The sequence below is a fragment of the Acinonyx jubatus genome, chromosome B1 (assembly GCF_027475565.1).
Source record: "Acinonyx jubatus isolate Ajub_Pintada_27869175 chromosome B1, VMU_Ajub_asm_v1.0, whole genome shotgun sequence".
Taxonomy (NCBI): domain Eukaryota; kingdom Metazoa; phylum Chordata; class Mammalia; order Carnivora; family Felidae; genus Acinonyx; species Acinonyx jubatus.
The window spans coordinates 115,567,805-115,639,893 of NC_069382.1; the positions used below are offsets into that span (position 1 = coordinate 115,567,805).

Below are 72,089 nucleotides of genomic sequence, written 5' to 3' on the forward strand. Positions count from 1 at the left end.
GAATAAGACACAATTCCTGATACCAAGGATCTCAAATTTGGTAAAGAAGACAGAGAAATAAAAATCCCAGGTAGCTCCAAAGAAGAGTTAAAAAAATTATTCCCTATCCATTTTATAGGTATATTCCTTCTGTGAAGGATATAGTTATTGTATTATTATTCTCAGTGTGGATTACGATGGAAAGAGGCAGTTCTCAGAGACTGTAAACACAAATTGGGAAGGTGGCTTCTACAATGTTAGGTGAGAGAGCTCTGCTCACCTTTCCTAACCTGGCTGGTGGATAGTTTTAGCAATTAATAGGGAGCACCTTACTGGTTGGAGGGTTAAATGGTACCTCTGGGTTTTGAAAACACCAGTAAGCTGCTAATGACTACAATTTATCTTTAAGTTTATTTTATGTTTGTGGTATTTCCTCCGCTTTGGTTACTTATGCTTTCTTTGTTCCTTAGTAAATTCTTGTTTGAATATTCTAACCATAGTTTGGATGTCCTACACGTATTTAAGAAACATAATTTGTTCCTGGTTGCCAAACTTTCCCCCAAAGTCATTGAGATTGCTTTTAATGGTAATCTCTCAGGGTGATAATCAGCAAAAATGCTCTTAGGGAAGGAGGAATCTTAAGGTCACTTCTGGGCTGTGTGGACTATTTAAACCCTCCAGCCGGTTATTCTCCTTTTAGTGTTACTCTGTGTGGGAAACTGCCAGCTGTCCACCAAAATTGTTTCTCTACTCCACAGTAATAGAGTTACATCTAGGAAGTGACTGTGCAGCAAACTTTGCAGCTAGTCGTGGCACGTCACAATTCTTGACAAGTAATTGCATGTGAGCTGCAGCACTGTGGATCACTTCAAGACCAAGGTCTTTAAGAAGGGATGGTGCCTTCTCCATGCCCTTCTGCTTGCTCCTTGTAGTTGGTGAGCAGTCCTTTGGGGACAGCAAAGTGCCAAGATAGAAGGAAACTGGAACCATGAATCACTCATAGAGGAGAATGGTTCTCTGATCTGAAATTCCCACCCTGGGCTGTTTCAGAAGCAAAAAATATACTCCTATGGTTTTTGTGCTGATACATTTCGGAGTCTTTTTGTTAGGACAGATATGCTACCTTTTTAGAGATTCCGGGATAATGGTGATACTGATCATGATGAAAGGCAGCAATGCTTTAATGATATTTCTTAGCACATTACAAAATGTTTTCAGAGGAGAAGATACTTTTTCAGGTGATACTCAAGTTGTAATTTTGCATTTTCCCATGAAGATATCAATGAAGCCCCTGTACTCCTGCTTCAGATCACAAAACACATAAAGCAGAGGAAAGGCCCACTTTCAGGTAATCAGAAGCTGTAGCAGGCGTTTTGCAGAGGGAACAAACCTTAGCTTTTCGTACTTGTAGAACTGTGGATTCCTAAGAAGAGTTAACAGAGGACTAAGTGTTCTCAGCAATTGTTACAAAACACTGACACATCACAACATAGGACAAGGACTGGTGTGAAACATGACAGATATGCAAGTGGCAAAACTAGTATAACAAATAATAATAATAAAGGATAAGAGGTAGACCAGAAAAGAGATATTTCTCTTTATCCCATTTGGCCAAGGATGTAATCAATTCCCTAATCGAAAGACGATGATGTAATATCAGAGCCATGAGGTATATTTTATCATTTGTTCTATATGTTCAATTAATGTCATATTAATTAGAGGCCTATGATCATAATTAAAACTAAGGTTCTAGTATGCAGAGAGGGTTTATTGATTAATTAATTCATTACTGATAGACTAGGATAAAGATTAGAAGTGTAAGGCTTTCTCCAAAGCCTTACAGGATTGGGTGCAGATTTTGCCTTGTTATACATTAAAATTTAAGACTCAATCTTGGTTATCTAATTTTTATGGGCCTCAATTTACTTATTTGTAAGAATGGAAATAATTACCTCATATGGTTAGTGCATAAATATATATTAAAATAAAGTATCTGCAAACCACTTAGCACAGATCTGATATGGATGGGTCATTAATAGCATCTCTTACCAATTAAGACTAAATGGTCTGGAGTTTTTACTTTATAAACTAGAAAATAAAATTCTTTGGAATTTGGAGCCTATTTTCTCTCATTTGTTTAGAGTTTCATTTTGGAAGTGAGCTTGGTGTATTCTGAAAATGAAAGCAAATATGGCATGAGAAAGCATAGTGTTTTGACTTTAAAAAACTGTTTATTTACGAACTTCAAAACTTTTATTATTGGACTGATATTATAAATATCTTGAAAAGATGGTTAAGAATCTATCAGCTTTGCAGTATGTTTTCATTCATTAAAAAGTGCCTACATTTTGCTGATCAATTTTCTACGATGCTAGGCTCAAAAAAGTAAAAAAAAAAAAAAAAAGAAGAAGAAAGAAAGAAAGAAAGAAAGAAAGAAAGAAAGAAAGAAAGAAAGAAAATGGCCTTCCTTGCTTTTACAAGGAATTAACAAAAGTATAAAAAATCTTATCAGTGAATTTAAGTAATTATTAACCATCCCGTTATTTTGTCTGTAAATGTCAGATAGCCAATTTGTTTAATTTTATAACCAACTTATTTTATGTTTAAAAAACACCAAAACATTCATATTAATCAATGAGTCATGAAAGAATCTTCCCCTCATTTCAGTAGTTACCCACTCTTGGGACATCAACTTCATTTATACACACCACAGTTCTTAACATCTTATCAATAATCAATCCTGTATAGTTGGCAGAATCTTGATATGGTCAAGGTCAATCTTTTGAAAATTCAAATATAAAATGGTTTAAAATATCTTTTCAGTATTTTGTTATTATAAAAGAAACAACTCATTATGCTACTTTTCTTCCTTTGCTGAAGATACACTATTGCCTTATTTCAGAATATTGTTTGAATTTTAATACAAAACTTTAGAACACCACGTTAAACAGTCTATTTTTTTTTCTTTTTTACTCTTGTAGCTTAATGTTAGCCGGTCTTAGGAAATTATTATCAAAAAAGATCCATGCTTTTATATATTATTTCATAACCATTTCCACTAGAGCATACTTCATTTCAATAGTAGGATAGCATGAATCCAGGAATATCTCATTTTGTTGAAGGCAGCAGTGAAAAAGTTAATTCATAGCTGCATTTATGAGTGAGTTTTATTTATACATGACCTGTGGTAAAAGATTTATCTGTCCATTATTAAGCTCTTTCTCTGAGTGTCAAGAAGTCATAGTAGTATAAAATCAATTAATGCAGATATAAAAGTAGTTTTGTTTGAGTAAAGTTTGAAATTAAAAATAGGGCAGTAAGTTAAAAATCTGAGTTAATACTTGGAACCACCAGATGGAACAGAAAAGAAGGGGATTGGAGGAGAGAGGGAGAGTGAGAGGAGGAAAGGGGAGAGGAGAGGCGAGGAGGGGAGGGGAGAAAGAAGAGAGGGAGAGAAGGACTGAGATTGATTTGGAGATCGGTCAAGCGTCACATCACCAATTTTTTACATTCTGGTATACAAATATTTAAAAGATGTGGACAACAAGAAACCTGATCCGTTTTCCCTTACTTTAAAGCCCCAAGTGATAAGATCTTTGAAAAAGTCTTTCTAGGTACAGCAGGAGAATTATTTAAAAGCCATGCGGCAGGGTGCGAACTAAGAGCATTCTTTAAACAAACGCGACCTTTTCTGTTTCGTGTACTCCTCTCCTCAACCCATCCAGAAAACCCAGACAAGTTTATTTACACACACACACCCGCACACGCTCCCCCCACCCCCCCCCCACACACACGCACACACACACACATGCACACGCCGAGAGAGAGCGGCGGAAACGCCCTCTTTCCATCCCTTCCAAGCAATTATCTCCGAGAGCAAAAGAAAATAATCAACGGCCCTCGGTGCTGGGCGTCTGAGCCGGAGAGCCGGGCGCCGGGAGGGAGGGCGAACGGCAGGCGAGCAGGGAAACGTGGCTCCTCCGCCGAGGAGAGGATTTGTGAAGGGGAGCGCCGGCCCGCGTGCGCCTCTTGTTCCCCGTGTAATTTGCAGCCAATCATCAGTAGGTGTCCACGTCCCTGCGTCCTCCTCACCTCGGCGCCAATCACCCCCCCGCCCCCGCCCCCGCCCCCAGCCTCCACACCTCCTCCCTCGCCTTTCTCTCGCGCTCCCCTCCCCCAGCAACCACACACACGCACACACACAAACAGAGAGGGAAGGGGGGAGGGTGAGAGAGAGGGAGAGAGAGAGAGAGGGGAGAGAGAGAGGCTCCCCGGCTCCCTCCCTCCCTCGCACACAGCGACTGGAGACGGACGGAGAGCAACGCGCTGGGAGAGGAGAGACCACCGAGAACAGCCCCGCGCTCTCACACATACACTCACACTCGGCTCTTTCCTCTCCCCCCACCTCCTCCTCCTTCCACCCCCACCACTAACACCATCTCCTCCTCCTTCTCTCTGCAACAAGAAAAAAAAAAGCCATTTACAGGTATTTTTTTTTTGATCCGCATATTTATTTATCCCCCCCCCCAACAGTTTGTTTACAAGTATTAAAGTTGTAATTGGGAGCTGCCAAGACACATCTGGATTTGTGTTTCTTTGTGTTAGGGGGTGATGTGCAACTAATTAAAGGCAGACTAGCAGCGTCTGCAAATTCTAAGGCTCCCCAAATAAAAAGAGACTGGTAAGTGATTGTTCTTTCTCTTTCTCTGGCTTTTTTTCTCTTAAATGTTTGCTGTCCGTTGGGATTGTAAAAGTAGATTATTAATGCTGGAGTCCAGCAATAAAAGGCGTCGCTGTATTAATTTATTAATTAATCTGCACCCGCCCCTCCTCCTGAATGTTAAATATGACCTTTGATCTCTATGTCTCTGGTAGACCAGACATACAATATTAGGCATGGACAGTCACATTGTTTAAAGGCAAAACAGGATCATGAAGTACGGTTGTCTAATTTAGCTTTGGAATAGGACTATAGTTATTTGTGTGTGTTTTATTTTGTTTTTTAAAGAAAATCCAAACAATAGCTGTGGCTTAGGTACCTTTTTCATGCTCCAGAGATGCATTGATTAAACAATAATGACCTGGATACTGGGCACAATCATTTTCTACAGTTTCTGGTGGCATTAAACCTTGAGGGAGGGAGGGGGAGGTGATGGCAATAGGACAAGCAAGGAAAGCTTGTGTTTGGAAACAGCCCTCTAATACTCTGGAAAAGGGACATTAAATTATTTCTTTATTTGGAACAAGGTCAAAAGACTAAAATGCTGAATTTTTTCCCTCCACTCAATGTGATAGCTAATGCATGGTTGGCATAACTAGTTTTTACTGAGTAGCAGTTATTATGGTCTTGCAGTTACAATGGGATTCACAGAAACTGAAGCTATATGCATCATCTTGCTGTGTCTTCCCCTACCCCCTTCCAAGCATCAAGAATATTTAGCCAGGAGCATTTGGGGGGCACCCTTTGTATTGCCATCAGACCTCTGAAGGGAGCAGTTTTCCCTAATGCGAAACCACAGAGGTGGTTCCTGAGTGATTAGGGGCTTTTGCTGTGATTGAAAGATGCCTACTAGCTTCTAATCCAGCCTGGGGTGAGGTTCCTTATCTTGATTTACTTTGCCTAATAGGGATTTGTTTACGTAAACCCCTCTTTTTAGGGCACCTCATCAGCAGGTCTTGAAGTTTTTGCACTTGGAGTTTGGGCATAAATGGTTCATTAATCTAATTATAACCATAATTACTATAATTGATATCCATTTTGAACTGAATATTTGAGACTACTGGGCCCCCATTTAGAATTCCCTGAACTCCACATTCCAGGCCAATATGTGGGCTTCAGAAGATGTCACCAAAAGATATTCTGCTCCCCCCCCCAAAATCTGGAAACAAAGAAACTGGGTTTTTTAGGTTAATATACACTTTATGTCTTTGCATTACTTCTTCAAGGGCTGAGATGTACCTCTTCCTCTGTGATAAACAACTAAAATATCTCTTCCTAAAGCATACTAATGGCCTATAAGCAAAGAGATGAATGCAAATACCCAGTTAACATTAAACTTTCCTTTTAAAAAGAGCAAAAGAAAAAAAATCTTTTTAAAGGTTATTTCTTCAGGTAAACACCACCTTAAGAGATCTCCCTTCCTCCCCCCCCCCATCTTTTACTCAATGTAAAAAGCAGTGAGTATGAGAGATTCTTAAAAAAAAAAAAAAGTCCCATGCTTTCCTCTTGTCTTGGGAAGAGACAGGAGTCTCCATTTGGAATTATTGGGAATATTCTTACAGAGGCTGCAGGCAGTTGGTTTAAAACCTGTGACATTGTTTGTATTATTTTTAAAAATTTGTATCTAGTCCATCTTTCTTTTCTTTCTTTCGTTCTTTCTTTCTTTTAAACAAGTAGAACACCACCCTCTTACCCCCACCAAGCCCCACCACCAAATGGCTTGTACAATTGAGACCTGTCCTTGGTCCATTGAATTAAGACCCTAACAGAGCCAGCTGTGCTGGGATTCAAACTAATGACCGCAGACACAGAAGGACACTGTGGCAGCTGGTAGTTCTTTTTTCCCTGCCTCTTTAGTTCGGATTGTATGTGGGCAGTCTCTCAGCTCTCAGTTGTATTGTGTTTGCTTACAGTTTATACTCGGATGTATTGTAGACTTTCTCAGTACTTCATTTGCTAATTTCCTGTTCATTTTCCTCATAGGGCCATTGCTGTTTTCTACTTTACAGCATTTGCATGCCCAGGCAGCACTTGTTCACACATTTCATAATGTTTAAATGCCCTCTGCTTAGAGGTAGTATCGCCCTCCCACCCCTGATTTGCATGTCTTTAGCACTCCAATTGCCCCTTTCCCTCGGCATTTGTCACCCCCGTCTTTCCTCTTTCCCTGGGTATCCTGGCTATTAATACATTTTCTCTGGAGGGTTATGAGAATAGGGGGGAGGAGCTGCGGTGTGCTGTGGGGTGGGAGGGAGTGGGTTGGGAGCGTGTGGGGGGGGTGGGCGGGAATCGGGGGGTCACGTCTTGATGATTGTCATGCAAACGACCTGACGAAGAATGCGGGAGCTCTCAGTGTCTGCGGTGGGGTGGGGAGGGAGGCTGTTTATTTATTTTTAATCTTTTTCCTCGTGCAGCTCGTTGGAATGACTTTCTTTATTTTAGTTGTAACAGTTGGAGGATAATGCTAAGGAAGACGCTGCCTGGGAATTCACCGTCTGTGGAAATGCGCCCCAGAGAGGAATAAAGCAGTCCTCACCTTGCTCTCCCCATCCGGACCCACTTTCCCTTCCCGCCTCGGCCCCCACCCCGACACCACCATCACCCCCTTCCCTCCCCCCCACCTCCCCCCCTTTCCCACCCAGGTGTCGGACCAGGCGGTCCCCACTTCCACCCTGCACCCCTTCTTCCCCCCCTGCACCATGAACACCAATGTCTGCGTGGAGCCCGGGCCGAGCCCGGAGGCCCCGGGCTTGCCCAAGGAAAGCCACCTGCCCGAGGGGGCCCTGAACAGCCTTGTGGATTACAACTCGGAGATGGAGCGCTACCGCTCCTTTGCCACCTCCTTCTACAAGACCAACGGGGGCGCCTTCCCGCAGGCGGCCAAGATCGCGCGCATCACCACCCCCATCTTCCCCAGCAGCGCCGCCGCCGCCGCGGCCGCCGCGCGCATCGGCATGTCCCCCTGGAACTGCGACAACGCGGCCACCGCCGCCGCCGCCACCGCCATGCTCTGGGGCAGCGGCGGGGGCGGGGGCGGCGGCGGGGGCGGCGGCGGCGGCGGGGGCGGCGGGGGCGGTGGCGGGGGCGGCGGGGGCGGCAGGAAATCCTCCTCCGCCGCCGCCTCCTCCTCCGCCTCCTCCTCGGCAATCCTCCCCGCCGGCGGCGGTGGCGGCGGCGGCGGCGGCGGCGGCGGTGGCGGCGGCGGCGGCGGCAGCAGGACCAGCATGCACCACCGAAACGACTCCCAGAGGCTGGGGAAAGCTGGCTGCCCGCCAGAGCCGTCGTTGCAAATGGCAAATACTAATTTCCTCTCCACCTTATCCCCTGAACACTGCAGACCTTTGGCGGGGGAATGCATGAACAAGCTCAAATGCGGCGCTGCTGAAGCAGAGATAATGAATCTCCCCGAGCGCGTGGGGACTTTTTCCGCTATCCCGGCTTTAGGGGGCATCTCATTACCTCCAGGGGTCATCGTCATGACAGCCCTTCACTCCCCCGCAGCAGCCTCAGCAGCCGTCACAGACAGTGCGTTTCAAATTGCCAATCTGGCAGACTGCCCGCAGAATCATTCCTCCTCCTCCTCGTCCTCCTCAGGGGGAGCTAGCGGAGCCAACCCGGCCAAGAAGAAGAGGAAAAGGTGTGGGGTCTGCGTGCCCTGCAAGAGGCTCATCAACTGTGGCGTCTGCAGCAGTTGCAGGAACCGCAAAACGGGACACCAGATCTGCAAATTTAGAAAATGTGAAGAGCTAAAGAAAAAACCTGGCACTTCACTAGAGGTCAGAGGAGATGATTTCTTGTTTCCCAGTCTCCCCCCTTCCCTCCTCACTCCCCTCTCTTCTCCCCTTCAGGGCTTCTTGTCTGGCTTGAAGATGCAGTACCCCTTTCCTGAAGCTTCCTTCAGGTTGTAAGATACAGTCGCAGGTGGTTGCGAGGGCACGGCCTCTCCACCACCCTCCCCAGCTGCACTTCGCGTGGAACTGGCCTCCAGATGGGGGGGGGGGGTGCGCCCCTCCTTTTTATCTGTGGTGGTAAACTAATGTAATTGGTTTAAAAAAATCAGAAGTTTCACATTCAGTATGGTCAAAAATGCCCCCCTCCCTCTTAGTATTAGTTTTAAAAGCATCTCTGCCCAAAGGATTGGACACTTCGCGTTTTATATACTTTTATAGGCTAAGGGAGACTTCTTAGTGGCCCAGTTATAACAGTGAGGGCACACTTTGTGGCACAAAAGCCTATAGTTCCATTAAAACACAATCGGAGTGATCATTGAAGCTGAAATACATGCTTCCAAAAGGATGTTCTACCCCCTTCTAGAATAGTTTTTTTTTTTCTCTCCACCGTGATAAAAAACGTTTCTATTTTCCATTTTCTGCATATCTGGTGGTTTTTTTGAGAAAGCAGAAATAATATGGAAAGCTGAACACCACCTGCAATTTTTAAGAAGGATGTGTCTAAGAATAAAGGGACGAAATTAGTTCAGTTCGGGCAGGTGATGGTAATTCTATTTAAGAATTGTTTCATGTAGTTTCAGAAACAAATGATTCCAAAAAAATTTGGTTACCAAAGTATATTTACTCTGGGCTCTGCATCTGACAAAGTAACCATTTTTGTGGTCACAAAATTGTTCTATACACCAAGCACAGTTTCGATTGATACCCTAGATGGTCAATAATAATTTCTTTTTCCTATATGACCTTACAACAGGCATGTACTGATTACCACTAAAGTAATTGTTAAATTAGGCTTTTAATTATGTTAAATACAAGGAGTGATGTGTCTGGTGGAAATTTCATATGGTAACTTGATCAAAAAGGGAAAAAAGGTACAATCATAGGTAAATGGTTTTAGTGGAATGTTTAACAAAGAAATATGGAAAAGTAATCGTATTTAGTCCCTTGATAAAATTTGCAGAGTAGATGGCAGGATGTTCATATATACTTGAGAATGTAGATAGTGGATTTAGCATTTGGGAATGTTCTATGGGTCAGATTATAGAGTGAGACTGGCTCTCACAAGTTATTATCAGAGGGCACTTGCACATTCTTTTTAAAAATTGCGAGCACTGCTTCAAGGAGTTTTCTCCATGAAGGAGAACCTCTTTAAAAGGTTAAAAGAGGAAAGTTAAAGAATTCTGTTGCAGGTTTGAACACAAATAAGATACAGATTTTTTTTTTAAGTTTTATTAATATACCAAGCAAATGGCACTTTGGGATTCCAAAAAAAACCCACAGTGTTGTATTGCTATCATTATTGATTGTGATCAGGTCCATCAAAACATTGCACTTATCCCTCCTTATAAGAGAATTCATCTCTTTGTCAAGAGTTTGACTTTACTTCAGAGTGGTTTACTACCTTTCCTTTGGCAATGCTGCTTAAACAAAGATAATAGCAATTATAAAAATGCAGGTCTATCTATTTTCTTAGGTGGCAAAAACTAGTTTTTAGTTTTTGAATTGTGTTTTTCTGGATTAATTTATTGCAACTTACCTCTAGTCTCTAAGGCCTATGGGAATTAAAATTCAGTTCATGATAAAAATTTCCTGTCAATGCCCAGTTGATAAGGACTAGATGGCTTTATTTTTCCTCTTTAACTATATAGTATGTAGCATAATAGATTTCATGTTGCAAGTAGGCTACACCTTCAGCTAGACCCATGGCCCAGACTGCATCCCAATTTAGAGTATGCAGTGGGTAGGGCCACTGAATAATTCTGATTTACTTAGTAAATAACCGCTCTGAAGGAGCTTAATGTGGCTATCAATAGGTTTTCTGCACAAGTTTCTATGCTGATTTATCAGTCTAGACAAATTTCATAAATTTTTTTTCCATTTTTTTCTCATTTGGGTAGTTTTCCCACAGACTTGTTGTGATGTTTAAATTCCTTAGACATTTTGATCACAGATGATCCCATAGTACTACCTTTTCTTTTAAATCCACGTGCACAAAAGTTCTGTTGATCTTCAGAAAATGGGGTGTGGGTGAGAAGGGAAACAAATTTCAGTCTTCATAGAGCTCTCTGAAGATGTTTTCCTAACTACATACTCCTTCCTACAAGAAGGTCATGGTTCAAGGCTAAGATTGTTAGTGGAATGCTATTTGGCAGAAAGAAAAAGTTTGGGGGAGGGGTTTTGTTTTGTTTTTTAATTGGCTAAGACTCTATCTAGCTTATTTTAAAAAGGCAATTGCAGCCTTAAGCACATGTGTAACCACACAGTTATGGTTGTAGGAAACCAGCTGGATGCATGTCAGAGTGACAGGGTTTACATGACTGAACCAAAGCTGGAGCAGTGTTTGCTGGTGGGTGAAAAGTCCCCTGCTGACCTGCTTCCCTCTCTAATTTGGTTCCTGTAAGTTATCATCATCTGTGGAGATGTTTTAGAGATTGGATAGACTCCCTGGCTGAGGATAATGATTTGGGGTTTCATTATGGGTATTACCTGTGGACTTCAGGTTTAAGTTCAGTAGCTAATATTTGTTGGCTTTAAATTATGGACACCAATTAATAATTGCATCATCATTAGTTTTATTCTTATTTATCATTTCAAACCTCATGAGTCCTTCTTTCCATTGACTTATTCTCCTCAAAGACTGGAGGCTTAATCAGATTTTCAGGGTGAGTAAACTGAAATTAAGACAGATTCACATGGTTGTTTTGGGATTCTTGCCCACATTTTTTAAAGCCTCCTCTCTGGCATTCCTTTTAGAACAACCTAACTTATTTTCACATTTTCCTGCTTCATCTCATGTTAAGAGCATCTTAATGCCTTGGAAATATGTTTATAAAATCACCCTCTTGATAATATTCCATAAGATAACAATGCACATAAAACAAATTTAGTTTTTCTGTGATACTGTGTATTTGCACAGAACACTGTTCATTTAGTCAATTACTGTATTAAAAACTTGTCACTAATTATTCAAAGCAGTTATTACAAATACTATATGCCCTTTTTGCAACAAAACTTACCTTAAAAACTTGCATCCTAAATGATCAATATTAAATTGAGAGATTTTAATAAACATGTGATTATGCATTATGATAATAAGTTACATAATAGCACTTTGTCTCATGGAAAGGTAATCAATCCTTCAGTTTTCAGATTCACAGTAGTTACATTTCTGATATGAAGATCTAACTTTTTAAAATATCTCAGCCTCATATGACTCAAGGGATAGAATCATCCCTTGGGCAACCCCAGCCTCTTAGTCCCTGAACATTGTTCAGGTGACATGATTGATCTCTGTGGGACAGCATTAGAGACCACACAGATCTGGTTTCTCTCCCATTAGCTGATTTATGGAATTACATTAGTAAGCAGCACCTCAGGAGATTTCCCTGCCCCCACCCTTGGCTCTCAGCTCTAAGTTACACACTGGCATCACAAGCTGGAGAAGGGACTTGAAAAGGGTACCTTAGAGGGAAGAGACTGAGAAACTAGAAACTCAAGAAAAAGAACAATTTCAATCACTTTCTTCTCTTTTCTCTCATTAAAAAATTTATCTGCTGAATATACAGGCCAACAATTTTGGTTGTGCTTCTCAGGGGTTTGGTGGAAAACATCCAAATATTGCCCCAAACTTGATAACTTGATTTTTTTGAGGAGTGTTTTAGGGGAGGAGGGACATGTTTCTTATATATGCTATTAAGTTCTGAGAGCCCCAGCCACCCAAATGACAATTGTAGAATTCTGGACAAAGCATTGTCTGCAAGGGAGATGGTTCCTGTTTCCCAAAGAAATTCATTTGTAGACCATGTATAAAATAGGGTGTCCTTCACACTCAGCATCTGTCTAGTTAAATAATTGACAATGTTAATAAGTTTTTGAAGTTTGGTGACTTTTACATAAAAAATTTATAGGTAAATACGGATGTTTCCTATCTTAAAGTGAAACATCCACCAGTTTGTCATTTTATATCATAATTTAAAAATGAGTTTTCAATTTTTAGTTTCAAAAATCAAAAACGTGCCAGTTTATAAAAGCGTAAATTTTTGTTTTACTCTCAAAATGCAAATATATAACTATCAAGGGAAAGAGGAAAGTTTTCAATCAACTTAAACAAAATGATAGGATATTAACAGGTGTGTAATATAGAAATAATGTAGGAACACAATCCTGAATTTCATAAGTGATAAGAAAAAAGTTCAGAAAAGTTTAACTTTGACTAAAGTCAACTAGATTTGTGGTCAAGGCATCATACTGTAATACAAGTCCAGTGCGATTTTCCTTCTATCACTAGATTTAGTGCAAGGTGGTCCAAAGTTGTTTTTAAAAGGACCATACATTTTCAATAATTCCTAAATGAAAATAATACCCCCACCTATCCAAATACCATGAAACTTCTAAGCAATCTTTGGCATGGCAATTAGGAATAGTAGAATAAAAATAATTAAAATTCATATTTAAGGTATCCTGTAGGAATGTTTGGGTGAAATTCAACTGTCCTCAAACAAAATACAAACCAATAAGCAACCAGAAAGCCAATCAGAACAAATCAGTAAAAACGACAACAAATTTTAGACTAACCAGATAAAAATATTGGACATTTTAAATAAGAATGAAGAGTGTATCTATTGATTAGGAAAATAAACAAAAGTTACTTGATTCCTAAACTTTTTGATGAGCTGATTACAGAAACAGTGCTGTATATTTTGGTTAGCCTTAGTCAGCTGTTTTCCTGGGTGAATAGTTAGGAGTTTTGTATAGTCAGACTTACAGAATGATATTAACAGAGTAAATTAAAAAAAAATCGTCTGTCCACTAAAAATGGAAAGGAGTGCAAACAGGTGGGCATTTCATCCATATTTGCTCTAGTTTGCCAGGTTGGAGACTGATGATCTATATGGGAGTGACCCTGGAAACCCTGTAGGATATTCCTTCTGGATTCACAAGTAATATAAACTACTTGCGTAGGTCGAAATGTGTTTTTAAAAACTCTTTTGAAATAGTTGGTACTTAGAACTGTTCAAACTGTTTAGACTCAGTTGGTTAGATTGTCTGAATGCATAGTTCGTTTTTACCCGAAAACAATTCACCTTTTAATCTTGCTTTGAGAAAGCATAACAAAATGTCCTACTGTCCAATAAATTTCACAAGAGTGTAAATGCTTCCATTTTTTACATGTTTTCTTACATTATGCAAAACATTAAACTAATATATTCATTATGTAAAAATATCTAATCAAATTAGTAGGTTAAATTCAAGAGTTAGTGAATGGCCCAAGTATATATCTACATTGGATAAAGGACTCACATCTCTTTTAGTTTTCCTTTATTTTTAGATTAGTCATTAAAAGGCAAAAATGCACCCAAAATAATGGTAGACTCTTCCATTTTTATGTGGGATTTTCAGTCACTGATTAGAATGTAGATGATCTTGTTTGGGAATGTGGAACACTTGAGAAAATACCATCTTTTACAAACATTTGTTTTCAAGAATACTTTTTATTGTAATCAGTGTAAATTTTGAAGATTTTGCGTATGTGTAATTTTATTCCTTCACTTGCTTTGTGGTGCTTCTGTTCATTCTTGACATAGTTTTTCATCTGGCATTATGCTCTTGTCCTTATGAGTTTCAAAATATTTGGGGGAGCGGCACAAGGGTGGTCTATCTTTCAGTCGTATCTCGTTCCATCACATACAAACACCTGTCCTAAAATTGAATTATTCTGCACGTTAATCGACAAGCCTCCCTCCATTCAGCATCATATGTTTTCTGTTGTTTATTGAGTTATGTTGCACCATACTTCAGATGCGACAGCCATTTAATAATGTTGAAGACTTAGCTCTGCAGGGGCTAAAAGGATCCCAGCAGGCTTGTTAACTTCTACTCTAAAACATTATGAGAATTTTTTTTTTCCTCTGTGAAACTTCGGAGCTTTCCCTTAATTTGTTTTAACAGCCTAAGAATCTGAAGCCAGGTATGAGAGCGAGCCTGTTAAATTTGTCCTGTTTTTCCTTTTCTTAATATTTAATGCATTTATTTCACATTACATTACTTACTCTAAAGCAAATGGCAAAGCAAAAATTACTTTTTTAAGGAAGTAATATTCAAGATGTATTTCTTTGATATAAAACCAAATATAGGTTATATTAGGAAAGTATACTACTAGTTTCTTGGCTTTTCATTTCTTTTATAATTAAAAATTATATTCGGGCCATGTGGCCACAGTTAGATGATGTGTTATGGGAAGAGCCCATAGTATTGGGTAACTTACAGTTGAAATGTCAGGTACATCAGCATAACTTATCTGAACTTTATTTCCTCATCTATAGAATGGGGATAATAATACCCACTAGCTTACAACTTTTTGATATTATATGTAGGTTTGTATACTCTGCATACTGAAAGATGCTATGCAATTTCTCATTCCTATTTTAAAGTCGTCAATGAAAAGTAGAGAATAAGACAATTATGTTTACAGATAATTCAGTACACAGGCAGGCTACTTATGGTTTTCAGACATTAAAGCCCAGATAAACTCTGTTGTAGCTTGTGTTTTCTGGATTTTTGCTTTAATCATCCAGTTCTCCAAATAACTGGCTTGATTTCACTTGGAAAGAGATAAACCTGATAAACAAGTTTTCCTTGTTCTTGTATTGTCAAATGCCCAGGAAAACTGCACAACTCACCCAGTCAAGTCAGTCAATGGGATGAGCCAAATTAAACACATTCGTGTGCTTCCTCCTTCCTCACCAAAGGCACACCATTGCCATTAATTTCTCTAACTTTTAATGGGGGCGGAGGGTGGGGGAGAGTGTATGTGTGTTTCCCTTTAACTCAATACCTTCGTTTGGTTACTCTTTTCTTTATTTGGCAGACATGGGGAGTTATTCTAAATGTGAATTCGTTTAAGAAAATCATTGTGAAAAGAAATGGTTAAATGCTTGTGAATTCTAGTTGGAGAACATATTTAATAAATATTGGAAAATTTTACTTACTTTTGTTTTGAAAGATAGGTGTGTGGCGGGGGAGCGTAAAACAGATATACATTCTGAGATAAAAAGTAAAGTAACTATGAAGAACTTTCCTTTTTCTTCTTAATAAGGAGAGAATATTTGTGAGGTAAAGAAAGTTAGTGAGTGGTAATAGAGAAGGCTGATGGTTTTCTGGGAGAAAATAGTGATAAACCCTAAGACAGGTGAGATACTAACCCAGAAAGCACTAAAAACCAAATAGAAAGGAATATTCAAGTCAGGATGCAATGCAGTATCTAGAAGGAACTTTGTCAAGGCAGGATATGGATGTCTGCTTTGCTTCAGCAGTTACAGAAGTTTTGCAAAGAATGGAAACTATAAAATGAGGGAATATAATATTTTTATGACTTCACTCAATACATTTGGTTTGGGAGTCAGAGCTAAAGCTCAAGTTCAGTGGAGTGGCAGCTGAATCAGAGACAAGGAAAACAGATTGTGTTATAGCTGATGTTATTATTTTTACTTATGTCTTTGAAACATTTGGTAGAATAATTCCAAAGTGTAGCTAAAAGAGAATGCTTCCAAGATGGGTGGAAAATGGTGTCCCATTTGTATCTCCTCTGCATCTAAATTCATACTTTAGAGGACATTCTTGAGAACGTGAAGAAGTGTCAAATTGGTGAAAACTCTGCTGAAAGTACAGTTTCCTGGTCAGAAATTAAACACACACGCACACACACACACATACACACACACACCTGGATGACTGATAGAATCAAAAGGATAATGATCTAAGAGGATGAGAGGGGAAAAGGGTATATGTTTATACATCACCAAGACTTATGGCATTTCTGTATATTTCAGCAATTCTAGCAAATTCCAGAGAAGGTATATTTTCTTCAAAACCTTACAGAGTGAAAAAAAGTGGAATACATTTTAAAAGAAAGATAGACTATGTACATTTAATTCATTTAATTGTGCAGAAAGGATGATTGCGAGTGTTGGTGAATTGGTGGTAGAAAAATTAACTGTGCTGGTGAAAGATTTGTCTATGGGAAATGTTCTTGTGTGTAGGTAAGATGAGACCAGTGATGGTTTTGGTGGAGTCAAGAATAAGGGAAAGAGCTAAAATTCTCGGTTGTATATAGATGGATGAAAATTGAAAAGATGTGGAATCTTCTAGTAAGCACTAAATATTTCGTGTGCTCTAATTTTCATCCATGAAAAACAAAACAGAGAACACTGGCCTTTTCCGTCCCCAAAGAAATACAGATCTTTTGTGTAAGTCTACTGTAGAGAATTAAATTCTTTATGAAGTGGAGTGGTTTTTGGATTTTCCTCATGTGATTCTCTTCACATGAATATGTTATTTGTGTGGCGTAGAGCTGTGTTTTTCAAACTGCAGGTGACAGAACATTAGTGGTCCATGTGTTGGCTTACCACAAGGATTTTTAGAAAGTAGAACAGAACAGAGTGGAACATAAAATATATGAGTGCAGCACATATAGTAAGAGTACATATTGTTAAACTTCTGTTTCAGTTTGTATGTATACATAAATGTATGTGTATGCATGTACTAGGCTGCTATGTAAAATGTATCTCTAAGTGTTGGTTGCAGTCAAAAAAATTTGAAAAACACTAGTTTAGTGGCAGCAACAACACTATTGAACAAGTCTGTAGTGAGGAAAGAAATTATATTTGTAAATGGAACAATGTTAACAAGATAAAGAGTAAAATTTAAATGTCTTTCTTAAATAGTGTGTCTTCACTTCTAGGCAGGTCTGTACCTATGCTGTATAATCCTGAATACATGGTATGTTACTGAGCACATAGAAAACCCCTGATAAATTCAATTCAATTTAACAAATCTTCAGGTAGGAACTCTTATTTTCTAAGGTTTGTGGTAAGTGCTGTGGATGTATACATACATATATGTTCATACACACACACACACACACACACACACACACACACAGCTGCTTAAGGACCTTGAATTTTCTTTATTTCTACCTTTTACAGTACCCATCGAAATCCCTAACTCTACATCTTAGTCAGCCCTCCATCTAAGATACTTAATTTCCTACTTCATTCTCAACTCTCAATCCAAGAAATGAACACATTTAAAATGATATAATTGAATTAAAATGATATAATCGCTCTGGAAGCAACCTCGTACCTATGTATAAGCCTTGGGATTCCTTGATTCATCCTTGGCTTAGTTTTTCCCCAGATTTAAATAAGAAATACAAATTGCTGTTTATGATCTCTGCTTGGTTACCTCACGTGATTATGTGATGAAGTATTAAGTTTTCTTTAGTGTTCTAGAATTTGTCAAGGAATAAGAAAACAAAAAGAATACTTGCCTTGAACATTTGAACATACTGAGAATCTACAGTATGACTTGTTATTTTAAGTGTATTTTACAGAGTACTGGAAACTCTTGTTTGACCTGAATAAAAAAGAAGTAAAGGAAGAAAAGGAGGGAGGGAGGAAGGGCAGGGAGAGTGTAGTGTTACAGATTAAAGGGAAATCAGAAAGGAGCATACTGGTAGAAAGGATTGTCATGCTCAAGGTCATCTGCTTGAGTCTGGTTTAAAGAAGAGATTGGTAGAAATAGTTAATGTCTCAAAATTTCTGTAAAGATGACGTAAGTCTTAGCTTAGACCCTCTAGAACCCCTCAGCATTGTTTCTTTTCATTTACCATAATGAAAAAAGTAGTTTCACAGAAACTAGGTTTTGTTTAGTGTTGTGTTTTTTTTTCCTTTTAATTTCTCTTTAAGATTAATTAACTCAGGTCTACAGTTAGAAATGTAGCAAAGCCAAGGTGAGAAAACTAATGCTCAAAATGAAAAATAGTGTTTCGGGAGACAGAGGCCATCCTCTACCTATAAACAACTCATTTTTCAAAAATAACTGTAGTTTTTTGTGGCTATACAGAGAACTTCCTGGAAAATACAGAATGTACATGCAAAAAAGACTCCAGAAAAGTGGCAGAAAGAATATTAATCGCTACATCTTATAAATTCTATGCTTGAAAAAAAAGTTAGGCTTATTAATATACTCTGCTGGTTAGTTAGCTTTGTGAAGGTGGCTATGTTTGCACAAAGATGGGGCAAAAGATATTCATAGAAAAAGAAGTAATATATGGAAACTCTCTGAGGAGAAATTTCAATCTAAACATTTGAGGACTTGCTCTAGCACAAGATTTGCTGATATTATGGTAGTGTAGAATGCTTAAGAGTATATATCCTCTTAATGAGGGACATTAACCAACATATATTTCTAAAGAGCTAGATAAACACGTAATAACTTGATAAAGTTAAATTATAATAGTTACTGACTATATGTCATTTAATTTTGTTATTTAAAAAGAAAAAAGGAGAGAGACCAAAAACTGCATGTTATTCTCAGGAATATGGTTTTAACCAAGTACATTATTTTGATGATAACATCTTTATGACCAAAACATTTGGAACTGACTCTAAATTCCTCTAAGTAATTCATGGACCTAAAACATTCTCTGTTTTTGGGCTGGGTCTATACAAGTGGTTGGAATTTTGTCATAGAGGATTCCAAACCAGATGCAGTCCAGTGACCACATCCAAGATGCTAAGGAACTTAGCCTAGTGAGAAAAAATTTTATTAAAGTTATTTTCACTTTTTATATAATACAGAAAAAAAATATTTCTCAAATTCTCAGATCTATAATAATTCAAAGATAAGCACTGTAATTATAGAGGTTTGGTGTAACTATTGTGTTTCATTTGAATACATGTTAGAGACTATCCAAATCATAGCTTTGGTAGTTTTAAAAAGTCACCTCTTGGTATTTTTTAATGTGGCTTCCTATTTCCTCCCATTTTACAAGAATATTTCCACAGTTCACTGTCTACTTTAAAATCAATCAACATCTTCAAAATGGTCCAACAACTTGATCAAGAAAAGAATGATGGTCGTTTTTTCAATAGCTGATCAGCAATGATCTTACCTAAAGGTATCATTGCATGAAACAGGATTAGTAGAGTGACTCTGAGGGGACATAAAATTATCTAACTTTTGTCTGTCAGTTGGGTGGGTAGGTAGGTAGGTAGGTAGGTAGATAGATTAAGATTCATTTATCATATAACCACATGTATTTGTATATATATTCATAAGTGAAATCTAAGCATATGGAACATATAAGTAGAATTAATTCTAATCATTTTTATAGTATTGATGTTATTAATCTAATTTTTGCTTTTTAATCTGTTTTACATTTAATTTCCTTTCACACTCCCTCTAAGAACTTTTAACATAGGGTTAAAAATACTGTATATAATTGTTTTTCAGAAACACCTTTTTAATTTGTGGACTGTTGAAATTTTTTCTTCTTTCTGCGTACCATCCCCTTACAGTTTATTTTTATATGTCCAAGAACATTTTCATCACTAAACAACTCATCTATAACACAATAAACTTATTTATTAGAAAGATGTGACTTGAAGTGTTTTTACCAAAATCAGTTGAAATATGATCCTACATAGCATTATCAAGAGACTTGCTTAAATACAGTAGTTGCATTAAATACTAGGACCAAAAGTGGGCGCCTTTTTTGTCACTTTGGGATCCATGTCCAAGTCATGGCGTTCAGCTGTTACTTTCCTTTCTACCAACCCACTCCTATTCTTTAGACACACATTCTCCTTTAGGCAGTTATTTTCCTAACGGGCTCTACCACCACATTGATGTGACTTTAGCATCTGTATTACATACTATAACAACTCAGCTTTCCATCTGCAAAGGTTAGCTAGGTTTGTCTTGTAAAACGTCATGCTGTCGTAGTCTAAAACCATCACAGTGGTGATGGTGAGGGTGGTGGTGTTCATGTAGGAGGAGGCGGAAGAGGAAGAACTGTCAATATTGGCAAAGCAGGAGGAGTTGTAGGAGCAATGGCCCGCAGAGAATGGATACTAATGAAAAAACCATTGCGAGTTCTCCACCATTAATCAGAGAAATCCTGGCCATAAACGTCAATCTGAAAACCAAAAAAGTTGAGTTCTCCTTATAATCATATTTAAGGCCTCCAAAAAAGTGGGTCATAAAACATATCCAGTTACTCATTTGGTTCTTTCTTTCATTTAGAAAGGGGCCTAATATTCCAGTTAGTGGTAATACTGATAAGTATTTTTAGTTGACATCTGGATAATGGCCAAAACAAAATGTGAGTATAATATATATATTATACAGTTATATGATAAATGAATCTGAATTATGAGGAAAGTTAGTCTGATGCATATCACATATGTGATATATATATATATATATATATCATGATATATCACAAATAGATATCGTACATATATCATATCACACATATGATATATATCACATAGTATATAAGGCATATATATTACAATAGAACAGAAAAAGAAAGGTGTAATCTAAAAAGTAGAAGCTATACTTATATTAATTTATATATTTTAATTGAGGTATTGTTAACAAATAAAGTTGTTTATGATTGTAATAACAGTAAGTTGTTAGACTGTGAGATTATCATATATCACAAAATAATTGTTCTCTCAGATTTACTGACCTATGCTATACTTGTGCTTGCTAAAAGTTCTAGCAAAGTTAGTGGGTTACTGGTCTATGATTTCTACAATATATTAATTATAAATAGGATGTAGAAAAATATTTCTGCTAAAAAATTTTTGGTATGTCTCTAACATTTTCTAGGTATCATTTTAGATCATAATTATCAATTTTATCGATGTACTGTGTGTATTCCCATCCACAATATTGTATATAGAATAAAATTTTTTCTTCTCCAAGTAGGTTTTGAAATTTTGTCAGTAAAAGAAATTGAGAACCTATATAACTTGATGTTTTAGCATTCTTTGTGAACCAAATCAGAAAAAAAAATGTAGTTTTCTTCACCATCAGGAATCCTTTTCCTTTTCTTAACGCAAAATACTCTAAAGTTTTGAAGTTTCATATGAAGCCGAAACAAAATATAATCAAATATCTAAAGGCAAACATTGGTACCTACTATTATCTTTTGTCATACTTGCATACTTTCTATTGCAAAATTTCAGTGATTCATTAAGGTGTCAAGTTCTTATGTGACAAGGTGAGCCAAATGCTGTGAGGTGTTCCCAGTTTCAAGGTCTTAGATGCTTGGAGTCTAAGAAACATAGGGGATTCCTCACAGGAAAACTATTTCAGCAGAGTTTAAAAGAGGCTGTATTGGCTAACTGCAGTTCTAAATTGCTTTGCTTTTGGTTGGAAAAAGTATACTTCACATCATTATATGAGAATCGAAAAATGATCGGATGATTTCCATTTCTTTAATTAATAATAAATGGGAAAACTAGAAATAATTTTCTGATTAGTAGAAGAATAACAGTCGCCCAAAACACTCCAGGTTGGAAATCATTGTATTAGAACCATCCTGTTGTTTCACAGTAGAATTCCGAAGACCCAGGTGAATCACTGAGATTTTTGGATTCAAAAGTATATGAATAAATAATAGATATATTTAACTTTAGTTACAGAATTTTCAAATGTCATAATTATTATCTCAATTTATAGACTTATGCATTCTGAAGTAAATTTCAACATCAAGTTGCCTTTAATTTGCCCTTTGAAAGTTCATGTCTAGCTTTATTAAAATGATGAGTATTGTTTAGTGCTGTACTTTATATATTGTAAAAAAGGTATAGATATCCCATTTTCAGCTTTCAGGAGGTGAATTTTTTTAGACTTGCCATATTTTATTTTTTTCATTTAAAATTTTTATTTTAGAGAGAGAGAGAGGGAGAGCAAATGGAGAGGGGCAGAGAGAGAAAGAGAGAGAGAGAGAGAGAGAGAGAGAGAGAGAGAGAGAGAGAGAATCTTAAGCAGGCTCTGTGCTCAGAGGGGGGCCCGCAGTGGGGCTCAATCCCATGACCCTGGAATCACAGCCGTTGGATCATAACCTGAGCTGAAATCAAGTCAGATGCTCAACCGACTGAGCCACCCAGCCACCTCTGGACTTGCCATATTTTAAACAAAAGTGTGTAGATGCAGGCTCAACCTGAAGATGTCACAGTTCACGTGACTGCTCAACAGGCACAAAAAAAGAAAAAAATACTCAAATTCTAAGGTGGCAGCTTTTGGTAGTTTTGTGTATTTTAGGTTGTTTAATTTATGTCTTCATTGCTGATTTAACAGAACTTAAATAATACCATTGCCGGAGGCAGATTGATAATTTTTTGTATTCATTTTTTAATGTCAGTGTAAACTGTACTTGGGTTTGGGTTATATCATTCTATTATTCAGGAAAGTATCATTGCTTTTTAAAGTTATTTAGGAGGGAAACAGAAGCCAACCCTTTAAGCTCATTAGTTTAATTTCTTCGGTATGTGGCTCTGGCTTTCATAGGGATGAATTCTCTGGAACACCATGCTTTACAGCAATACCGGAAGGAGAACTGAGGGCTGCAGGTTTCTCCACAGTCCTCCTGGGAGCAGGCTGTTTTTTGTCAGCGTTTGCACCTGCAGGAGCAGCGAAGGCTGTCTTAAACAATGCTGATCAACTCAATTCTATTCTTTACCTCTCCACCCCCTTCTCTTCCTGGGGAATCTGGCTTTCCTGTCACTCAGGATAATGATTTCCTGCAAGCATCACTGAGATCCAGAAAGTCACTGTAATCTCATCAGGAGTGTGATTCCCCAGCTGGGACTCTTGAATTTATATAACCCCGAAGGTAGCTAGGCAGGGTGCTTAGTCCCTCATTGGTGTGTTGAATCCACACAACATTTGAAATAAAAGTTCTCTTACAAAGATGACCTCATTCATTGACAGGATTAGAGAAGACATGTCCCCAAATTAGTACAGACTTAATCAAAAATATATAATTTAAACAATGTTTTATGTATGAAAACAAACAGTGTTGCCTTACCCATCTTGGCAGAAAAGAACTCAGTCCAGATATAAAGTAAATTTCCACTGAACCAATACAAATCAGGCAGGAGATTGGGCATGCATTTTCTGCTTTGTGTGACCTATGGGGGACACTAAGGAGTTTTATTACTTTTTTAATCCTGAAATAACATTTAGAGGAACCTCACTTCAAGCTTCTGGTGAATGCCTTGATAATTTGTTCTAATTAACGCACCATTGGTTTTCCTGTTTTCTCACACATTTTAGGTGATTTCCCAACAAATCATTTTTAGGCTTCATGACCTCATAAATCTTCATATAAGGGAGAGATCGTTTTTAAAAGATGCCTCCCTGATAATCTTCACCTTTACCCTGCAGCAGTGGATGGTCTGTACCTTAGGTGTGGAGATACGTACTGGTCTCAATGTATGCATAATAATACACACACATCCCAGTGCTATTATTTTGTGACAAGATGCATTAGTAAAGAAAACCAGCTCTCTGTTTTTCTCATATTTGCATTATCTAATTAATTTTTAGTGGTAAAAAGCATTGAGAAATGATTATCTTTCTCCTCACAATAATGACCTTTGATCTCAGGTGGCATTTTATAAAGCTTGCTTTTTCTAAATATTGCAAATAAAACTGAGTAATGGAAAAGGGCACAGGAAGAGCAAAGAGCTGGAAAAGAGATTTCAAAATATATCTAAGACATAAGGAGTTCACCTCATTTAAAAAATGTACTCCATACATTTTTCTGTTTATCTTCATAAACATATATGTTTATCAAGATACAAGATTATCTAAGTATATACTTACAGTCTTGTTTCCAGTTGGCATCTGAGAGTAAATTGGCATCTCTATGTCATATTCTATACATGTAAATGTGAATATATATGAATATATATGCACATGTTTATTTTTCATATGTGAATCTGTAATTGCATGGATATGTTTGGATCTAACTTATCTTGTTAAAAATGACTACATTTATATAAGTATGCATACTTATATAAAATTTATTCTTAGTTGGCATCAGGCAGCAAGCTTAGCATCTGGTATAAACGTCTAAGTTTTCATTTACTGCTTGTGTGTGTGTGTGTGTGTGTGTGTGTGTGTGTAAAGCATGAATATTAGAATGAATATGTTGTTTTTTATGAGTTCATATAGTTCCTTTAATAGTGATTAAATAAATGTAATGAGCATATATAATTATATTTATCATTCAAAAGTTAATTTTGGAAAGTAGGAAAGGAGTTTTTCTTATCAACCAAATCAAATGATGGAGATTCCGGTATGCATAGTGAGCTGGAGAGAAGAAAACATTACACCATGAGGAGTAAGGATTAAAATATTAATAAGTACTAGTTATGTGGGAATAATAGACTTCCTTATTTGCATTTTTAAACAATACTTCACAAGTTAAATACTTTTGTATATACATGGGTACAAACTTGCATTAGAATCAGTTTGGGGCACCTGTCTGGTAGAGCATGGGACTCTTAATCTCAGGGTCGTGAGTTTGAGCCTCACATTGAGAGTAGAGTTTATTTTAAAAAATAATCAGGGTGCCTGGATGGCTTAGTTGGTTAAGCTCCAACTCTTGATTTTGATTTAGGGCATGATCTCTTGGTTCGTGAGATCGAGCCCCACTTTGGACTCTGTGTTGACAACGTGTAGCCTACACGGGATTTTCTGTCTCCCTCTCTCTCTGCCCCTCCCCTGCTCTCTCTCTCTCTCTCTCTCTCTCTCTCTCTCTCTTTCAAAATAAATAAACATTTAAAAAATAAAAATAATAACTAAAGAATCGTTAGTTTGTTCTTACATATTCATCTTCAGATTTATTGTGTTGACTGCAGGGACAAGTTTTTAAAAACTCTTTCTAGTACAAATAGTGAAAAGTGGCTTTGCTTTCCAAAATGGTTATTCTTTTCATTTACATTTCAGTGGACATCTTAATTAATACACTCTTATTTTTAGATGACATTAACACAATAGGACTGTGTCAACCAAATAAGTCAAATGTGAGACAGTAAATCAAAGCTAGTTTCAATTATTAAGGAGTACTTACAGTAGAATTTTTCATGTATATTCTGAAATATGAAGTTCAAGTGCTATTAACACTGTCCTAAGATGTGTTTACAAGAAGTGTGTGTGTGTGTGTGTGTGTGTGTGTGTGTGTGTGTTCGCATTCTGTACCTACTCAATAATTTGGTAACATTCAACATGTCAATTTATATACTTAATTATCCTAGCAGCCATCTTATATTCTACACAGGCTTGTTGGACTGGTCTAAGGAATAGTACCAGCTCTCTTTCATTAGCCCCTATAGGCAAATTTACTCTTAGCTTATTGTTTCTTATGTACTTTCAATATGTTCTCATGTGATTCTGTTTTTTAAAGAAGAGTATAGTATAATGAATTACTGTAATGTTAATATATAGAAGAAAATTCAATCCTATACCGTTTTTCTGACAAAAAAAAAGTCCCACAGTGACTTTAACATTTTTGTTAAAAGAATTGCTCACACTTTTGTTGCTAACTTATTACTCCTTTGAAAAACGATAGTATTTTTATGGTATAAAAGTTATGCTCCATTGAGTATCGTTGGCTAGTGTAAGTTTGTTTCATACATATGGCCTTAATTTGTTGAAAATGCAGACTTTAAAATAGTGGTACATAGTTGTTAAATGATAGAAGTAACATCAATGTAATACTTGTTGTTGTCCTGTTATAAAAGAAATTCCCCAGAATAAAGAAACTACTTCACTGAATTCTCTAAGCAGCAACCTTACATAGAGGTGCATAGGTACACAGCAGATACAGACTTTCTGGCTGGACTTCCTACTACTGATTAATAGCTTCAACCGTCCCATTTATTCTGATGGTTATCCATGTTCTAGGCTGTGTTTCTGGTATTTTTTAGACTAATGTGTTTTAATCATTATATTCAGTAAATTATCATTAATTTCAACATTCTAATTTTTGTAATGTTCTAAGATTGAGCATTTCTTTTTTATTAAATGTTGAAATATACAAGTCATTATGTTGTGTATTGCTGACTAAAAATATTGCTGAAGTGTAAAGGAGAAAAATCTAATTTTATATTGGCATAGAAAAAAAGCTTAACTTGTTTTCTTGCTCTTTTTTTATAGAGAACACCTGTTCCCAGCGCTGAAGCATTCCGATGGTTCTTTTAAAGCAGTAGTATATCTTATTTTCAAGGCATTTGGAAGTGAAGGGCAAACTAATGTCTTGTTTTAAGAAACTGCTTAGTCCACCACTGAAGAAAATATCCAGATATTATTTTCATTTTATGTATAGGGGTTTCTTCAAAACAAAACAAAACAAAACAAAGGAAAAGAAAAAAAGACATATAAAAATAATCTGGGAGTTTGGGGAATTGGCCAGTCTATTTACTTTCAATACACTGATTCTTTCTTTGATGTAATTTAGCTATACTAGTGAAGTTGTTGTCTATTTTGGAAGTGGCTGTAAAAAAATAAGTTTGGGTAAACCCCTGCTGTAAAATCATGTATCTTTGCAAAGTACATATCTATACTTCATTTTCAAATATATGTGTTTCAGTACTGTAAACTGTACAGATAGCAGCTTGTATTTTGTGTGTTTAGACACAAGGAGACAATCATGTCTGAGCATCTATGGAGATTAACAGTTTGTACACAACAGTATGGTTCTGCGAGTTAAATCTGGAGCAATAAATTTTAGCTTTAACTATTTTTTGCCAGTTGTTTCTAGAAGCAGCAACAGCAGTGGCATGTTTTGCCATGCATCTTTCCGTAGAGACTTGATGCCAAGTTTTACAAGACTAAAAGATGATGATGCATCCAGCAATTACCTTCAGTTGTATTGTTATAAGAGGGGGAAGATGTTATGAAAGTTTCAATTAATCTTTTGAGCACTATATTAGAGTAGTGGTTATGCACTTGCATTGCTTACAAACGAGCTGTACAGAAGGGTATACCTCCCAAATACTTAGTGTAGTTGACTTGTCTTGGGTTGCACTGTAAGGCGGAGTACTCACAGTAGTTGGAACATGCAGCATCAGTTGTATAACTTTTTTTTTTTAATCAGTGTTTTCTAGGATACAGAGAAAAGTATCATATCTTAGGGGAGAAATTCATGATTGATTTTTTTTTCTCAGCCCAGCATGGGGTATATGTATTTTTTGTTTGTTTAAATTTTGCTCTCTCTCGCTCTCTCTCTCTCTTTCTCTTTCTTTTGGTAGGAAAAAGAAACTTTTGATAAAATGTATCCAAATGTTTTAATTCCATGTATGAAACGAAATGGGTAGTTTGTTTTAAAACTTGACTAGGTAAAGACCTCCTGCATTGAGACATGGCTAGGTATATTTTTAAGTTAAAAAAAATTAAACACATTTATAGAAGTGAGGCTTTTAAATCTCTTTTTATCTCCTTTTCTCATAGCCTCCCAGTTGGATCACTGGCCTTCCCCTAGGCCCTCAGTGGAATGTTCCATTGCTCCTATTCCCATTTTTGTCACTTGATGCTTTCATTCCTGAGAAGGCAAGGCCACATTCTGTGGAGTTCCATAAATGCAAACAGCCCCAAACACAAAGAAGCTAATGTTTCATAGGATCTGTGCTACCTTTTCACATAGGATTTGGTTTTCTTAAGGCAGTCAAGGTTCCTAAGTCTGTCCCAGGAGGACAGATACGTTACTTGTGATGACATGATACCTAGGGAGTTTATTTCATTTCTGTTTCTTGCCAGATTATAAAGTCTATTCTCATCTTTAGGAATAAAATAGAGTTTAGTGAAAATACATGGAGGATCGAAGTTGCCATGTTACTGTAACTTTTGTTCTTTATCCACTAGCCAGCTACTTCAGCCTATAACATCCACTAGCCTGCTGAAAAATGTTAGCAAGATGGATCACACAGAGGAAAATAACCTGAGAAGAGAAAGGGTGATGAAAAGGACTGTAAAGTTTTAGAAAGACTAGCAGATTAATAATTTTAAGAGGCTAGTTGTAGTTGTGAATGGGAAATAATATCACAGGAGATTTTAAAAAACACAGAAGGAGCACTTCCTCATCAGAGCATGGGTGGGAGGGGTGGAGAAGGCACCTGCAAATGCCAATGTGAAAAACAAGTGACTAAACCTGCCTAGAATATGAACGCAAGGTCTCCACTTATGGTTGAATGGCCTTTTTAAGGAAATTTTATTATATATTACACCTATCCATGTTTAAAGAAGAAAACTAAATAATCACGAGCTAAAATGTGCTTAAAATGTATGTTAATTTTGAGATAGCTTTCTGCTTGATGTATATTCCGTTGAGGGTTTCTAGTTAGAATTTCTGTTTCTGCTGTGGGACCAATGAGAACTATAGGAGTTCTTTCTTGTCCACTTTTATTTGATTTTTCTTACTTTTAAACCAATTTGCTAATTAATTACAAGTAAGTGAAAACTTACTTCCACACTTGAATGGTAAGTTTGCCTTGCTATTTGGAAAACGACGATTATTACTATAGGATTGAAGCAAACGTCCATTCAGGCTGTATCAGGCATACAATAACGGATAAAGATCGCACAGCAATGTACTGAGAGTCTAAAATACATGCTAGTATTGCATGTCTCGATGTGTTTTTGTTTGTTTTCTTAAAGAACTAATGAATCTGTATATTGTAAAATGTGGTGTTTTACATGTCAATTCAATTTTTTAATGAAAAAATGTTGATTATGGAAATGGAAAAGTGCAGCTTTTCTTTAATTCTCTTACATGTTTTTGTTCTTGATATTGTTCTTTTACGTCACCCATTTTTTTAATGATTTTGGTAAAACTCTATTTATATAATGTAGGGTGCATATAAGGTTCTCGTTGGTGATGTCGAAGAAAGATGTTACTCTTCCAGCCTCCCTCTGGTTCTCTTCCCTGTAAGTCCATATACTGAGAACTTGTAAAGGATGTCATTATAACCCTAAGGGAATTATTTAAAGGTTTACATTTTTCATGATTCTAAAATACCCAATGACATGTAACTTTTGAAAATTCCTTGCTGTATGTTTCATATTCAGTACCAAGAAAATTCAGAACATGGCAATCAGAATATAGATCATGGCGGACTATACAACTTAAAAATTACATATCGGATAAGTCCAATTACAAAGTTTGTAAGAGAGATCTACATACACAGATGTCTTACCTTCCCTACGAAGTAAGGAGATAAGAAGACGCACATACCGTAAGCATTTGGGGAGAGCTGGAAAATACGTAGGATGTTGGTACATAGTACAGTGAAGTGTTTTCCTTGTCAGCTGTCACTCGGCACCCTAAACATCCCAAGAGCATCACCATGCAAACTTCCCTCTTTCCAGGCCTTCAGACCAAAGTGGCTTTCTGATGGATTTTGCCTGTCTGTTCCCAAGTGGAGGCATATTTACAAATCAGAAATGTGTCCATCTTTAGGAGAGAAAACAGTGATAGTCTTCCTCCAGTGTAAGAGTATTTAAGAGCATCTCGTGGTTGCTTAATCCCCAGTAGCCAACTTCCTTCTATACACATTCACAGGGAACAAGACATGGTGGGCTTCCTATGAATTCCTATTAAGCAATCACTACAGAAAGGAATATCCCCTTCCTTTCATTTAGAACCCCTGGCATGTAAGTTGTACAATTAATACTAAAGCTTACAAAGTCTTTAGGCCGATAGTATCTGTAATCAAATAATGAACAAGGGAAAGCAGTTAAATGAACACACTATTCAGGGTCAAATATGTTCAGCAAAAAGCCGTGGTGGGTCTTTGATCATGGTTAGATTCACAGTGATATCAAACAGTTGGTTCTCATGTAACAGCTAAATGTTTCACATTTTGTTTTTATTAAATTTGGCAGTTTCACACTGAGATCTGTATTCCTAGTGAATAAAAGACAGCTACTATGTTCGGAGGGATTCCATTTTCACAATGGCAAGGAAGTCTGAGATTTCAGGAACGTGGGCCACAAAATGTACTCCTTTCAGTGTTCCCCTCTTCTGAACTGTGCAGTCATCTATTAAATTTTCTAATAGATATTTGTGTAAGGTGTATGTATGCTTGTGCAATTATAAAAAAAAAAAGCAGTTTTGGAAAACAGTGTATTTATTAAAGAAAATTACTTATGGGGCATGTACAAAACTGTAAAAAAAAAAAGCTACAAAAAAAAAAAAAAAACACATTCGATTTGCCCAGTAAAGTTGTTTTTGTGAAATTTCTGTGTTGTTGAATAAAGGACTTTAGTATTCAAAATATCTCTATTTTTCCATGAACAAATTTTTATTTGTGGGAATTTAAGTAATGGACATGTGATCCTGATAATCTGATTTTGTTTATGATAAAACAAAAGTGTATAATTCTACACTTGCCCTTATGTCAGCAGAATGAATACTGTATATAAATCTTTCATAAAATACGGCAGTTTTGTTCATTTTGTTTTTCCTCATAGATTTTTGTCTTTCTAGAGAGTTAAAGAAAAGGAAAAAGAAGAACATGGTTCTTTTCACATTTCTAGAGGATATTTTTTGTTGTTGTTGAAAGCTTTAAAAGGTCACCTAAATAGAGGAAGAAATGAATGTATCCAAACTTTTCTCCTTCCTTCTCCATCCTAAGTGTGCCAGGAGAAAGCATCCCATGAATCCCTTGTGCCATGAATGGAAAGTCCTGGTGATAATACTTGAAAGCATTAAAGTTCATGAAGAAATGTGCAACACTGGAATTCTATCTTCAGCCATTCCCAGCAATACTCTGAGATTAAATTTTTATTGTCGTACTTTTTAAAAAATTTTTTATGGAATATGATGGTCTGCCCACGCTGCTTATTGTTTTGGTGGTGAATATGCTTAACCCCTACTTACCTCACTGTTTCTCAGAACAAAGCTCTAATTTTTTCGATGCCTCATAAACTACAAGAAATGTAGAACACAATTTTACATCTTGGAAATCCTTAATATGATGGCAAACACCGAACTTCAAACAATTGAAAGAGTCCATGTCCACAGAAAATAATACCACATTAGAAGATGTTTGTTGATTTTATAAATTTCAGGGTGTGTTCTTTTAGTATAATACCGCAAATGTAAAATACCTTGGCCCTGGCAACAGAATTAGATCGCATAGTGTGCGAAGGAAGAATTAGGTAACTTGAATTACGAGAGTTTCTGGGTACTCAGCAATATTTTCAGGTGAGTTGTGCTTGTTTATTACATTTTGGAGTAAGCAACAATAGGGCAAAAATATACAACTGGGTTTTTATAGAAAATACTTTCTCCTTACTTGAAATCTTCAAGTAAGGTTTATTTGTAGTGATAAGAGAATAATGCTTCAAAATAGTTTGAATTAACCATGAAGGGAGAGGGGAGGAGTTCTATATCTTATTTAGACGTTGAGCCAGATAACAGTTTCATATGGTTTCTGCAAAATCATGTATTTTTCTAAGAGTGTTTATGGGTAAAAGTTATCTTTATTTGCATGTTTTATGCAGAAGCTATTCTCCATTTTATTTCTACTCTTGTCTTTATTCTGTCTCTTTTTAATGGTGAAAATTGTTATTTGAGGTAAACGGGCTGAACACAAATTTGTTTTATCTGCATGCCCTACATAAGTAGAGTAGTTATGAAAAAAAAATTATTCTTATTTGGCAATTTTATTTCTAATCTTCTAGTATCTTGGCTTAAGATCTGTCTTTGTGTCCTTTGCAATTCACATATTTTGGCCAATTTTTAAAGCAATATTTCTTATTTTTAATGTACTTATATAAAATTAAATGTCAACCAAATTATCTTTAGTCTAAGTCGCTTTGTTTATCATATGTTACTTAAGACAAAAATCATTCTGGTACCAGGTGTTATAATTTCACAAGTTGGAAGCAGTGTAGAGATCTCTTTCCAAGAACAGTACTTTTAAAAGCTACTCTTATCCTGTATAAATCCTGCATGTAAAGCATTTTTAATACAGGACTGAATTACATGACTTGTCCAGTATTTAGATGGTAGGAGAATCTGACTGCCTGGTTTGAATTATGACCTTCTGCTTATGACTTTTCTGAAAAGTGATCTTCTATCTAAATTATATGGCTTCAGGAAACCTGCACAATTTTGAAGGGAAGTTAGAAAAAACACAGTTAAATGATCCTTTTTTTACTTTTGGTACCATCATAAGACAGGTAGCTGAAAATTCATATTCATTGTATCCTTCAAGAACTTTTCTCATGTTTGCATGAATGGCCTTATGATTTTATTTATAACTTTTATTGGTAAATGTTTATAATTTGTAATTTTATTTATTAATGTTGAATTAATATGTGTGTGTGGCTGGATATAGAAAGATCAATCTGTGTGTGCATATGTGTGTGTGGTTTTTTCAGGCAGCAGAGTTGAAGTAGTTAAGGATCAGTGTAGGTCTCATTAAACATGTTTTATGGCTAAGAGTGTCAGTGTTGTGCCATTGCAATTGAATTTGATGACTCAGCATCTTACAATACTTAATCTGTTCTCTGGGAATCAGAAAACTTGGGAAACCTACATGGAATCTTTTGGTCTTCTTAAGTGCTTTTACTTCAGTCACTATGTCCTACTTTTAGTTATTTAAGGGTCTGTACTCAAAACTATGTATACAATTTGTTCCCCAAATACATTACTTCCCTTTAATAATTTTTACATTTTAGGTATATTTATATACTATTCGGTTATTTATCTGTATGTATATTTGAGTGTCAAGTGCACATCCAACCACTAATAGATGACTTAATCCATAGCTTATATATTTTGACCATACGGAAAAAGCCTGTATTCCCCCCCAAATTCATGATATCTACAGAGCAGCAGTAAGAAGAATGTTGTGAATATTGTGTGTGTGTGTGTGTGTGTGTGTGTGTGTGTTGGCAAACCAGCAATTGATTTAATTCCTCATTATTCAACAAGTTTTATTGTGTATCTTCAATGTGCCAGCTACTGGGAATATCAAGATGAATAAAACATGATTCCTGACACATTTACCATCACCATGGAACTCAATCAAATGGTTGAAATAAATACACAAATAAATAAAAACAGTGGAAAGTGTTGTGAATGGAGCAGGCATCATGTGAAGGAGTGGCAAGAAGAGATAGAGTGAAGCTCTTGAATTTCACATTCTTCACGGTTGAAAGAAGAGGGCAAGGCTTGAGCACTCCTGGGATATCAAACCTGAGAGTAAAGTAGTGAGCCAAAGAGATGGGAATTGCAGGAAAGAAAAAGACAAAGTTCAAAAGACCTGAGAGATACTACCTTCCTAGTCTAAGTTGCAATAATTTCTCATGGGGATTGCAGGAATACCTTGAAGATATTGTGGGTTTAGTTCCAGACCACCATAAAGCAAATATTGCAATAAAGCAAGCCAAACTAATTTGGTGTCTCAGTGCATTTAAAAGATGTTTATACTGTACTGTGGTCTATTAAGTGTGTGACAGCATTCCTTCTTTAAAAAAAACAATGTTCATTCCTTAATTAAAAAATACTTTATTGCTAAAATATGCTAATCATCATCTGAGATTTCAGAGAGTTGTAATCTTTTTGCTGGCTGGAGGCTCTTGCCTTGATGTTGGTGCCTACTAACTGATCAGGGTGGTGATTGCCAAGGGTTGGGGTGGCTGTGGCAATTTCTTAAATTAAGACAACAAAGAAGTTTGCCAAGTGATTGATTCTCCTTTTATGAATGATTTCTCGTAGCAAACAATGATGTTTGAAACATCGTAACTACAGTAGACCTCTTTCACAATTGGAAACAGTTCTTTCAAACCCACTTGCTGCTTTATCAGCTAAGTTTATGTAATATTCTAAATCCTTCGTTGTCATTTCAACAATCTTCACAGCATTTTCACCAGGAGTGGATTTTATCTCAAGAAACCACTTTCTTTGCTCATCCATAAAAAGCAACTCTTCATCCATTTGTATTGTGAGATTGCAGCAGTTCAGTCCCATCTTCAGAGTCTACCTCTAATATCAATTCTCTTGCTGTTTCTATCATATCTGCAGTTATTTCCTCTGCTGAAGTTTTGAACCCCTCAAAGTCTTCTATGGGGGTTAGAGTCAACTTCTTCCAAACTCCCATTCATATTAATATCTAACTTCTTCCCATATATCCCAGATTTTCTTAATGGCATGCAGAATGCCATTCCAGAGATTTTCAATTTCCTTTGCCCAGTTCCACCAAAGGAATCATTATCTGTGGCAGCTATGCCCTTATAAACTGTATTTCTTCAATAAAAAGACTTGAAAGTTGAAATTACTCCTTGATAGCTTGTCTGTGGAGTGAATGTTGTGTTAACAGGCATGAAAACAACATGAATCTCATTGTACATCTCTGTCAGAGCCCTTGGGTGACCAGGTGCATTGTCAATAAGCAGTACTATTTTGAAAGGAAACTTTTTTTTTCCCCCTGACTAACCGTAGGCTTAAAATACCTTATGTTGTAAACAGATATACTGTCATCCAGGCTTTGTTGTTTCATTTATAGAGCACAGATGGAGTATAGTTAGCATAATTTTTAAGGGGCCAAGGATTTGGGAGATGGTAAATGAGCACTGGCTTTAATGGGTAGTCACCAGCTGCATTAGCCCCTAATAGGAGAGTTAGTCTGTCCTTTGAAGCTTTGAAGCCAGGTATTGACTTCTCTCTAGCTACTGAAGTCCTAGATGGTATCTTCTTCCAGTAAAAGACTGTTTCATCTACCTTGAAAATCTGTTGTGTAGTGTAACCACCTTCATTCACAATGTTCTCTACATCTTCTGGAGAACTTGCTGCGGCTTCGACATCAGCACTTGCTGCTTCACCTTGCATTTTGATGTTACGGAGATGGCTTCTTTCCTTGGACCTCATGAACCAATCTCTGCTAGCTTCTGACTTCTCTTCTGCAGCTACCTCACTTCTCTCAGCCTTTGTAGAATTGAAGAGAGCGAGACCCTTGCTCTGGGTTAGGTTTAGGCTTAAGAGAATGCTGTAGCTGGTTTGATCTTCTATCCAGACCACTCAAACTTTTTTCCATATCAACAATAAGCCTGATTCACTTTCTTATCATTCATGTGTTCACTGTGATAGCATCTTTAATTTTCTTCAAGAACATTTCCTTTTCCTTCACTAATTTATTTGGCTCTTTGGTGTAAGAGTCCTAGCTTTCAGCCTACCTCAGCTTTAGGGCAGGCCTTTCTCACTAAGCTTAATCATTCTTAGTTTTTTTATTTAAAGTGAGAGATGTGTGACTCTTCCTTTCAGTTGAACACTCAGAGGCCATAGTAGGGTTATTGATTGGTGTAATTTTAATATTGTTGTGTCCCAGGGAATAGGGGAGCCCAAGGAGAGGTAGAGAGATGGGTAAATGGGGCAGTCAGAACACACTCAACATGCATCTGTTTAGTTCACTGTCTTATATGGGTGTGGCTTGTGGTACCCAAAACAATTACAATAGTAACATCAAAGATCACTGATCGTCATAACAAATTAATAATAATGAATTTGAAATATCCTGAGAATCACCAAAATATGACACAGAAACATGAAGTGGGCAAATGCTTTTGGAAAAATGCACCAAGAGTCTTGCTTTGATGCAGTGTTGCCATAAAACTTCAATTTGTAAAACAACAGTAACCCCCCCTCAAAAAAAAATCGGTCAAGCGCAGTAAATCAAGTGCAATAAAATGAGGTATGCCTGTACTTCAGTAGCTACCACAACATTCTCCTTCAATTCATTCTTGTCTGTCTTCAGTACATTTTCTATGCAGTAGCCTGAGTATGCACACACACACACACACGGAGTTCGTGTGATTCCATGCTTATTGTCAGTGGTTTCCCATTGCTCGTAGAATAAACACCTAAATGTCATCTGTGAGGATCTTGTGATCTGGCTTTGCAATCTCATCACGTATCATGTCGTCCTTTTTTCTCTTTCTGTTCCAGCTGCTTCAACTTTTTTCTAATCCTTACACTTAACGGGGATTACACTTACACTTTTCTTCCCACCTCAGGACATTTTGTTAACATTGTTTTTAATGTTTTCAATCTTCCTTCCCACTTTCTTCCTCTGGATAATGGCTCTTCATTCTTCAGAACTTCATGAAAGCTTTACTCTTTTTTTTTTTAATTTTTATTTATTTTTTTTAATGTTTAGTCATCTTCGAGAGAGACAGAGCATGAGTGGGGCAGGAGCAGAGAGAGAGAGGGAGACACAGAATCGGAAACAGGCTCCAGGCTCTGAGCTGTCAGTACAGAGCCCGACGCGGGGCTTGAACCCACGAACCATGAGATCATGACCTGAGCCGAAGTCGGAAGCTCAACCGACTGAGCCACCCAGGCGCCCCGAAAGCTTTACTTTTTAAAAGGAAGTTCTCTCTAACTTTTGTGACTCTGTCAAATTCACCTGTTATAGGCCCTTAAAGTACCCTGTATCTCTTCACAGGAATTATTTATGAATTAATTCATCCAATAAATAGATATTATACATTTACTATGTGCCTTTCACTCATTCAAGCAACTACAATATATGCATAAGCAAATAAGACAAAAAAAACCCTCTCCTCTATAGAACTTACTTATATTCTAGTGCAAAGAAAGAGGTCAAAACAAAGAAGTAAACAAATATCAATGCCACAAGGTAATATGTACCATGGGTACAAATAAGGAGTGGGAATGAGAGTAGGAATGTGTGAGAGGATGAGTTGGAATTTTAAATGGATAGTCACAGAAAGTCTAACTGAGAAGGCAACATTTGAGGTAAGACTTGAAGGAGGCAAGTAAATAAATACCCCATATGGATATCTTAGAAACAGCCAACCCAGCAAAGAGAATGGGAAATACAAAGACCTTGTAACAAGAGTGGGACTGGAGTTTTCAAGGGCCAGCAAGAAACCTATTGTGTCTTGAGTGCAATGGGTAAGAGAGAGAATAGTAGGAACTATGGTTCGAGAAGTAAGAGTGACGAGATTGTATGAATCATGCTAAGAAGTTTGGCTTTTACTCAGAAGCAGAAAGGAAATCTTTGGAGTGTTTGATGGGAGGGGTACATGATCCAACGTATATTATAACAGGAGAGCTTTGGCTACTGTGTTGAGAGTAGACCATAGGCCATAAACGGAGGAAGGGAGACCAGTTTGAGGTGCAGACATTTCCATGACCTAAGTGAAAGAAGATGGTGAAACTAGAATGTTAGCAGTGGAGGTTGTAAAAAGAGGTTGAACTCAGCATATAGTTTGAAATATAGGAAATAGCATTTGTAGACAAGGCAGGGCTTTAGATATGTAAGACAAAAATTAATAATGCCAGGGTTTATTTTAATTTTTTTAATGTTTATTTATTTTTGAGACAGAGAGAGACAGAGCGTGAACGGAGAAGGGGCAGAGAGAGAGGGAGACACAGAATCTGAAGCAGGCTCCAGGCTCTGAGCTGTCAGCACAGAGCCCGATGCGGGGCTCGAACTCACAGACCGTGAGATCATGACCTGAGCCGAAGTCGGAGGCTCAACCAACTGATCCACCCAGGAGCCCCAATGCCCATGGTTTTGATGTGAATAACATCAAAATAACATTGAAACATCAAAAATAATGGTATTTAAAAATAATGAGCCTGGATGAGCTTATCAAAGGAATGAGTGTGGATAGACAAGGGAGAGGAAGGACAAGGACTGAGATCTTGGACTCACCTACCACAGTTATACTTCCATTTTCATTGTAATCATTATTGGATCAGTGCCTGTCTTCCACACTGACCATGATAGAGAAGATATAGAAACCCAAGGAAAATTCTGCAGGTGTACTCTCCCATTTCTCCCATCCCAGTAACCTGTATTCTTTTAACCTTTATTTGTTTTAGAGGTTATTTTTCAAAAAATGTATTTGAGAGAGAGAGAGTGCACAGGGGAGGGGCAGAGGAAGACAGAGGGAGAGAATCTTAAGCAGTCTCCATCCTGTGCATGGAGCTCACTCCCAGGACCACAGGATCATGAACTGGGCTGAAATCAAGAGTCAGACGCTCAACCAACTGAACTGCGCAGGCACCACTCTTTGAACCTTTAGTTAGCCCAATCCTTACCCTTCATTCACAGGTGACCATCCCCCTCAATTTATCCTGTTTCCATTGCACACAAAAGCTTGCACTTACTATTTATGTTTATCCACACATTCTAATGCATTGATTGCACATGACTTTTCTCTTAACACAAATAGAAATACATCAAGTTCAGAGTTTGATGAAGACCAGGATTAGTACCATTAAAAATAAGCGTAATTTTACTGTACTTGATATCACATAATTTATCTTTCTGTTCTTAAATTTTTGTTAGCAATTACATTAAAGGAGATGAAATTATTATCTCTTATTTAACATCTCAGGGACCAAAATGTTTGAATAGAAAGTGGATAGACGTTAAAACTACAAATCGAGAATTGGAATTAAGTTGTTTGACTCCTAGTCAAGAGATAGGAATAAGATTTTAATTTGCCTAAACTTTCCTTCACAAGAGAAGAAGTTAGCTCATTAGTATAACAATATTACAGTTGAAATTTCAAATACTTATTGTTTTGTTATTTACCATTGACACTTCACAGAATTAGTCATGCATATTTTCATTAACAGCCTAAATGAATTACAGGGAGTGTGGTTAAGAGAGAAGTGTTTCTTTATATTTTGTATGCAAGAGAAAGCATTTTGTACTAGAATCTCTTTAGACCAGGGTTTCCGTTTCAAACCTACCATTTGACAGAAATTTCTACATACGAGAAGTTCACCACTGTATCCTAACCCCATTCTGAGGACTAAACAGTGAGTAGATCCAAATCCGAAAGAACCGAATGCTAATTATTTCAGTCCATTAAAGTCCTGACGAACCTCAATATATCCAGAACAAGAAAGGAAGCCAGCAATGACTGCAACAAAATCTGAAGAGCCTGATCTCACAGTTTGGTGGAGAATGTGGAGGATCTTATGAAGTGTCAAGAATTAAAAAAAAAAGTGAGTTGAAAATAATTTAGCGATACAACTGTAATCTACACTTGCTTCAGGAACTTGGGCAACATTGTCACCATGGATGTAGAACTTCTGAGGTTTATCAACCAATTTCATCAATGAGAAAAACATCACATAAAAATCCACAGCACCCTAGCTGTTGTATCAAGTAAGGGTTAATCTGCACGCTGAATTATTAAATGTATTCCCACACTATAACAAAATTGTGGACCTGAGAAAATGTAGTACTTTCTAGTTTGTAAAGTCTGTCAGAGATCGGGTTCTTCAATGGCCAATTTGAGGGAAGCTGGCACACAATTTAAAGATGTAATTTGAGTCATGGCTGATGATATACTTTTACTTGTTTAGCCTTTTATGCAGCTTGTTTGCATTACTTGAACAGATTTGCTGTTTCTATTCTAACTGCATTGTGTATGGCATGAGGAATGCTGATTAATTCTTGTCGGTAATCATCACACATGCTGCCAATGTTGTACATTTATATCCTCCATTACATAATCTATGTATTCATTCCTTATGTTATTAGTGGAAGTGGCATGTAATAGGTAAATAAACCTGCTCCTGATTTAGATTTAAAGTGACTGTCGATCCTTTTCTGTTTTTCAAAGTTAGAAACTGCATCAGATGGAGGAATCTGGTATAGGATTCATCCGCTTCAACTAACTTTAATTAAAATTCTTTAATTGTCCCTACAGCTGCCACCAATAGTAAACTCTAGAATATCAATTGTAATTGGAAGATAAATTTGCATTTTATTCATGACATGAAGTTAATATGTCTTACTTTGTGAACTTTAAGGCAGCGAAGCTATTCAGTGCCATTGGAGTATCACTGAATAGCCTTTTTTTATCGTTTTGACACTTACATAGTAGATGACTGTCTTATCTACTCACTTTTAAAAAGGAAAGTAGGTAAAAAGTGATTTCTAAACTACTTACTGGTTTACTCAGAGACTGGTGAGTAATAATGAGTTAATATGTTTTTAAATTATGGGTTATAGTTTGAAAAGACATTTCACCAGAAGTCCTAAAGCATTAAGAGGAAGTAAACTGTGTCAGTCCTTGCTTTGTGCTTACAGTCAAGTTACAATTTAGCATAGGAAAAGTATAGACAAATAAATAACAGCTAATATAACAAAACTAATGTATTCATGTCTTCATAACCTTATTCCCAACTTTCTCATCCTTTCTTGAGATGCCAAGTTTGAACCACCATGTCAGAGGATTAGAGTCAATATAATTAGTCTTCGCATTTTTTAGAAGAGTAAATGAAGTCCCAGTTTCTGAGAATGGCACTGTTCATAATCTTTTATTTCATAGTTACTTACTCCTTAAAGAAAGTAGAAAGTGTAACTACTTGCAATGGCTTAAATAAGAGAAAAGGGAATACATTAGCTGAGAAAAAATTGAAAGATCCTGGACAGACTAAAGCCAGGATCACACTATTTTATCTTATTCTCTCTGTCTCCATAGTATTCCTAGTCAGCTGTATTCTGAGGCCTCATCTGTTTAAGTTGCCCCCTAGCACCTCTAAACATATATTTCCATTGCTAAGAATTCTTGTACAGGGAAAAATTTTCTTTTCAGACAAATCCAGCAAAAATCCCAGAAATAATTCTTGGTAGGTCCGGTTGGCCTTAGTTAGATCATGTGCTCCATGCTTAGCCACTGTTAACAGAGAAGTTTTGGTTAATCTTATGCAAACGCAATATGAAAGTTTTGTTTAACCTATGCTTAGGAAGAGATAAGCCTCTTCCAACCACATTTACGGGGAACAAAAGAATAGTATGTCTCCAGGGAAAATCAGCGTATGACTATATAAACAAAAAGGAAAATTGACATTGGACAAGGGAAAAAAATATGCAGGATGCCGGGGTGGCTCAGTCGGTTGCACATCCAATTTCGGCTCAGGTACATGAGTTCAAGCCCCACGTTGGACTCTGTGCTGACAGGTTGGAGCCCGGAGCCTGCTTCAGAGTCTGTGTCTCCCTCTCTCTCTGCTCCTCCCCCACTCATGCTCTCTCTCTCAAAAATAAGCAAACATTAAAAAAATAAATAAAAATAAAAAACAACTGCAAGAAGAGTAGCAAGGAAGGACTGAAGAAGGGGAAAGAGAAGAAAGGGAAAGCGAGAAGAAAGGAGAGAAAAGAAGAGGAAATGATGATAAGGGTCTACTACATTATGTTTTATTGAAGGGTTAATGGGCAAGGAAGCAGCAGGAGGGAGGAGGCAGAGAGACTGAGATCTTCACTGGAATCCTAAAAGGATAATTAATTTCTCTATAATTGTGTGATAACTCTATTTGGTTAACTTGAAAGATCCTTTTTTATTAATTAGTCATGTATATGCATAAACACACACATCCAACACACAGGCACACACAACACCGTTATGTTTGTGGGTCCACATGAGTTACCCCATTGCTTTACAGAAATGTGTACAAATATTGATTGTGTAGAAGTTAGCTATAGGTTTATATATGCGATTATTTGTTTCAGAGAAGTAAGACAAGATCACAAAATCTCAGAATACAAGCCAGATTTTAGCCACCAACTCTAACATGCATTTCACACAGATTCTTTAATTGTATTTTCTGCAAACCTATATCTCACCAGATTTGGTCCAATGAGTATGATTGAAGACAAAGGTTGACTAGTTTCAGCACACTTAATGTTTTTCATCTTGGACTCAATTACTTTATGCTCATGAGAAAATTCATATTTGTTTTTCCTAGGAAAAGGAAAGTCATATTTCCCATTGTATGCTATTATTTTATCGAATAACAAAACTATATATAGTAAACACTTAAATGATTATAACAACTTTGCTATGAAAACAAAGATGGCACATTTAGAGAAGCTGTACCATGGGTGACAGTGACAGCTTAATGTGTTTGTTCTTTGTTGAAAAGTGTAAATCCTGCATAAAGGACTTCTGGTTCCCACTTAGGTATATAGAGATCTAGGAAATGTATCACTTTAAACTTTACTGAAAGAGGAGGATCAGTGTCAGAGGAAAAGTGGAGTCAAAACCACAAGATGGGGGAGTAAATGCAGGACAGGCAAATGCAATAACTACTACATGGAGAAATAGAAGCTCTCATCATTGCCTGCACTTAAATCTCGTAGCTAGAGAAGGAAGAAGTACACAGTAAGTGGGCCTGTAATCTTGTTAGCGTAACAGGCAGTATTCCCAAGTGTTCAAATCCATACTCTCTTTGTTGTCAACATGTGAGAGAGGCTCCTCTGCTCTCTGCCCCAGTGGTTCAGGTGGACTGATTTCACACTGCTAGCTTTGATGGTGAGGGAGGGATTACATGAGCCCATCTTGATTAGTAAATATATGGACCGGTGATTCAGCGATAGGTACAACATACATGTCTAGCGAAACCAGGATATTCTCCCTCTCCCTCTCTCTCTCTCCAAACCCCATTCAGAAACCACTGCAAAAGGTGACACATTTTTTTCTGCTAAGCTTGCCAAATTCAATATGGTATGACTGGAGCTCCTGGTTACCATGTTGCTCATTCCCAGGAGTGGGAATCTCCCTGAAAATAAAACTAAACAGATTCAAGCCTAGACGTAAGACAGAGAGAAAAACATCTAACAAGACCTCCTAAACACACAGATTCAGCTATGCCTATTGCTGGGTTTTAGTTACACAAGTCAGTCAGTTCTCATTATTCATTAACATGGAAGGAAACATGAACATCCAACATGAACAAAAATCTTCCATTAAGTAAATATTTTGGTTTATACAGCTTATATTTAGTTCTTGTTTTTCTTCTTGCACTCCAACTTGGAATAGAAGAAAAGGATTGCAAACTTTAGATAATTTGGACTTTTATGTTGATATAAACATGTACAGGGGTTAAAATATACATGTATGAATATAAAACATCTAAAATAGGTAATGTTAAGAAAGAATAATTTGTAAAATCCTGAATTAGGGTTCTCTCTATATTTGAATAGTAAGAGACAATTTTTTGGACTGAAACATTGATATTTATTTTGAAAAAAAAAAAGATCTTTATTACAGATATCAACATGAAAAGTTTGCTCCAGGAATACTGCTGTAAAATCTAAGAAATATTACATTTAAATATGCTTGTAGGAAATTTAATTATGCTTTCTTTGATTTATGACAATGAATGCTTTCAATCGAATTGGAGCACCTTATTTAAAATAAATGGTTAGGCTTAATAATGAGTCTATATCCATATTTATGAATTTTAAAAATTATTTATTATTCTTGAGTCATTAGTAGAATACATACTCATATATAAACACTGATTTAAAAAAAAAGTGATGGCATTCATCCTAAAAGCAAGACACTTATGTTTACAACATTGATAGAATTAATAAATTCACATATTTCAAAGTCTAACTGACTAGTTGACAGAAAGGATTCTTATGTCATTTGATAGTGGATAGTTCAAATGTAACTACCGCTATTTTTATTGTTGTATAATATTTATCATATATTCATGTTCAGTCGCTTATTTGCATGTCTCTTCTTTAGGGTGAGAAAGTCAACTGAGTGAATCCTGTGCTCAATTCATTCCTAGAAAGGCAACTCCTTAGGGTGAATGTCACCAATAGCTCACAAACGTATGTAATTACATGAAATATTACATTTCTCAAAAGCTCCCAGCTGACAAAAAGTATACAACTAAAGTAGACTCCAAACAAACATACATTTTAGTAAGTCTTATGTATATTAGATGCTGGCATTATCAGCACGACATTTATTTTAGTTCATTTTGCTTTTTTAAAAGGAATAGTTGATATCTTTATAACTTACTTTTTATTTTTGAAGCAAGAAAATGTTTCAAAAAGTGGAAAGTACTCAACACAAAAGAAAACTAAACAATCTTTAGCAACTTTGACAGAAGCCTACTCTGTTGAGGTCTCCTCCCCTCCCCCACCTGTAACCCCGGAAGCACTCTTTCATCTGGTGGCAAACCCTGATTAATTATAACTTAATTTTTTTTGTCAGATGTCAACGTGTGTGGTGATTCATTTGCAAATGAAATACATTAATCTGTAAATGTAGTTACCTTTCATATTTAATAAGGTAACACTTTCTTAAATGGGCCCTTGTCCATCTCTTAGTCTCTATTTTACCAGAGGTCTGCTAATGGTGTACCACAGGGCCTCCTAACCAGGGCTTTGGGTTTCTAGGATGACTCCAAGGCATTGTGAAAAGGGGAACTACTGATCTATTATTTGTCATTTCTTAATTAAGCATTTTAATATAATTACCTCACCCATTCACACAAAGCCTACAAGCATTATTACCTCAAATTAAAAAAAAAAGAAAAATTAAATGATTTTCAAATGTTTGATTTCTAATCAAACATTTTCTTTGATTTTTCCCCCAAATTTTTCTTTTCTCACCCTAACTCCCAAATTATTATACTCATACTGACATTTATTTATGTTGAATGCTTACTGTAAATCTTCATCAGTTTTCTCACTATGACACTTCACTGGGGAATTAAGACATAATTTCTCAGCCTGGCTTTTGAGGTGCATGATCAGATCCAGATTTCAGTTTCAACTTTATTTTCTATGTTTGATTCTATAAAATCTATGGGTGCGTTTCCTTTTTGTATTAGCATAGATCTATCCAGGAGCAGACATTACAACAGGATTAGAGAGGTAGGTACAAGATATTTTTCATGAGGAGGAGCAGGAGAAGGCGGGACAACCTTCAGAACACAGAGGGGTGTGAGGCTTGTGTGAGACAGTATAGGACTGAAAATTGGGTGGAATGTGTTGGCCTGCAACACAGTTCCAGGAAAGATCTGCTTAGGCTGAACCACACAAGCAGCAGATTTGCCCATGCCCTAAGGGACCTTGTTGGAATGCTAAATCTGGAGAAAGTTAAGTATGAAGAAAGCCTCCCTTCCCCCAAGTCAATGAATTCTTCCTTATCCAGTCTTACATTCTCACCTTCTTGATTAAACACTTTCTAAATGCACCCCCAGGGCTGCTTTCCAGGCTCTCCCTGGTACATGCCAGCTAATTCTTACAAGTACATTTGAATGTGGTCTTTTTCCTCCCTTATCAAGCCCAGGAGCACTCCGGTGGGCAATTCTGGGATTTAACTTTAGTCATGGTCCCAAAAGCCAGGACAGGTGGTGATGACAAGTCTTTAGGAGACACCTGCTAATCTTGCAGAATAGTGGCCTCTGCATCATCTTCTAACATGGGGAGAAAGCTGTAGGCAAACTCTGCAAGGGGTCAGTGCAAAGCCAATATTCTCAACAATATCCATCTGTGTGCTCTCATCCCGTATTTCAAAATCCCTGGTTGTCCCAACTAGGACCCTGAATTTGGCATAACAGATCTGCTTTTTCTGAGCATTCTATGGTCTCTGGAACTCTGTGACTCCATCGGATCTTGATCTGCTGCTTAGCTGTTCTGTTCTTCCATTCCAGGAGACAAGAGCTTTTTGTAGGTTACCAAGAGTCCCTCTGGCTTTCACATGTATTAACTACTTATTAATTGTCCTTAATGCGTCACCACTTGTAGGGTGTCAATGTCAATACAGTTTAGCAGTAACCAAACAACTGTACCATCTTTCGAATTTCTGAACCATTATACCTGAAAGACAAATCATCACCCACTGAAATTTTTAGCAATTGGGCCTTATACAAGGAACTGTCTGTTACCCACCTTCCAATCAGACTGAGGGGTTAAGATGAACCATTAAGTAAATCCTCATCTTACCACTTGTTTTATCAGACCACTCTCAGCACCACTTGCATTAGTTGGAATCTGCAGAGAAGCAGGTGCCAAAAGAGGGTTAAAGATGCAAGAGGTTTATTGGGGAAAGGAGCAGCAGCAGGTGAGGGCGAGCTTCAGATCATGACATAGGTTTAACAGCTGTGGCAGAAGAGAGGCAGGAAGGGGAATTAAGTAGAAAGAATCTCAGCCCATAGAGCAGTTCTAATAAAGATTTGCTTAGGCCGATGGTAGTCCTTGAGCCAAAGTCCACATTGGAGGGTCCCACAGGTTGCATTGCCATGCTCAGTAATTGGGTGAGAACAAGTAGCAGATGTAACATTAAGTAGACCTAGAGGGACATAGTTGGGGCCATCAGTCAACTATGTACCCTATAGCAGGAGATGTAAGCAGTGCATGTTCATGGACATCACAGTAGCCACGTCCTGAATAAATGGATGGCATAATCATGATTGGGAACATGGATCTGGGAGTCAGATAGCCTGAGTTCAAACTCTGCTGGGCCACCTACTTACCATGGTAAGGTGGCTAAATTAAAATATATAATCTTCCACTTGTTTGTCTTTAACTTGGTAATAATGCTTGCACTCAATGAGCCATGGGAGGGATTACAAGAGATCGTTCACATAAAAGTTGCCATTATTGTGACGATTATGTTCACAGTTCAGTCATTCCAAAAAAAAATGCAACGTTCTTTTTCTATAACTGAACTTGTTGTTTTCATGTCCATCCCTAATCCTAGCTGGTGTTAGACACTAAATTTTGGGTAATTCTGTGTCTTCCTAGACAGCACGATGATTATAAGCACTATTTAGAATTATACTCCTGAGATTCAAATACCAACTCTGCCATTTCTAATTAGATGACCTTGGATAAAAAACGTAAACTCTCTATGACCTAGGTGTGCCATCTATAAAATGGTGATACTCTAATGGCATATCTCTTTTAATCTGATTGTGATTCAAAATTTGGTAAGAGTAATGCCTGGCCTTGTTAAGTGCTTGATCAAGGCTGGCTGTTACTGTTCCTATACTTGGATTTGATTACGGCCAATCTTGTTTTTGGTATCTAAGTCCTAAGTGTTTAATTTTACCTTCCAAAGTTGTGGGGGGTGGGGAGTGGCCGAGTACAGGGCCCTTTCCAGGAAGGTAACAAAATCTGAGCTCTACTTTCCTCTTGGGTTATCTTCCATTTTCCTCACTCTGTGGAATCTTCGTGTAGTCTGAGGCAGGAGGCCTGGGTCTTTATTCCTTGTTTATGGCATAAACTTTATGCCTTAAAATGTTCAGGGCTTAGTTTCTTTCACTGCAAAAAGCCTTGCCTTTTGAGACATAAAAGTTTTGTTTTTGTTGGTTTTTTTTAAATCAGAAGGTATTTCTTTGTATATTGTGATATCCTATCTCTCCTCTAATGCCAGAGAGATCAAAGAGTAAAAGGAAATACATTACAAGAGGCAAATCTTAGTTAATATCTCACAATATTATTCTCTACAATGTTTCTGGTTAGGCTCTTCTTGCTACTAATTGGAATTCTATATATTCAAGTTGCACTTTGAATGCCTTCTCTTGTTGGAAACACTCTATCACTCCACTCCAAAGTGCTTTCTTCTTCTAAGTTTTTTAAAGCAGTCATTACCACATTCATTTCAAATGGCCTGGTACATACTCTATTCTCTTCCACTAACCACATGCTTCTTGTGAACGAACTGGCAAGAAACCTTACTCATTTTTGGTATGTATATTCTCTTCGGTCCCTAACATAGGGCTTGACACATAGAAGTACTTAAAAATGTTGAACATATTAATTGAACAAAGTACAGGAAACTGGTTATGGCGAAGCTTTACAATTTTGTTTGAATCTCTCCTTATAATTTCTTGGTCTTCAATAGGCCTTATCTGTTGTTATGGATCATTGATATTGATGTAACTAACTACAGCATATTAATCATGATTTTGGTTAAAAAAATATATTGGGGCATCTGGGTGGCTCAGTCAGTTAAGCGTCCCACTTCGGCTCAGGTCATGATCTTGTACTTGGTGAGTTTGAGCCCTGTGCCGGGCTTTGTGCTGACAGTTCAGAGCCTAGAGCCTGCTTCGGATTCTGTGTCTCCCTCTCTCTGCCCCTCTCCTGCTCACATTCTCTCTCTCTCTCTCTCTCTCTCTCTCTCTCTATCAAATAAAGATTTAAAAACATTTTTAAATGAAAAATAAATAATAAAAAAAATATTAAGCACTCTATGTGCCATCCATTTCACCAGACTTGTGAGATGTAAAACTGAATGAGGCTGCCATCAAAGATATTCTTAAAACAAGCAATTTCAATGAAACGCATACCCAGAACAGAGCTTGACACAAGGCAGTCATGAGAACTGTTAGGGATGCAATGAATAAGGAATTCTGATAAGGTTATGCATGGTTTACTTGAGAGCACAGAGCAGAGGCCTTTGGTTTGTCCCAAGGAAGTCTTAAAGGAGGCTGTGACCAAGCTGAGTCTCAGAGGATGAACAGCAGTCAAAGAAAGAAAAGGGAGGGGCAGACTTGCAGCATAAGCAAGAACATGGTGATGTAAATTAATAGAATTATGTACTTTAGGTTTAAAAAAATAAAACTTCATAAAATTTAATACAAGAAAATACAGTTTAATAAAAAATAAAAAAATCTATATTTTAGCTGGAATACGTTTTCTGTGCAACATAGGATTATGATTTAGAGTGTGAAATCTGGAGCCAGACAGCTCAGGTGTAAATCTCGGGTGTATCACTTATTAACTTGCATTATGATCCTGGTCAAGGTTTTCATCCTTTTTGTGCCTAGGCACTTCACCCTATAAGGTTAGAAATGTCTATGAGCTTCAAATAAAGCCATACATGTAAAGCATTCAAAAATATCTAACATAGTAAGTGCTCAGCAAATTTTAGGTAACGAAGATTAAATGCCATTTTCTCTTTTTACAACTTTTCATAAGAACTAGTTCTCACTGAACATCACTGAGATCCTTGTTTCCATCCAGAGATTGATGATAGGGAGACAACAGGAAGAAGGTCCACTGTCCTAGGACACGCAGCACAATCATTTGGAGGATCTTTTAAAATCACGTATCCAGGGGCACCTAGGTGGCTCAGTTAAGCGTCAAACTCTTGATTTTGGCTCAGGTTATGATATCACGGTGGTTCACAAGATGGAGCCTCTCTCTGCTGCCAGCACAGAGCCTGCTTGGTATTCTCTCTCCCCGTCTCTTTGCCCCTTCCCCACTCATTCTCTCTCTCTCTCTCTCAATAAATAAACACTAAAAAAAATAAAATCACACGTCCATTTGGCTTCCCTCCTTCCCCCCAATTTCAGAAGTATTGTTACTGCTTTAGTGAATCACCATCAGTGGCGGAAAGTGTAGTGTGACATTTTATTCAGGGATGTTGGGACAGAAAAAAAAAAGACTTTGAAATTAACCTTAGAGATGTTCTGGATACAGAATGGGTAGTTTAGTTCTAGATTAAAATAGCTGATATACCTGACCTCAGGTTTCTTGTTTTACCAGTTTGTCGTGTTGCAAGGACTCAGAAAAGGCCAAGGGGGTACACTTGTTCTGGGTACGCTATGGTCTCGATGACTTCCGGTAAAGACACCATAATCAATCCATTCCTCTGGGATTTTTACAACGAAAAAGACTATATTTTCTTAACGTTTCCTACAATGGATCAAGAGAAAATAGAAATGAATGGAAAAATCCAATGTTTTAACCCCAAAATCGTAATTTTTCAGTTATGGCAAAGAAATTCCACAATGATAAATATTACTTGCAAGAACGGGCTTTGGCTTCCCTGCGATTTTCATTTGCTGGAGGAAGTAGCTGGGAAGGGTGGTGTGGGAATAAGGAGTGTGCTACAATGTTTTCCTTGGCTCAAACTCATTAATTAAAACCTGTTCAGTTTTTAGCTGGATACATTGGTTATATTTATAAAGACTTTCACTTAGCTAAAAGTGATTAAACATTAAGATTTTATTTCATGTGTTTGACTCCTGACTTATACCAAAATTTTGATCAAAACAAGGCTCACCTATTTAATCAGAATATTTCAATGTGAAACACCCACTATGTGTTAACACACATATTTGCTTTATTTGTAAAGTAGAATAACTCTTTAAAAAAATTTTTTTTATGTTTATTTATTTTTGAGAGAGAGACAGAGACAGAGACAGAGAGACAGGCAGAGAGACAGCGAGTGGGGTCGGGGCAGAGAGAGACGGAGACAGAGAGACTCTGAAGCAGGCTCTGCACTGTCAGTGCAAAGTCCAATGTAGGGCCAGGACACAGGAGTAGTGAGATCGTGACCTGAGCTGAAGTCAGACACCCAACCGACAGAGCCACCCAGGCACCCCTGTAAAGTGGAATAACTCTTGAAACTAAGACTTAGATGACACAAATATGGTATGTTTCTCTATTTGTTAAAACCCTGAGAATCAAGGAAAATATGATTTAAAAAATTGGACACTTTACGACATTGTGATGATTAACATATAGTTAATTCATAAAATAACATTTTGTGTTAATCTATCATTATAATCATAATGCTAGGTTGCATCTAACAATGCTATATAGGTGTGGCATTTTGATGTACTACGAATTGCTACTTTCGAAATCTATTTTAGAGCAGTTTCCCTAGACCATAAACAATCAAATGTAATAATGATGGTATCTTAAACTTGTGTAATATTTTACAGCCTTCGCAATGTAATAATTTTCACAAGTTTCCTTTCAACCTCATATGTTCCAGGCATTACTTTACCGTGCATCAACTATGTATAGTTCAAAATGCCTTACTTATTCTAATCTTCATAAGAAACCTGTGAGGGAGCATCTATTACTATCCTCATTGTACAGAAGAAGAAACTAAGACTGAAGAAACCAAGTTAACGTTAACTGCTTGTTGGTAGAGGAAGAACTGACAACAAGATCTGCTTCTGTGAAGTCCACATTTATAAGCATTGCGTCACATGCCTCATAGAATGCATCAAGTCATTTATTTCTTTCATAGACAATACCTGGTTAGGAAATTTTGACATCATATGATTAGAACCTTAATCAACTGTTTGATTCGTTTGAAATCAGTTCCATATACACAGAATGTCAAAATGATAGCCAGTTAAACAAGAATTGATTTGTACACGTACAATCAATGAAAACTAGCTGTAACTCATTCTTGAAAATGCGTCAGTTTATATTTGGATGGCCTGGGTCCAGGTCTTTTCTCCTTTTGGTCTTATTTCCTTGTCTTTCTTGAGAGCCTACATTGTCCTTGCAGATCCTGCTGGCTGAGCAGGCTGTCATTTCTTGGACAATCTTTCCAAGCTGGCAGACATGCTATTCCAAGACTCTCACAGTTGTTATGAGTTTTGTGGGAGATTTACAGATTCCTTCGGCAGATACCTCATTTTCCTGCTGATACCACTGTCTGCTTTCCTTGCCGTAAATCCTTATTATCTCACTTTATTTCTCCATTTTCTCCTTTCTTTCTAGTCACCCGGCTGCTGCTTCTTTTCACCTATCACCAAAACTCACTTCTCTTTATCCCTGTGCTGTTGGCATTCTCATTTAGACATCACTCTTGTTATGTCTGCTCGCTTATTTGTGGTTATATGCAGGCCTTCCTAATTTTTTGCATCTATCCTCCGTAAACATCACCATTTTGTCAGAAAGGACCACCTTCTGGGTAACACCACCAGGAATACATTTCTCCCCCAGGAAATATGACAAAACCTTTCTCTCCAGTGCTTCCTGTTCTTTCCTTTTAAAGCATGTCTCTGCTGAAGCAGCTAAGTGGCTGCACAACATAATCCTGTATAAAGCTGGCAGAAATGCTATTTCAGAGCATTCGTGTTTAACTCTTTACTGTCCGTTTTGTACCAGTTGTACAAAGGTACATGAATTTGCACTCAACATACACTTTTTAAGCAATTAGGACTCGTCAACCTCTTTAAATCCTGCACTGCATATTATTCTTTATTGTTCTAGTGTGCTCTGAGCCCCCTGCAAAAGCTAACTGTATGGACTACATCGATGGGCTGCAATTCCCCCTGGCTTCTGAATCAGGTTCAGAATATGGGAGACACTAGCAGGTAGGAAGGACACTGAAGAGGATGTATTTATTATCTTAGCTCTCTCCGTATGGAGTTTACTTCCGGCTGGTGGGATCCCTGCAGAAAAGGCCACAGTTCTTGGGCCACAGGAAAACCTCTCCACCCAATCTGGGTACGCCCCCACCTCATCCTTCGATATGGATTTCCTCTATGTTAGCTTCCAAGTTCTGAGGTATCCATTATTGGTTCCCCCAAGTTCCTGCCACAGTCCTTAAAATAAGGCTCATTATTGGGCATTCCTCAAATTACACACTTTGAGTGTAGCCTCTGTCTTCTGAACTGACATGGACTTCGAGTACAGTATAAGGAATTAGATTTAATCGTTGCCTTTAAGGAACTTGAACTGTAGCAATGGAGCCAGCCGTGCAAACCTATGAATTGCGAATTATAGGACATATGACAGATAGAAGCCAATATAAGATACAGACGAGAAAGTGATTGGTACTATCTGGGAAGAGGGTATCAGAAAGGGCTTTTTGGAGTAATGCTTGAGTGGTACCTGGAAAGATGAGCTGGTTATCAATGGGTTGATGAAAGGGCTGGGCTGCAGCAGGGGCGGAAAGGCCATTCTCGGATGAGGGAACAGACCTAGTGAAGCAGGAAAGCCTGGAACATTATCGTGTGCAGACAACTGCAAATTCCTCATCACCAGAGCTCACAGGAGAGAAGGAGCATGAGAGTCTGGAAGAGTCTGAGGGTCTTAGAGGGGCCAATATATCACACTAAGGAATCTGGACCCCATTCTGTATGTCACGGGGAGCCACGGAAGTTTGTATGCTAAAAAGTGGAAAAATGAATTTTGTCTTTAGATTAAGAGCTCTTCGATGACAGTGAAACTCATCTGAAGGAGAACACAACTGGAGACACGGAGAGGAAAAGAAACAGGGAAGAAGACAGAGACTAATTCAAGCACTAATAACACAAAGAAATGTTAGAGAGGTAGAGCTACTAAAAGTGGCCCATGGATTGGAAATGGAGGTGAAAGAAAAAGAGAGCCGTGGGATGGTCCCGGGCTTCTGGCTTGATGTTGATATCACTGTTTCATGAGACTTGCAGTGCAAGGGAAGGGTATGTTTTGGGATAAAATACTAAGGAAAGAGTTAGCTTTGGGGTTGTTTTTTGTGGGACACTCACATGTAGCAACTGCAGTGTGCAGAGGAGACCTCTGGACCAATGGCATAGATTTAAGCATCAACACGAAATAAAGGGAGCTACTGCTATAGATATGATTAGGATTGTTCAGGAAGGGTGTTTCACTTAATAACAGAACCAGCAACGTTTATGTAATGATTTAAAAAATAAAGGTAGTTAGCATTCAGAGTATGCCAAGCATATCCGTAGTCAATTTCTTACACAACTTACTAGATGTGTGCCATATAGCTAGGTTATAGACATCTTATTTTCCTAATTTCACAAATGAAGAAACTCTGCTTTAGAGAGTTAAACTAAGGTCACAACACCATAAACCAGGGCACAGGCGGCTAGAATTCAGATCTTTTACCTCTTTTCGAATATGTCATACCGCCTTCTTATGGATTTATTTTAGCAATGTTTATAAACATAAGGCAAGGAATTAAAAAAAAAAACAGGAAAAAATAGACAAAGAGCTCTTGGGAGCCATCAAAAATGGCTCTAGTGATAGAAATGTCTGTCTGGACTTTATAAGTTACCCTTACTTAAAACATTTTATTTTGAAGAATGCAACCTTATTTATTTTACATGTTTGAAACTGTTTCCAATTTCATTTAACCTTTTTATGCTTTTATTTTCTTAACCTCAACTTACTTTATATTTTCTCTGTTCACCCTGACTGCCACTGCAGCCTTGACTCACCATCCTTTGATTGTCTCACATACACAGCATGTTGTGGCTGAGTTAAAAGAGCCGGGGTTCTAAAGACTGGCATATTCTTTCAGAACTGCCACAGCTTCCACTTATACTTCAGCATTACAGATCTTGAAACTAATTTGGAAACAGAGAGGGCATTTGTGCCAGGTTCCTGCTTCACATTTCTGTAGTAGTTTCCTGACTCACAATCTAAGGCAATGAATTGGAAATGCTTTGTGAAGGAAAAATGCAAAGATAAGAGTCCTTAGATTAATGTTAATGCTATGCATTATGCAACATGACCCATAAACTAGAATATTCATATTAGACAGATGATACCATGATATAGTAATTTATTGCTGACTTTCACAGAAACCACTGGATAGATTCATGATTTACTAAAGGAAGAGATTGAATCAGAAAAACCCTTACACTAATGCCATATCCCAATGCTAATCTCTGAGTATTTTGCTGAAGACTCAAAGTTACCTTTAAGAAAACAGGTTGAATAAAAGTAGACCCATCATGTGAGCCTGCTTCACTCTGCAGATGAGAAAAAAAATGAATCCAATAGAATGCTTCCATCATCAAATTGGATGCAGATTTGGAGGGAAGAGGGTAAGGAAGCCCTTTTACAACTGCTTCTATTTTCTTAGTATAAGGTACAAAGTCATAACTGAAATTCAAGGAGTGAGAAGGTGTTGATGACTGGAAGAGAAAGGAAGGGAAAATGCAGATGAGTAGAGGTTTAGGGGAAGAAGAATGTAAATTGACTGCCTGAATGTGGCAAGTTTATCAGGCCAGGTGAAGGCTCGCTTGAAGTCTGTGGTTATTGTTAGAAGGAAAACCTGTCAAGGTGGCTGTGACTTTTCCACAATCCATGTTCACCAGAGGTGTGTAATCTGATGTAAATAGAGAGTTAGATTTAGCAAGAAAGAGCTGTGAAGAGATAGAAGAAGCAAGAGAGTTTATGTAATATAGTGATTTTATTTTATTTTTTTAAGTTTATTTATTTATTTTGAGAGAGAGAGAGAGAGAGCTCGTGAGCACAGGAGGAGCAGAGAAAGAAGTAGAAAGAGAGAATCCCAAGCAGGCTCTGCCTGTCAGCATGGAGCAAGAAACTCGCAAACTGTGAGATCATGGCCTGAGCCAAAATCAAAAGTCAGACACGTAACCAACTGAGCTACCCAGGCACCCCTGTGATATAATGATTTTAATTATGTAACAGAGTCTAAGCTCATTGCGGGGAAAGGGAACATGAATAGATTATGGGTAGTCAAAATTGAGTAGATCAAACTGGTGATGGATTCAAAAAATTGTTGGAATGGAACTACCCTAGGGAATTAGATAGATTAGAAAGATAATTGTCTTAAAATTTTAAATCACTGAATGAGAAATTGAAAAAAAAAACAACTAAAAGAACAGCAAATATTCTAGATGTTAAAAGTTTGTCTGAGAATATTGCAGTAAAAAGGTGTGAGGGTAGACATAAGGGACATTTTCTCCTTTTGCTACACATCTGGTAACCTAGCTAAAAGTACATATTTGAACAGTATTCTCTTGATTATCTGCTAAACAAAGTGAGTTTGTTTCATGCATATAAATGCGTGAACATCTCACAGTTAGATTCTAATTGATTTGTACATAGTAAACCTATCACATAAAGTGAGAGTAAGGCATGCTAAGTGTCTGTTTAAAAGGCTCTCATTTTCAAAGGGTGCTAGCCAAGAAATTATTTTAGCTATATAATCCCATATATCATAATTTCTTTGCAAGATTGCCCTATATTTTATTTTATATTTTCTCCTAGGAAAGGAGAGTTCTAAGAATACCAATTGTATGAGCTTTCTGGAGAGGTAAATTTACTAAGTCAAAATTATAAAAAAGTGAAGGCTCTGATAAATTTTACAAAAATGGTTTCAGTGTGTACTAATTAAACTCCTAACAGTTAATGTCTCTGTTTAATACATCTTTTTCTCAATATTGGGTTTTATTATTTTATTCTTCACTAATTTTATGATAAAACAGTATCTTATAGATACTTTAATTGGCATGTGTTTGGTTATTAGTATGATTAAAATCTTTCCCTAATTTTAGCCTCTTAAATTTAGTTTGTTATCAAGTCCTTTCTTACGGTTTTCTAGTGAGCATTCAGTCTATTTCTTAACAGCTTATAAAATTTAAATATAATATTAAGTCTTTAATTTTTTGGCAAATACTTGTCCAACTTTTGTTTATTTTTAACCTGATTATTTAAGGTTTTTGGCATATGTGTTTTAATTTATATGTAGTCATTCAAATGTCATAAGAATTTGTGCACTATAAGCATTATTATTCCCGTTCTGTGTATGAGAAAATAGAGATTCAGGTAGGTTGAATAATCTGCCGTAGGCCCCATGAAGTAAGTTTTTTTTTTTTTAATTTATTTACTTATTCTTGAGAGACAGAGAGAGAGACAGACAGAGAGAGAGAGAGAGAGAGTTCAGACATGCATGTGTGCATGAGCAAGGAAGGGGAAGAGTGAGAGTGAAAGAGAGAATCCCAAGCTGACACCATACTGTCAGCACAGAACCTGATGTGGGGCTTGAACCCATGAACTGTGAGATCATGACCTAAACCAAAATCAAGAGTCAGAGGCTTAACCCATTGAGCCACCTGGCAAATTTTTTGTTACAAGACACTCTGGCCCCAGAACTCATTCATTTTCCTGTTACACTGCAACTGGGTACATAAAGTCTGATGATGAGAGGATTTTAATATGAAACATGTAATAAGGGGATAAAGTAGAGCAGAGTGAAGAACCATATTTGGGAAGTATAAGTACAATTACAGCACGGGCTGAAGAAAATGGATCTATAGAACAAAGGACAGTGATGAGTTGACAATTACTCCAAGATTTCCTGCGTGGCTGGCTGCTGATATAGTGGCATTACCCAGTGTGACAAAGAAACCAGGCACAGAGCTCTGTCACTGCAAGATGATAAGCTGAATTGTCTTCTCCACATTTCATTTCTGTTAGTGACAGTACATACAGTTTGAAATGCCTTGTACAGAAAACTCTCACCAAGTTGGGTGGAGAGGCCAAGTTCACAGTTAAACAAGTAGATTTGGACAGGTTTTCTGTACACAGATGGAACCAGATGACAAGCCCAGTGTTTGGTGCATGGCAAGAAGAGCAGAGCACCTATTAATTTCCAGAGGAAGCTCTATAGAGACAGTTTAAGGAAAAAGGGAAGGTTGGGAAAGGAAGTAGAAGGATTTCTGCTATCACACAAAATATAGGTCTCTGAAAAACCTTGTGTTTCATAACATTTACAGAAGAATAGCAGGGTTTACAGGAGGATAGGTTTGGGGTAGACCACTTGAAACTTTTGTAGTTTCATGAAACTAAGAAACTTTGAATGTCCATAATCAACACACTAACAAAACCCAGTAACAAGCCTAAAAAAATATTAACACAGTTTGAAAGATGTGTTTAAGTTCCTTGCACAAGAAGAACTACTGGAGTAAATACAGGAAATTTATGCCTAAAAACGTAAGTGGAGGTAGGCTTATGGAAGGATTTTAACAAAAGGTTGAGGTTGCTGAGTTATGGAGAGAATGAGAAAATGCACATCTATGAGGGAGACCATGTGCTACCATTTCCAGGACAGAACATGTGGCCTGACTGAGCTAAGAGTAAGAGCATAGGGTGAATGGGCATCATGTCCTGTTTGATATTCCTGCGCACTCCTGCTGGGTTCAACTGTGCAAGAACCTGGAGGAACAAAGTATCGGCACACTAGGGAAAAAACTGTACGTGAACCAACGCAATTTCCCTGTTCTACTGACATTATTATTCTCTTACTTACCAACCATGATTGAGGTAATTTGCCCACAGAATTAAAGCAAACTGTAGTTTAGAATTCAATGCCATGGAAGGTCTGCTTTATAATCCAAATTACTCCTCCCACCCCTGACACTCTTATTTGCTATATAATTTTCCTACTTGGCATTTGTTACAATTTGTATCTTCTGCCCACTATCCATTAAGCTCTATGAGGGCAGGGCCTTTAATTATCTTGTTTACCACTGTATTCTCTTTGTCTGGTACAGAGCCTAGTATTTAAAGTATCAGTGAATATTTGTGAATTGAATGAATACAAACAGTATAGTCATTTATTGTTTGAAAGGTAAATGCTTACTATTTCAGTCCCTGTGTAATCTGCTAAACACACCACAGTGAACAAGTCACAGACATACTTTTTGAGAAGGCACCTAGCTAGAACCAGTGAGATAGAGACATAAATAGGCAATTACAATACCGTGTGCTTGATGAGTGCTTAAGTAAGTTAGGCACAAGATGTTATGAAATCATGCTTGAGTACAGATTTGGCCTTTGGGAAAAGTAGTTTTTCAGAAAAAGTGGAGTTTGATCTGAAATCTTACAGATGATCAGGAGTGAGAGAAATGCAAGGAACAGGGAAGACAGACAATTCTAGACACTCCATAGCATGTGCCAAACCTGGAACACCTGAAACATTTCCAGGAAAAGTAGGAACCTGGGGTCAGGCTGTACAATTATGTAGAAACTGAGAGGATGCTTACTGCCATTAAAGATAAACCACAAATTCTAATTCACTTCCAGTGTTCCTTGTTGGGCAGTTTCCAATGTAATAATTCAGTGGTCCATGCTTCCCTTGTCTTATATGTCTACCTTTTGCTAAGTCTTTACTTAGCAGACAGATGGAAAAAGACACCATGGGAAAAATGTACCCATGTCTTAACTACTCTGATGCAGAAGAGACACATCATTCCTACTCACATTACATTGGTCAGACTTTGGTCATGTGGGCACCACTAATGGCAATGGATGTTGGGACATGTAGTTTATCTCTGCAAACAGTGGAAAACTGGAAACATATTGCCATATATATATATATATATATATAATTTTTTTTCCTGATACTATATTTCTGAGTATTTATGAATCAGTCAGAAAGATTTCCTGGTATTGAGTTTAACTAATGAAGCAGAGACTATATCAAGTATGTAGATTAATTACAAATGAAAATATGCCTCAAAAGTTTAGATTCACCAACAGAAGTCATCCCAAGGACTGAGCAGTTACCTGGTAAATTCATGTAGATAAATAGCCAGTTTGGATAATATTTACTTGTTGTTACTTACCTCACTTTATTTGGTAGAAAGCTAGCCCAGAGTGGCTAGATAATTCAAATTATTTTTGCTGGAATTATCCTGCTTGATGGTATATTATAATTCCTAGATAAAGGTAATTCCTAGAGAATTCAGGTAAAGATAATTCCTAGAGAATTAGTCCACTTTCTGTTTAATTTTGACTGTTTACAATACATTTATATGAGAAACTATGGAGTCATTAACAGAGGTAGCACAAAAAAGAGCATTCAAAACTCTTGGTTTATGAATTCAATTGCATGGCTTAACACTTGGCAACCTGTTCCCAGGTCTTGTGTTGGTTTACTTCCCTTCTCTCCAGCTCACACAACTCTTTGTGAAGTTAATGAGGTAGTATGTATAAAGCTCTTTGAACTGAAAATGGAAAGGGATTATCTAGCTACAAGGAGATATGATAGAGAAAACAGTCATGATAAATGAGAGTGTGCTGGAAGGATATTGGCTGGATTCATCTTGATACTTTACTATCAAACTCATTATTTTTCTGAAGGAAATGAAAGAATATAGAAGAAACAGGCTGTCCTATACTTTGTAAGTCAACCCCTTTCCTCCAGGTTTTGTTTTGTTTTGTTTTTTGTTTTGTTTTTGTTTTTTCTTTTTTTGTTTGTTTTGTTTTGTTTTGTTTTTGTTTTTTAGAAGCAGACTGGAAACATGATTAAAAAGGATTGGATGTTTTTTTTTTTTTTTTGTAAGACAACTATGCCATTTTCAGTGCACATGGGAAGAGAGTTCTTCAGCCCTAGTGCAGCTGCTATTGTCTTGTGGCTCCTGCAAAATTGGCCAAGACCTAGCTGCAAAGCTAAATGGTAGTGTTTGTTTGTTTGTACCAGTCACACCCAATCCTACATCTGACTATGTGAGTAAAAGGTGGTAAAACTTTGTATCACTCTCCCCTGCCTCCCTGTTTATATTAATATGTAGCTATACCTTCATTTGAGGAAGGCTTATCTTTATAAGCTTGATTTTTCTAAGGCTGATCGCATAACCCATTGCAAGAGCAGGCAACATGCGTGTGACTTTCACACAAAAAGAATGCTGTAGCTGGTTTTCCCTGCTATGTTTTACGCACATGGAAATAAATCACAAACTGTAGAATAACTCAGAGGTAAAGGGGGAGGAGCAGCAGGAGGGCTTATGACCATTGCAAATGGGCTTATATTTGACTGTGATCCTCAGGAGATTTGTGTCAGGAACTTCAACTGACCATGCTCTATAGAAGCCACACATTCAGTAATGGGACATTTCCCCATAATGTTCAGCCTCTCCTGAGCACATTCATTGGTGGGTGACATTGTAGAAATGAATCCGAATACCTTGGAGATTCTCACAAATTTTAAACAAATATTTATTTACCAGTATGTGTAGAGCCCTGAATAGGCTGCGGAGATGTATCTTGTCCCTCTCTTCACAGCAATTATATTCCAGTTGGTGGGCAAAATGTTAAACTGCAATTAAATGTCAAGTGAAAACACTGTCATAGTTTAAAGACCAATTGAGTGCCAATAGATAGCAAATAATTATTTCCTATCCCATTCTGATTATGAATAATGGTGGCTTGGAGCCACTGTGTTGAGAAGGTTTTATGAAAGTAATCCTGAATTCAGTAAAAAAAAAAAAAAAAAGTGTCAATTCGGTTTTTTTTTTTAAGTTTATTTATTTATTGAGAGAGAGAGGAGAGCACACAAGTGGGGGGGGCAGACAGAGTGAGAGAGAGAGAGCATCTCAAGGAGTCTCTGCACTGTTAGTGCAGAGCCTAAAGCAGGGCTCGAACCCACATTGAGATCATGACCTGAGCCAAAATCAAGAGTCAGAAGCTTAACCGACTGAGCCACCTAGGCACCCTTGATTAGTTTTTGATCTCTGTCCATGGTGAGGGAGAGAGACATAAAGGCCTATCCACATACAGTTATTACAAGTTATTAAGTTTGAGAATGTTTGGAACTTAGGACAAAATGGTTGACTTTATGAATTCAAATACTAAGTAGTAAACTATGTAATAGGTGCTTCTAAGTCAAATATACACCATGATTGCCTTCATGGCTTCATGGCTTTGTCATCCCGTGTGTGTGCAGGTGCACGTGTTTTAAAGTTGACTTGAATTTGAATTTTGGTAAAGAGTGCTCTCAAATCAATTCAAATTTTTACAAATACACGTGCACACGTGCACATGAACACACACATGCACATGTTAGATGAGATATTCCAGGGAAGGCCACAGCAGTATAGTTAGGTGTAGATATTTGGGGGTGTTCTGGGTAAAGAAGGAGGGAACACTTTGATAAAAAGAATAAGTTGAAGAAGAAAAGGGAAAAATGTGAATAATATGCAGGGATCAATTTGGAGGAGAGGATTCATTCACGTAAATAAATCTTGAAAGACAGGATTGGAAGATGACTTCATCTGAGACATTAGAAGTCCTTGAATTCTAGGCCAGCTGGACATTTGTTGCTTTGTCTTGTGAGCTGTGAAAAAGTATTAGAATTATTTGAGCAGAGGAGTAATGTGGGCAAAGCCAGATTCTGTATCTTATTGGGTCCTATAAAGGGACATGGAGTAACCTAAATGTTGTAGATAAATATGATTTATTGACTCCCTATTGTGGGACTTTTTATTTCAAAGCTTTTACGGCATGCAGTCATTAATTTTAATAAACTAAATATCACCTGGGTATACATACATCTCTGTTATGATGAATTATATTAAAATTAAGATTTGCTATAGTGAAATATTGTCAGTGCTATGGGCTTTTTGATAATTTATGATTTGGGAATAGCTATCAAATATACGGTTTTGATTAAAATAGAGATTTGTAAACGTTCTTTGAAACTCAAGGTTTCTGCATAGGTGCTTCAGGAAATCTTCTAAGATTCATTTGGAACGTTTTGGATCCTGACTTCATGTGTCATCTAGAATCCCTAGAACGAAAAGTTTTCGTTGATCAAAACAGCTTTAGCTGTTCTCAACAACTTCTTAGTAGCTTTTAACTTGTATTACAATGTATAGGAACTTCTAATTTACTTGCTGGCTCCCACACTTCATGTATATTAGTCTTCTTATTAAAATTTCACTTGAAAAAAAATAATGGTTTTGCTACCAAAAACATTTGGAAATTGCTGGAGTTAAACAGGATTCTAGGCTGAGCTACCAGTCCTTTCCCTGTCACGTTTGCACATTTTATATACCTCTATTGTGCATTCTCCAAAAGTTATTTGCAAAGCTACTGTGCCAATTATTCGCCTGTTGCCTCTCAGCTTTATTTCTACCCCTTCCTTGTTCTCCTTTGTATCTCAGCAGGCTAAAAGCCTACAAACTACTCTTCTGGACTCCCTTGTCAGCCCGCTTCTCCTTAGGTTCTGCCAATGGGAGACTTTAGTAGGAGTTTGGAAAACAAAAGAAAAAAAAGAAGCTTGCCCCTCTCCATTCCCAGCCGCGGGAGCCACCTCCCACAGTGGCGCACAGCAGGGGAGCCGAGCTCCTGCTCAGACAATGCCTTCTAACGGCGGAAGCAGCAGCACCTCCAGAGGAATGAGCGCAAGTGTTTGCTCCTGGGGCTCCTGCACATGTGCTGCGGAGCCAACAGTGTCAGCGCTTGGAGCGGGCGCTGGCTCCTGGCTTCAGCCCTGGGGGCGATGGCAGCTCCCTGGTTTCTGGGTATGCTGTCACCAGCCCCAACTTTCTTCTTTCGCCTCTTAGAGCTCTTCTAACTCCCTTCAGTGAGTTCCTGACATTAAATTCCTCCCTCCTGGAAAGACCTTCTTTTTTTCTGACTGGACATTGACTGATTGACTAATTATATGTTCCAGCAAGACTGTGCACTGGGGCCATTGGTGAGAAAAACAGACTGAAAGGCGGACTTCATAGGATGACAGGAAAAGTTGAACTTTCCTTGTGATATTTTATGATTTTTTTTTTAAGATTTTATTTTTAGGTAAGCTCTACACCCAACCTAGGGCTTGAATTTATAACCCCTAGATCAAGAGTCCAGGCTCTACCTACTGAGCCAGCCAGGCACCACCCTCCGCCCCATGTAACATTTTAAATATTGTTTGCAGGTCACTGTCCTCTGTTAGAATATAAGCTCTGTATGGGCAATGAACCCTCCTACTCCTTTTATTTGTAGAGCCTGTCACACTGGCGGAGACCTAAAGATGCCCAAAGACAGCTTTCTAGTTGGATCTGTGGAAGCGTAAAGGAAGATGCTGGGCTCAATGTCCTCAAGGAGTTCATAATTTCATCAGAAGCAACCTATTTACCTTTTACTTCTCTTTCTTCCATTCTTCCTTCTTCCTTGTGTTTGTGATTTAGTCACCTACTCTATTCTTATGGGCCAAAATATCGAGAAAAATCAGAAAGAAATAAACAGAGGAGAGCCATCGCAGACCAAAATAAGTAACATTGCATTTTAAATCTCTGTGTGGGATATTTCTATCTCATTGGAAGAAAGGGCACAGAACTTGTGGAACAAAGCCCTTTTTTTCCTAGATTTGACAAAACGTCAAGATACGAAGCTTCCCTTTTATGATGTGAACTCAAACTTTTCTTCTATATTGGTTTGATGGTATGTTTGAATTATCTCTAATCCCAGGTGGAGCAGGAATGGTTGAATGTATATTATTCTTATGTGGCTGGGTGGTGAAATTTCCATCAGTGATTTTGACTGTAAAGTAAAGATTTGGTTATTTTAACTACTATGTTTGAGAATCTATGAAAGGAAAAGTCTTCATTTTCTTGACTAGATGCACAGATCCACGAAAGATCCCAATAGTTATTTTACATTGTGTTCTAGCTGTTGTAGAAGTAATTGATATTTAATGAGGATAAGGATGTCATACAGTATAATTCTTCAGGTATTCCATGTTAGGTAAAATTGTGGTGACATATCAAAGAAAGATGATGCAAATCCATGAACAGGGTGTTTTGTCCAACTTTGGGGCAAGAGTATGAAACAAAAAATATTATCATTTGTTCTTCTGGTCAAGAACATTCTTTATGCCTATGATCATATTGTTGGTATTGCTGTTGTTTATTTTACTATGTGCTTTGCTTGACTTAGGCTTAGAAGCCAATATATTAATTAAGAAGTTATCTTCAAAAATGATTCTCCTTTACCTTGACTTCACCTTTAGTGAAATTTATTAAGAATAGTTACTCTTTGTCAGCCAGTTTAGAAGCAGACAGTTCAGGGCCACCTGGGTGGCTCAGTCGGTTAAGCGTCAGACTTTGGCTCAGGTCATGATCTTGTGGTTCCAGAATTCAAGCCCCCCTGTCAGGCTCTGTGTTGACAGCTCAGAGCGTGGAGCCTGCTTTGGATTCTGTGTCTCCCTCTCTCTCTGCCCTTCCCCTACTCATGCTCTGTCTGTCTGTCTCTCTCTCAAGAACAAATAAACATTAAAAAAAAAAAAAAAACCCAGACAGTTCAACACTACTGCCTTGGCAGTTGTTTCTTTTCCTCCTCCTCCACTTTTTAAAACCATTGTTTAAAGTCCTCATTTATAAAACTCCATCATAATTCCCCTTACTCTTGGCAATGCTTATAGCCACTGCTTCACAACATTATACCTCCCCGGGAGATGCGGAAAACACATAGATTGTTTGTTTTCACAATCTCTAATTGAAGGGTTGAGAGGGAGGGATTCGGAGGGGGAGGGACTTTGAGACAGATTAAACTGCTGGGGATTTCTCATGTTAGATCACAACTGTTTGTGTTACATACCCAGTTGAAATGTGAGCTTGTTGCCTTGTTTACTCCATACTGGATGGTGGAGAAAAAAGAAATGGCTCTAATGGTACACCGCTTCACAGACATTTACGTTTTATTTATGGGCTTTGGTGATATTTTAAGTAACGTTAGTACATGGAATCCTCTTTCCTCAATAAAGAAGTCATAGAGTAGTCTGGTTTCTTGTGTTTTGACTTTTTTTCTCCTAACAATTCAGAAGTGTGGTTATAGGTCACATAACAACATACCTGTAGGTTGGCATCTCTCAAACACAATAAACAGGCAAGAGAAACCGCCTCAAAGAGAGTTTTCTTATACATTGTCTCAGAAATTTGCACCGAGGAGTAGATTCACAGTTCGATAAGTTCAATTCCTACTAAATTTGTTTCAATTCACTAAATGAGTAGAAAAATTAGTATTTTTTTTAAGAAGAGTGGGTCATGTCTCCCACCCCCCACTTCCCACATACACTTTTTTTTTTCAAACAATTGCTCCAATATTACTATAAATAAAGCCTAACTAGATTGGGATATTTTAAAAACACAGCTTCCTAATCACCTGAGGGTTACCAACCTTCCCCTTCCTTTTTGATGTTTCCAGTGTGGAGCCAACATATCCCTGATTGTATGCTGCGGCCTCACACACAATCTGGAGAAGGCCCGACAAGCAGTCAGGGAGGTTTTGGAGGCTGTCAGGTGGACTGTGCTGTGTTAAGTGAACTGTGCAGGAAAAGAAGAAAAGAAAAAAAAAAGAGTTATATGCCAGTTCCTCAACCTTTGGTAGGCTGACAACATCACAAGGCAAGAGAGCTAAAGGAGGCCAACAATGACGCCCTTGGGTGAGGCCTCTCTTGGTGGCACACACCTCACGGGGATTTGAACCCATTCTTGCTGCATGAACTGCCAGATGAGTGTAAATGTGGGTTACAGACCACCTCCCTTTTCCTCATTCCTGCTAATAATGGTAATGCTACTACCACTAATGATGAAGCACCTTAGCTCATTGTTTCGGCGTGTTGTACCTCGGTGCATTGAGCTGGAACAGCTTCCTCTGAGCACTAGCCTGAAAACAAAGAGAGAAACAACCAGAATCAAGAGACTGGCGCCTTGTTCCCTGTACACAGCTCCGACCTAAGCCTCTTTGCTCTGTGCTCAGGCTGCTGGGCCTGAAGAAGGGAGGGTATTCATCAATGAGGGTGGGTAACATTGACCTTTAGTGAACCAGTTTCTTGCCCACTTTTATGTCCAAATACTTATACAGATATAAATAATGGCACGATATTATTGCATGATGGTGATACAATTAATTTGTGCAGTTGTCCAAAATAAGTAAAGAAAAAAAAATCACTCATGCAATAATTTTAGTGTGAATAAAGTAGACGCAAAAGGACTATATATGAATGTGTTCTTATCCAATATGGGAAAAGTGACTGGGCTTTCCATATAGTATGACTCTTTTTTTTCTTTTACGTATAGTAAATAAACACGACTGGGTTATAGAACTCTGAGCTTTCTAAATTTCATTTCTAACCTGATACCCTTCCCCAAATAATACATCATTAGCCTTTTTTAAATAGTTAGCCTTCCTCCCAACTCTAAATAGAAGTTAAAAATAACATTTCGCTCCTTAAAGCTTTAAATTCCATCTTGTTTCTCATCAGCCCTCTGGAGTGACTATCCAAGGTTACACAGACCTGACTGATTTACGAATATAATTTTTGTTTTAATTGAAACAGCAACATTTAGGTTCCACCTTAACAGTGCACCTTAAAAGATTATCTCGGTTATTTCACAGGCACCGAGCCGGCACTAATAGTCCAAGGCAGATATTGAAAAGCAGCACAGGGCCAGGCAGATCTATTAGAAATTCCCATCCACGCGCCTCATACATATTGATTTCTGACACCAAGCAGCAGTGAAAGCCCCCGTGGGAATAATATATTTAGCAGGGTTCGCTGCGAGGAGGTCACAGAGTGCATACAGATTAGCTTCAGAGGACCAAGGCACTAGTGTTGGAGCCAAATGCTAGATTTTATATCATTTTAATCTGAACTTTTATAATCCTTTTAGTTCTTCTTTCTCTGGATGGCAGAGAGAAGGCTCCTTCACATGTATCATGCATCTTTTTCTTTATTCCTCCTATAAATGTGCAAATGCCGTTGTAATGGGGAGGAATGTTCCCTTAGCATAAGCAGCAGAGCCCCAACCAGATTTGCTTTTATAAACGGTGGTCAATTCAGATGAAGACATCTTTATTTAAAGATTTCTTTCCGGGGGTGGGGGGGTGGGGGGGGTGGGGAGGGAAAATCACAAATCTGTATCTCCAGTTTTAAGATAGAAGCATAGAACCGGGTCTTATTAAAAGAACCATTCTTCCCCTCCCCCATCTCTGACACTGGGGCTTAATTGAGCAGAAGTTGCATTTATACTGTTACGTCTATGAAAACAAAAATCTAAACATTTTTTTAATTACCTTTCTGATGGGTAGGGAATGCCTGCTCATTATGCAAAGAAGTGTTGTGACTGTATCAGATGAAGGTGTCAGAGGAGAGTCAAACGGGCATTTTGGAGACTGGAGGGATGCCAGCAGTGGGAAAGGAAAGGTTAGAGGGGACACACTTTGACAGAAGGGTGAAATACATCAGACAACAAAGGGAAATAGGAGGTTTCACTCAACAGACACAAAGGCGTATTGTCTCCCTCTAGACTGCATTTAAATTGTAGGTGTTTTATAAAAAGTTCCCATGATTACTAATAATCGGAAAAAAAAATAACTACATCTGTGAAGTGCCTTTTGAATCTGACTTATTTTCTCTGGCATCCCAAACAAGCATAAAAGATTGGGGAAAAAAAAGCTAAAGGAAATGTGAGGATAAGCAATCAAGACCTATCCTTGAAAATATAACAATAATTATAAGGAAAAGGTAAATTTTGATTTTGTTTTTATTAATAAAGAAATTTTTTACCAATAAGGAATAATTAAAGTATCCAATTGAAATCCGGAATTTTGCCTGTCGGATTATCTAACTAAAATATGTCAAACGTTCAGATTCATTTTGCAGGACTGTCTCTTAATGACATGTGTTAATTTTTATTTTATTTTCTGATATGTTCAAGCTGAGCACAGACCATAAAAGACAGCAATTAAGTTTGGAAAGGGAGAAAAAAAGGGAAGTAAGATCTCAAACACAATTTTAAAAACTCTGGAAGTTGTATGAAGATCTGCTTTGGGCAAATGCCCCCTGTCAGAAATGCTTGGCTATATTACTGCCTCAAAACAAGACTTAAATCTACACTGAGCTAGCTGAAAACATTTTACTTTCTACTTCGTCTTCTTTGTGGAATTACACGTATATTGAAAGTTAGGACAAACAATGCTTCCCCTTCGCTACTAGAGAAATTAAAAGATTAAGAAGTACCTGGGTGCTGAAAACTCCAAGAGCCTCTCACTCAAACCACTGTGGTCTGAAGAGACAGTACCCAAACTTTCAGACTAAAGGAAGCAGGTGCAGAAATTCCAGAGGGAGCTGAATGAGCTAGCTAGTTGACAAAACCAAAGGAATGGTACTCTGTAGAAGTTAGAAATTCCTTCCATTAGAAAACAAGTGTGTGTGTGTGTGTGTGTGTGTGTGTGTGTGTGTGTGTATTCACTCCATGAAGTTGGTTTAATTTTAAACTGCTCTATCACGGAACAGCATGTTTGGTAGGATTTAGTCATTTTTCAGGTGCTGATGACAGGGCACATGATGACCAATTAAAAAAAATAATAAAATCCAAGGTAGACTTTGACCAAAGATTAAATCATGTATTTGGTCAAGTGTCCCTCTTCCTTGGTAGAAGTGGCCACTATCTCATTTGGGAACTCTCACACTCTACCAATTTCTATAATGAATGCATGCTTTGGGACTAAGGGAGAGTCTCCTGGTTAGGAAAAGAGAAGTGGGCAATCTTGAACCTCAGAGACTGAAAGAAGCCTGCAATAAGCAAGGACACACTCAGGACTGGGTGCTAATCTAGCAAGAAAGCCAGAGAACTGTGTGCGAGTGAACACCTTTATCACAGCACGGGTAAAATCCCGGTGCACGGATGGCAAAGAGACCTTGAATATAGTATCACACACCTTTCCCGGTTGTCAGCACATTTCTTAATTTCCTCGTACACAGATGTTAGTCAACAAATATTAGGTGACTTGAATAAATTATATTAGATAGAAATTATACTTGAGGTACAGAGACCAGAACATAACTGGCAAAAAAAAAAAAAAAGCAAAAACGGAGCAAAAATAACAAGTCATTCATCCAGCAGTTCTGTCTCTGAGGTGCCCACCCCTCTGCCTTACCGCTTGGTTCTGAACTGCCCCTGCGTCTGTGTTAGGTAGGCAGTGGGAGACTGATGAAGCTGTTCATTTTTGCCTGGAGGGGGAGGGGCACATTTTCCCTCAGAAACAAGCTGACATTAGTACAGGGCAAGAAAAGTACAAGTATCCATGGTTGATCTCCTGCATTTGACTGGAGTTCTACTGCCCAGGTGTCACTTAACAATTTACATCCCATTTTTCACCCTGAGTCCACACTACATATCTCTCTGTCATATAATCCCATCTGGCACCCAGCCCTGCTAGCTATCTGTCCTGATGAAAGTTTAAAAATTGAACATTTCTTCTACTTGCAGCTCTGAGCTTGTTTTGGTAGATGAATTGCTTATGGGGGCTGTTACCTGTTAAATTTCTGGTAACAACAACAACAACGAAAGAATCACCTAAAAGGACTAAAACTACAAATCTTTAGGCAACCTCTCTCCACCAGATGAGTGAAACTTCCTCCTATTTTAAAGCCATCACTGGGCTGCATTTATGTTTATTATAAATGTTGGTGAGACTCTGCCAGCAGGGGCCAAGGACACTAGCCGGGTTTGTGAGCTGGTTTCATTTCCTACCAGCATTTTAACCCCTTGTCAGACCAGAGGCTTCATTCTGCTGGCCATCATTTGTAGTGTCTGCTTGGTGACTCAGAAACTGTCCTTGGGCTTAGCAACAGCAGAAGGCAGGTGTTTGGAAAGCATTTTCCCATGGGGAGAAAATTCAGAGTTTTTATTCACCTAATATGCTACATAATCTTGGAAATCCTCAAGGAACTGGCACCCTAATTTTCATTATGTAGTAGAAATCTTCACCTAAGTCAGAGAAGCTGGGCAGTGGAATTGTTTTGAATGATTTTTTTTTGAAAATGTAATATTTGATCCCACCGTAGTTAAGAGTATAAAAACAAAAGAGAAATTAAGTAATGGAGTTATTCCTAAAATTAATTTGGGCTTCCAGCCTGCCTAGCTGGGTTAAATATTTTCTTTATTTTCACGAAGAGCTTAAAATTCATGGGCAATGTGTGTAAGGAAATAAAATGCGAAGGTATTATAAACCAAGAGCATAAACTATGTGTGTGTGGTCTACAATTCCAAATTCTGACAGTGTCCACAGTGTAAGAGTAAGATGCAGAGAGAATATACAGATGCCTTTGTGAGCAGGAAACAGGGAAAAAGTCCCTTTTAGTTGGGGGCAAAAATATGCATTTACTTTCAGTAGAAGTAGACACACTTAAATCCCTGCTGAGCGCGAGGGAGGGGTTGGATGAGCTGTCTAGAAAGCATTTTCTCTCTCTTTATAATGTTAGAAATCCTCGGACTGCATTGTGCATTGCAATGCAAGGATTCTGCAGTGTAAGAGCACATCAGGGCATTGAGAAAGGCTTAATGTGTTCTCATTAGAGGAGGATGGGGGAAGGGGGAGGGAGAGGCGCCTTGGGGGATGGAGCTGAGCTCGACCACTCTGGGAAGCATTACAATTTTGTGCCTTCTCACTTCAACTCCCTCAATCCCCTAGCTTTACATAGCTCTTTCACAGACAGTTCAGGAAAATGCCTCCCAAGCCTCATGTAAAGAGAGCAGTGTTGTATATCGTTGCTTACAGTTTAACAGTTTGTTTGCTTGAGCCTTTTAAATTTTTTTTCCTTTTCTGGGCTGCCTCTATAAAACTTTTTTTTTTTTTTAACATTCCCTTCTTATCAGATCAAAACTAGAAAGGAAAAGAGGGCAATCTGATCAATGAAAGAAAATCTAGATGCTTTTAGAGTTATTAAGCTCCACAGAGATGCTAGTGTGGAAAGTCCAGGAGGAGCAAAGTGGGCTTTATAATTGAAATTCTTCATAGCTGGTGATAACTGTAATCTTCCAGACTAATTTACTTCATTTTTTCCCCTCCAGTTTGCTTCTTTTCTAGAAGAAATCAAATATAGGTTTCTTTCTCTCTTTTTCTTTCTTTCTTTCTCTTTCTTTCTTTCTTTCTTTCTTTCTTTCTTTTTCTTTCTTTCAGAACATTTTGTATGTAATTTGGAGATTTTAAGCTGGAAAGGAAAGTGTCCATGCAGGAAACCTGCCTTTTAGTAGCATTTCATCTTGTGATGAGCAAGATCATGCATCCCAGAGCCAAGGAATAAGTTGAAGATAAGGTCTCTTAGGTGTAAAGTGTTGAAAATAGCTGGGAACCTCTTGTATCCATTCACTACTGTGCCTCCTAGATGGACCTTGGAATTTTGTGCTACAGAAACCCAGCTAGCCTCTTCCTCTTATGTCCTGGGTTTCCCTGAATAGACTAATAACCACAGGAAAGTGTACAGTCTTCTCTAAGCCATTTCCTACTTCAAATTTGAAATCTTAATTTACTCTAAAAATTTCCTTCTTTTAATTATAGAAATGCAGATAATATATTCTAACAGAGAAAGCCACCAGACTGGCTAGACCTTTGTGATTATAGACAAATTGAGATCTTTGATATCTGACCTGGATACCTTACTTTGATGAGTTTCCTAAGTACAATCTTATAAGAATTACAGTTATTATTGTTGTTTATACTGAAAAAGTACATGGCTCCCAGTATCTATTTATT

The 72,089-nt window shown here is 37.6% G+C and overlaps 1 protein-coding gene and 1 pseudogene across 4 annotated transcripts; one reads left to right on the forward strand and one right to left on the reverse strand.

Moving 5' to 3' along the window:
• The first annotated feature begins 4,103 nt into the window (after positions 1 to 4,103).
• On the forward strand, positions 4,104 to 32,323 carry CXXC4 (CXXC finger protein 4). Of its 4 annotated transcripts, XM_027061789.2 has the most exons (4): positions 4,110 to 4,465; positions 4,585 to 4,660; positions 7,142 to 8,475; positions 26,674 to 32,323. In XM_027061789.2, exons 3-4 carry the CDS (start codon positions 7,399 to 7,401, stop codon positions 26,716 to 26,718), a joined length of 1,122 nt encoding a protein of 373 aa, XP_026917590.1. In that variant the 5' UTR covers positions 4,110 to 4,465; positions 4,585 to 4,660; positions 7,142 to 7,398; the 3' UTR covers positions 26,719 to 32,323. The 4 variants fall into 4 exon arrangements, with proteins under 4 accessions (XP_053073063.1, XP_053073065.1, XP_026917590.1 ...); XM_053217088.1 differs by lacking the exon at positions 26,674 to 32,323 and having other exon boundaries at positions 4,104 to 4,465; positions 7,142 to 18,090; XM_053217090.1 differs by lacking the exons at positions 4,585 to 4,660; positions 26,674 to 32,323 and having other exon boundaries at positions 4,104 to 4,465; positions 7,142 to 18,090.
• A 1,635-nt stretch (positions 32,324 to 33,958) lies between these two features.
• LOC106966499 (tigger transposable element-derived protein 1-like) lies at positions 33,959 to 35,918 on the reverse strand (annotated as a pseudogene).
• Between the last annotated feature and the right edge of the window lie 36,171 nt (positions 35,919 to 72,089).

Bases quoted from the DNA above. Each gene is read 5' to 3' on its own strand.
- CXXC4 (XM_053217088.1), top strand. From the start codon at position 7,399: ATGAACACCAATGTCTGCGTGGAGCCCGGGCCGAGCCCGGAGGCCCCG.